A 72,089-nucleotide genomic window follows, 5' to 3' on the forward strand; every position below is an offset into this window, starting at 1 on the left:
CTTTTGGAATAGGTGTGATATGGTACTGATAAGAATGTATGTTTTGTGTATTTGAAGTGGAGAGTTCTATAAATGTTTATTAAGTTTACTTGTTCTGGGTCTGAATTCAAGTCCTGGATGTCCTTGTTAATTTTCTATCTCGTTGATCCATCTAATATTGACAATGTGATGTTACAGTCTCCCACTATTATTGTGTGGGAGGCTAAGTCTCTTTATAAGTCATTAAGAACTTGTCTTATGTATCTGGGTGCTCCTGTATTGGGTGCGTGTATATATAGGATCGTTAGCTCTTCTTGTTGCATTGATTCTTTTACCATTATGTAATGTCCTTCTTTGCCTCTTTTGATCTTTGTTGCTTTAAGGTCTATTTTATCAGAGGTGAGAATTGCAACTCCTGCTTTTTATTTATTTATTTATGTTTGCTCTCCATTTGGTTGATAAATCTTCCTCTGTCCCTTTGAGTCTTTGTGTATCATTGCATGTGAGATGGGTCTGGATGAAGCATACCGATGGGTTCTGGCTTTTTATCCAGTTGGAATAATAATATATATGAGTTTAATACTGCCATTTGATGCTAGCTGGATATATTTTTTGAAAAGCTGATACTGGTTGTTCGTTTATATGTGTAGTGCTTCTTTCAGAAGCTTCTGCAAAGCAGGCCTGGTGATGGTAAAATCTCTAAGTACTTGCTTGTCTGCAAAAGATTTTATTTTTCCTTCACTTTTGAAGCTCAGTGTGGCTGGATATGAAATTCTGGGTTGAAAGTTCTTTTCTTTAAGGATGTTAAATATTGGTCCCCACTCTTTTCTGGCTTATAGGGTTTCTGCTGAGAGATCTACTATAAGTCTGATAGGCTTCCCTTTGTGGGTAACCTGACCTTTTTCTCTAGCTGCTCTTAGTATTTTCTCCTTCATTTCAACCCTAGTGAATCTGATGATTATGTGCCTTGGGGTTGGTCTTCTTGAGTAATATCTTTGTGGTGTTCTCTGTATTACCTGGAGTTGAATATTGTCCTGTCTTACTAGGTTGGGAAAGTTTTCCTGAATAATCTCCTGAAGAGTATTTTCCAACTTGGATTCATTCTCTTTGTCACATTCAAGTACACCTATCAAACGTAGATTAGGTCTTTTCACATAGTCCCATATTTCTTGGAGACTTTGCTCATTCTTTTTTATCCTTTTTTCTCTAATCTTGGCTTCTCATTTTATTTCGTTAAGTTGATCTTCAAACTCTGATATCCTTTTTTTCTGCTTGATCAATTCGACTGTTAAAACTTGTGCATTCTTCACGAAGTTCTCGTGTGGTGTTTTTCAGCTCCATTAATTCACCTATATTCCTCTCCAAATTGTCTATTTTCGTTAGCATTTCGTCAAACCTTTTTTCAAAGTTCTTAGTTTCTTTGCATTGGGTTAGAACAAGTTCTTTTAATTCACAGAAGTTTCTTATCATCCACCTTCTGAAGTCTACTTCTGTTAATGGAATGCACTCTTTCTCCATCAGGGCTTGTTCCGTTGCTGATGAGGAACTGTGATCACCTGTAGAGGGAGAGGCATTCTGATTTTGGGTATTCTCAGCCTTTTTGCTCGGGTTTCTTCCCATCATTGTAAATTTATCCACCTGTCATCTTTGTGATTTCCGACTTTCAAATTAGGTTTCTGAGTGGACGTTGAACTTGTTGATTCCCAGGGCCAAAATCTGAGCAATCCACTGCACTGGCCAAAACAGCAGTGTTAAAATTGATGGTGCTTTTCTGCCCGGGAATTGGCCAAAAGGGGACCCAGTCCCACTCACTCCATGCCAAGAACTGCCACGCTGAGGTGCCAGCAAAACCACCACGCCATCCACAAGAGTCACACTGGTGACCTGTGGGACTCCTCAGCTGGGAATCTCCTGGTCTGTGAGCAACAAAAATTCATCTGAAAGTGTGGCATCCTCTCGCTCTCTGCACTTTCACTAGGAGCTACTATCCCGAGCTACTAGTGGTCAGCCATCTTGGATCTCTCTCTCCAAGGATGTCCTTTTTTTAGACTAAAAAAAGAACCAGAGGATCTTTGGGAAATTGCTCTCACACTTTCTGGTCTCAGTGGTGATTGAAGTTATTAGGTGTTACTCCTTCAGAATCTGCCTTGATAAGTAAATACTTCCCAGGGGATAAAGTCCAGGAAGGCAATATAAAAATTGAAAAAGGCAAAAAGGGTAAGGAAGGGAAAGGCCAAGACACCTGAAAATCAGTGAAAGGAGTGCTAAAGTTACTTAAAATGTAGTTTGGAAAGTAAGAGTGGCCAGTGAGGAAAATCAACAGAAGGAAGTTTGTGAAATACCTAAAGAAAATTTCTCCAGATGGCTCTGTAACTCAACTATTATCTAAGCCTAGGTGTTAGCATTAAATAGATGTTTTAAATGAAGATGATTAGCTATCATTATTTCTGTTTCTAGAAACAAGGAAATGCTGCTCACAATGAGATTCCCATGATAAAGGACAAGGACAGTTTACGAGAACTAAAAGAAGAAAGGCCCATTAGGTGGTACTCAGGGGAGGAGTTAACGTGGCACTTCGTGGAGAGAAGAAAGAAAAGATAATTTGAAATCTAAGATACATTTTAAAGTATATTTACTTTGTTTGGAGGAAATAAGTTTTACACCCATGTAGAAAAAAGATCACTCAAGTTGAACACTAAATTAAATTGTACAGATCAGAAATAAATGAATTTTCAGCTCGAGTTTCTGGACTCTATTTTATTTATTTGTTTTACTTAAATTGAATTTAATCGAAGCATTTATATTAAGTCTGTAAGTTCAAATCAAGGACAGCCTAGAAATATGTTGTATAAATTGATGAGCCTTGCAATAATTTTGCCTGAAAGTGGTTTTTATATTTGCCTGCTGCTGACTTGGGAATTCCATATTATGGATACAGTCATTTATCTTAACAGAGTCTCTGAAAGATTTCTATTCAAAGTGGGAATTTCCCTGAAAGTGCCTTACATACTACCTTTCTATCCAAATCATACAAAGAAAAAGTTCTTCAAGGAAGAGCTACACAAAGGGAATGAGGATTGGGAAATGAATGAGAAATAAGATGGAAAAGGAATCCAATAGACTCAGACCAGGACACGTGATTTTATTATCATTTATTTAAATTCAGTTCCCACTTGCAATTTTTTCTGGAGTCTTCTGGGATTAGCATGCACATTCTCTTTCTCTACCACAAAACTTTCTTCCCTGGGGCTCCATCTTCTTGAGAAATGGGGTACTGAAACACAGTTTGTCTTTAGTTCTTTATGTAGGATCAACCCATAAATCCTGTTTGTGTTTGCCTGGATTTTTTTTTTTAACCACAAATAACTACTGGGGAAAGATAGGTTTACATAATATACCATGAGGAAGTTACAGAGCATGAGATTTACTAGTTATAGGTAGCCTAATTTTCTTTATTTTATTTTATTTTTTTTGAAATGGAGTCTTGCTCTGTTACCCTGGCTGGAGTGCAATGGCATGATCTCGGCTCAATGCAACCTTCACCTCCCAGGTTCAAGTGACTCTCCTGCCTCAGCCTCCTGAATAGCTGGTATTGCATGTGTGCAATGACACACCTGGCTAATTTTTGTATTTTTAGTAAAGACAGGACTTCACCATGTTGGTCAGACTGGTCTCAAACTCCTGACCCCATGATCCGCCTGCCTTAGCCTCTCAAAATGCTGGGATTACAGGCATGAGCCACCACATCCAGCCAGGATGCCTTATTTTTATCTGAATATGACTGATACTACTAAAAATGCTCTCTTTGAATGATGAGATCCCCCAAACAGGCTTTGTGTAAGCAAGATGGCTGTTTATTCAGCTGGGTGCAGGTGGGCTAAGGCCGAAAAGAGAGTTAGCAAAGGGCAGTGTGATAGGAGTTTGTTTTATAGGTTTGGGGTGGGCAGTGGAAAGTTACAGAGTAACATCAGTTACAGTGGTGGGGGTACAGGCAAAGAGTATACATTACCATAAGTTTAGTTATGATGGCAGGTGGGATAAGAGTAGTTAAGATGGTAGAGTGGTGTGAGGAGTAGTCACATTATCATAATAACAATTAAGATGGTTGGGTGGGGTGAGGGGCTTGTCTGGGGAAGCTTCGCTGGGTGATTAGGGACAATGGGAATGCAGGCGGTTGGGGAGGGGGGGCATATTGTTGCAGGGGTGGGAGACGATCAGCCAAGGCAAGCAGGTCCTCAGACTTTCAGGCTCCAGGCTTGCATGTGGAGACCTGGTAGAGGCAAGGCAGCATTGATTTTTAAGATTTTTCATCAGTGTTGCCTAAACCTTCAGCTGATCTTGGTAAACTCCAAGCAACTTTTTCTCAATTCTGTACCAACAGCTCACCACCTTCAACAGTTTCCATGAGGATAACACATTGTCAAGTATAAAATCAAAGGGAAATTCCAGACTAGTATCAGGCCTCTGCTTTCCCAAACAGAATTTCATGTTAAACCACTTATTGGCATCTTCTACTTTGCATAAAATACATAAAAAACAAAAACTGATTTTTATTTTAATTAAAATCTTTGCAAATCTTCTCATCGTTTGTTTTCATTCCTCCCACCTTTATCCTCACCTCATAAACTGTATTTAAAATTAATTTAAAGCTGTTTTGATCAGTGTTTCACTTCGACAAAATATTAGGGCACTTTGACTGGAGGAGCTGGAATTTGGGGGTGAAATATGAACCTATTATTCTTTGGGCTTAGTTCTATGATCTTATAAAACAATCAAAAAGCACCCCTGTTGTTTGAATGACAAAACAGCAAGCAAGTCTGAAAACATTTATAAAGCTGGCCACAGTTCGGCCTTTTGTTTCCCTGATTGGCTCTGTTAAAAAGACCAGCCTGGACCATGGGCCCATTGTTGAGAAAACAGAATGATCACTACTGCCAATTGTCATAGACTTTAATTTTCTGTATTTTCCTGTCTCTTGAAACTTCAAGAGAACTTTCAGGTAAAATAAAATTCATAAATACAATCTGGAAAGTTTATTAATATTGGTAATGAGAAGGTGCCAACTGTTAATTCCTGGGCTAAGTCAAACAAGTATAGGACTGAATTTGAAAGTCCTTAAAGACTCAAGAGTATAACAATGTCTTAGCACAACATCCTCTTCCCTTTCAATCTTTTCTGCTGAACCTTTCTTTTTTGAATCCTGGAATGGGAAATTTTTGTAAATTATGAGATATTAAACACTCCCCTCCCAAAGTAACAATGTTTGCATACATGTAAAGTTTCTGATATTTGCTAAAAAAAAATCACATTAACGTTTCACAGAAAAAAATCAATTCAGGGAGGAGGAGAATAAAGATAAGTCATAGAAAAGGGAGAGAAATTTCACAGGCAAAGTTAGGCTATCTGAGTTTCACCTGTGTCCATCACAGCTACTCGGTCAATAAGAGGTGTAAGGCTGGCTGCCTCACTGAGAGCCAAATGGACACACTTATCTCTCTTCATGCTGGCTCCCCACACACACTGCTATCAGGCCTATGTTGGTTCCCCACACACACTCCTATCAGGCTTCTCTATGCTGGCTCCCCACACCCACTCCTATCTGGCCTGTCCATGCAGGCTCCACATGCCCACTCCTGCATTCCTCACTTGACCCCTTCAAAATTTAAAAAGCTTGCCAAAGATTTGTCCAATGGCAGTTTAACATTGACCTCCCCAGCCAGTCAGCCTACCAATGAAACTGTCTGCTCTCTGTTTCCCTAACAATCAAACCTCCTCACCAATGAACCTGTCTGCTCTTTGTTTCCCTTAGCCCCACCTGACTACCAATGGCAGCTCACCCCATCCACATCTTAACTTCCCCTGACCAATGAAACTGTCTGCTCTTTGTTTCCCTAACAATCAATCAAACCTCCTTACCAATGAAACTGTCTGCTCTTTCTTTCCCCAATGACCAATCAACTACCTCCACTCCTTATAAAACCCCATGCCCTGAGAAGCCCAGTGCAACTTCTCTGGCCCCTTCCTGGACCACAGAACCTCACCCGAGAGCTGAATAAATTGGATTCTCATTTTTTCACACTGGCCTCAGTTTCCTCATTTTGACTCAGCAATATACCTTACAGCTGGTGCCGAAACCCAGGAAGGAGTTGTGAGACCCCCTCCTAAGGGGGAAACTGACTCCTCCACCTAAAGCCGGACCAGGGAGCCGCTCTGCTGCAAGGTAAGACTTCTGTTGCCCATAGCCTCTCCTGCTGCCTGTCCCTGGACTCCCTGTCTGTAACCACGGCCACGTCAGGGACTCCTCCCCACCGTGGGCCCAGGGCCACGGTTCTGTTCCGAGGACCTGAGTGTAGAGGACATGTCCCTACGCTCTTGTCTTCTCCCCGTAAGGGGTCTGCTGAGGGTCAGAAACCTGAGGGAGACATCCCCATCTTCCTGAACCCTCTCTGGTGTTCAGTAGTGCAGTCCAGGATGCCTACCAGTCATCTCTGCAGCAGCGAGTGAGGCTCGGGTGACCAGAAGCCCTGTTTACTCCTCCAGGCCCTATTTAGGGCTTGGATCAGACCTTGGCTCCTGACCCCAAAACTCGCCCTTTGGCAAGTTGGCTCCTGCTTAAATATTCTCAGTTTCTCTTTCTGTTTCTCCTTCTGCTCACGAGTGAGTGTGTGAGTGAGTTTATGTGTTGTCCCATGGCCTAATGGCTATGGGGCTTGCGTGGGCCTCAACCCATGGTTCCATGGGGGCGTCATAAGGCATAACAGTGATTCACCTCAGAGCTGTCTTACTTGGACTTCCATCCTGAGGTGACCAGGCCTGGGGATTATACAGGTACACCTTGAGCAAAGACGCCCCTGAAATATCCCTTCAGGGATGTGGCTGGGAAGGCATCAGACTGGTCTCCCATTTAGAGGGCACCCACCCTTTGTCCGTCAGTCTTACATGTGGTTCTGTCCTTATTGTAGGTTCGCTAGTTTTGTTAAACTCCTGTTGGCTGATATACAGTAGTTTAGGCCTGCTTCCCTTGAAGTGGGAGACTTCTTCAGTGGGTAACAGACCACTGGCTACAGGAAACTTTCACTGAATTTTCGCCTCTAGAAATAACTCTGTTTTCATTTTTTATCCTGTTTTTCTTGTACCACTAAGACCTCTCATTCCAGCTCCATTCCTGTTACTTCCTTAAACCCTCTCATGTGGCAGATAGCACTAGCCCTGTTCCTCTTTGTTCTCTTTCTCACTATAATCATTGCAGTCTATAAGTTTTCTCAGCCACCCCCTCTGGGAAAAGAACTCTTCTGCCCATGTTGGGTGTAAAGCCTTTTCAAATTCACCCTTGGAAAAAAAAAAAGATAGAAAGAAAAAGAAAAAAAACAAACCAACTTTGTCTCTTTCTTTGTCTCTTTCTTTGTCTCTTTAAAAATCATGAGTAACCAGAAATCCCACCCAAACCCTAAGTTGCCACTGGGATGCCTAGTTCAAAACCTGCCCAAGCTGGGCCTCTCTATAAAAAAGAAAAGGCTACTCTTCCTCTCCACAGTAGCCTGGCCACAGTATCTGCTGGACAACCAGTCCAAGTGGCCTCCACAGGGCACGCTTGACTTTAATGTCCTCACTAATTTAGACAATTTTTGCCAAAGAAACGGCAAGTGGGCTGAGATTCCCTACATCCAGGCATTTTGGTACCTCTGCACCCACCCCGACCCCTGTTCCTCTTGTGATACGGCTCAAGTGCTCCTAGCAAAGGACTTACCCAAACAGCTTTCAGCCCCACAGGTGACCTCCTCCTCCTCCTCCTTCTCTGATCCCAACTTGCCTGAAGAACTCTCCCTACCCCAAACCTGACCTAATAATCCTCTGCCCTATGCAGAACCCCAAACCCCTCCTGCTTCCCCAGGTCTTAACCTCTCTGGTCAGTGCCCACACTCGCTCACACAGTGCTCCCACCAATGGGAATTCCCCCCTTTGTCCCCTCTATACTGAATCTCAAATCCCTTCTGCTCCTCCCCTTTCAAAACCCCAGCCATCTCCTGCTCTCCTAGGTCCTAATGTGGCCCCACCCACTGGTGCTCACACTCACCTACATAGCGCGTCCACTGATGAGAACTCCCTCCTTTGTCCTCTCCTCAAGGTGGCTGGAGCAGAGGGTGTAGTCCAGGTACACATTCCTTTCTCTCTCTCTGACTTGTCCACCATAGAGAAACACTTGGGATCATTCTCTGCCAATCCTACTGTCTACACTAAAGAATTTCACTATCTAACTCAGGCCTATGACTTAACCTGGCATGACATTTATGTAATTCTAACTTCTACCCTTACTCCTGATGAGCATGATCGCATCCATATAGCAACTCAGGCACATGCCGATCAGGTACACCTCACTTATCCCCAAATGCCTGCAGGTGCAGCGGCAGTCCCCAATGCCGACCCTAATTGGGACTATCAAACCGGCCAAAATGACCTCCACCGCCGAGACCAAATGCTGCAGTGCCTCCTAGTGGGCATGCAAGGTGCAGCTCAAAAGGTAGTTAATTATGACAAGCTGCGTAAAATAACTCAGGGTCCTACTGAAAACCCAGCTGCCTTCCTTGACCAGTTAACCAACGCTATGGTCCTTCACACCCGAGTAGACCCAAACTCCCCAGCTGGGACCACCCTGCTAGCAGCCCATTTTATCTCCCAGTCAGCACCAGACATTAGAAAGAAACTAAAGAAAGCAAAGGAGGGCCCTCAAACTCCCATACAAGACCTGGTAAACTTGGCATTTAAAGTTTTTAATAGCCGGGAGGAAAAGGCTGAGGCCATCCGCCAGGCCCATTTACAGCAACAGGTGAACCTCCAAACCCAAGCTATCATAGCAGCCCTGAGGCCGGCAGCGTGCCCAGCATCTGGTGGGAGAAACTCCTCAAAGTTCCTCCAAAAAAGTCCCCTAGGACCTGCCCAGACTGCTTCAAAAATCCTGCCTGGGCCCTGCTTCAAATGTGGCCAAGAGGGACACTGGACACGGCAGTGCCCCTGTCCACATCCACCTCCCGGACCTTGTCCAATCTGCAAACAAACTGGACATTGGAAAGATGATTGACCATGCTGGACTATGGGCTCACCTCCTGCACCTCTATGTAGGGGGCAAGCCAGTCCAAAGGATGCAGTCCCTTCACTTGAACTCCTTGGCCTCATGGATGATTGATGTGGCCTGGACTTGGAGATCCCCATCACGCTTGCTGAGCCCAGGGTAATGCTACGGGTAGTGGGTAAGTCCATTTCCTTTATGGTGGATACGGGAGCTACCTATTCCGTATTGCCTTCCTACTCAGGGCCTAGTATACCTTCCCAGGTCTCGGTTGTGGGAATTGACGGGAAGCCTTCCTGTTCCAACCGGATGAATCCTCTAACTTGTTACCTTGAGGGACATCCATTCACACACTCCTTCCTAATCATACCCTCGTGCCCAGTCCCCTTACTGGGACGAGATATCCTCCAGACTTTAGGGGCTACCCTCCAACTCATTGGCTTTTCACAGTCCACCCCATCCTCTACCCATCTCCTGGTATTAACTTTAAATGGCAACACACCCAGTCACGATTCCTTGCCTCAACCCCCTATCTCTCCTGAGATGGTTGACCCCTCAGTATGGGATACTTCCAAGCCCATAATTGCCACTCATCACACACCAGTCAAAATATTCCTCAAGGACCCTACCCATTTTCCCTCCCATCCTCAGTTCCCTATCTCAAAAAACCACCGCCAGGAGCTAAAACCTATCATTTTTCAACTTTTAACCCAGGACTCCTTGTCTCCACCAGTTCCCCTTGCAATACCCCTATATTACCAGTTCAAAAACCATCAGGTGACTATCGCCTAGTCCAAGACCTGTGCCTAATTAATGAAGCAGTGGTGCCCCTCCACCCAGTGGTTCCCAACCCCTATACCCTACTATCCCAGATTCCCCCCAATACCTCTCACTTTACAGTCCTTGACCTCAAGGACGCCTTCTTTACCATTCCCCTTCACCTGGATTCTTACTTCCCCTTTGCCTTCACTTGGACTGATCCAGACTCTAACCTGTCACAACAGTTGACCTGGACGGTCCTGCCCCAGGGCTTTAGGGACAGCCCTCATATATTTGGACAAGCATTAGGAGCTGACCTCACTTCTTGCCCTCTTCAGCCCAGTCTCCTCTTACAGTACGTAGATGACCTGCTGCTTTGCAGCCTTTCCCTCTCTATATCGCAGCAGCATACTGCCACTCTCCTTAATTTCCTGGGGTCTAGGGGTTGCCGGGTTCCCCCTTCCAAAGCACAGCTGTCAGTCACCTCAGTAATCTATTTAGGTGTCCACCTTACTCCCCATACTTGCACTGCAGCCCCCGGAGACAGCCGATGAAATCCTCTCCTTTTTAGGATTTGTAGGATTTTTCCATCACTGGATTCCTAACTTTGCCATTCTGGCTAAGCCCTTATATGTGGCAGCTAAAGACACCCCCCTGGAACCTCTCTCCCAGCCAGGAGTTGTCAGACAAGCCTTTAAAGCCCTGCAGGCTGCCCTGTCCATGGCACCTCCTCTTCAATTGCCAGATCTCACTCATCGATTCCACTTATTCACAGATGAGAAGCAGGGAATAGCAGTAGGGGTTCTAACCCAACCTCTGGGCCCCACCTATTGTCCTGTAGCCTATTTGTCAAAACAGCTTGACCCTACTGTTAGAGGATGGCAGCCTTGTCTGTGGCCCCTAGGAGTGGCAAGGGAGCTGACCAAAGAATCCCTAAAACTTACCCTGGGCCAGCCCATCTCAGTGTTCTCTCCCCATCGGCTAACTGACCTACTCTCTCACAAATCTCTCACACACCTAGGACCCTCCTGTTTATAGGAGTTTCACCTACTCTTCATTGAAAATCCCTCAGTCAGCCTCCATCATACCTCTCCACTCAACCTGGCTACCTTGCTTCCTCTTCTTTCTCACTCTCCCTCTCCAGCCCACTCCTATCCTGAACTCATAGATACATTTACCAAACCACGTGAAGGCCTAACTGACCTTCCTCTACCTGATCCAGACCTCACTCTATATGTGGATGGGAGTTCCATAGTAATGGCTGAGGGATAGTGAAAGGCAGCTTATGCAGTAGTCACGGATTCAGCCACCCTTGAGGCTTGCTGACTTCCCGATGGAACCACCTCACAAAAAGTGGAGCTCATTGCTTTAACCCGAGCTCTCATGCTCACACAGGGCAAGGGAGTGAATATTTATACTGGTTTAAAGTATGCTTTTCTTATCACCCACTGTCATTCTGCCCTCTGGAAAGAACGGGGGTTCCTAACTACAAGAGGATCTCCCATAATTAATGCTACTCAAATCTCTAATCTCCTAAAGGCCCTGTCTCTGCTCAAAGATGTTGCCATGCTGTCATTCACTGCCGAGGGCACCAACCCAGCAAGATGCTGTCTCCCGGGGTAATGCAAGGGCAGATGCAGCCGCTAGATCCTTAATGGACACCAGGCTTCCTCACAGATGAGGAAGCCTCTGCCCTGGTCCTTTTCCTCACCACAGCCACGATGCCTGTCTACTCACCATCAGAAAGGCAGGCCCTCATAACGAAAGGGGGAAATGAATCTGACCAAGGTTGGATTTTCCTAAACAACAAAATTGCCCTTTCCTGGGAACAGGCCTCAAAAATAATTACTGAAATACATCAATCCTTGCATATAGAGCCCAAGGCATTATACCGCTTTGTATAGCCACTCTTCTTTCTACCAGGCTTAAAACAGACAATTGAGCAGGTACACAAATCATGTGCCACTTGCTCTAAAGTCTCACCTCAGGGCAGCTTAAGGCCTCTCAGTTCCTTACTCACCAGATGCATGGCCAATTGCCGGCCCAAGACTGGCAAATTGATTTTACTCATATACCCCCTCAAAAAAAAAAAAAGCTCCGTTACCTCCTAACTTTCATAGATACCTTTTCTGGATGGATTGAAGCCTTCCTTACCTCCAAAGAAACCGCGGACACGGTTGCCTCCCTCTTAACTCAGGAAATCATCCCTCGCTTCTGCCTGCCAGTGACCATCCAGTCAGACAACAGCCCAGCCTTCACTGCTCAGGTGGTTCAGCTCGTCACTGAGACTCTCAACATTTCGTGGAAATTACACGTCCCATACCACCTTCAGTCTTCGGGTAAGGTTGAACGGGCTCACAGCATACTCAAGGACCACCTGACCAAACTCTCCATAGAGGTAAAACTGTCCGGGCCCACACTTCTACCCCTTGCTCTGGCCCAGGTCCGAGCCACCCCAAGGGAGCCAATAGGTCTCAGCCCCTTTGAGTTGCTGTATGGCAGGCCTTTCCTGGTTTCTCACAACCTCCCAGTACAACCACCCCCTCTGGCCTCCTACCTCCTCTATCTCTCCCTCCTCTGCCACTTACTCAGGGAACACGTGGATCACACTCTCCCTGTAGTTCTGGGATTGAAGGACTCACATCCAACAGTACCTCTTCAGCCAGGGGACAGTGTCCTCCTCCAGGAACTCAAACCAGGGTCTCTGCAGCCCTGGTGGTCAGGACCCCACATTGTTATCCTAACCACCCCAACTGCTGCCAAACTTTTGGGCCACACCTCTTGGTACCACATATCTCACCTCAAACTGGCCCCTGAAAGTTGCCAGTGGAGATCCAAACCCTTGGGCCCCACTCGGCTCCGCCTTACGCATGCCCCTGCCTACCACCCTCTGACTCTCCAAACCTTTCTCATCGTGACCCTTCTAGTTCTTCCCCTTAATTCCAGTCCCCACTATGTCTGGTGGTTCTATCTCCAAGAGTCCTGGACAGATGGCCCCACTACTAAAACTCCTTACCTTGCCCAAGTGGACTGCCAGCCCACAAGCTGCCAATCAGCCATACAATTTAATTTCCCTTTATCCAAGTCCCATACCATCAACAAATCCTGGAATAATTTTGCCCTCTGCTTTCTATATGATCAAACCAAGGATTTTTGTCACCGGTGGAACACCACCTATGGCGGATGCCCATATGCATCATGTGTTAAGCACACAACCTACAAACCCGTTAATACCCCAAAAAGTGTATTACTCTCTGGTAGCAATCACCAAGGTATGGTATCTCTTACTATCCATGATCCCTGGGATGGGCGATGGGAGAAGGGAACTGCAGGTAAAGTCTACACCTGGGTTACAGACAGCCGCCCCAATGGTACGTTGCTAATATTTCGGTCCTATATCCGTGTTGTGCCAGTAGAAATAGACCCGCTCAACTCAGTAGGCAACACCATCCTGCAAAATGAAGCCACCTTAACTAAACAGCTCAAACCCTCAGGTAACACTCCCCAACCTTTCTTCTGGCTAACTTTGGTACAGCAGGGAGCTAACATGTTAAACTTAGCCAAAGCCACAAATTTCACCAATTGTTTCTTATGTGCCTCTCTTAACAAACCCCCCTTAGCCACAATTCCCTTCCGGACCAGAGTCAACCTGTCACTAACACCCACAGGACCTGAGACTACCTTAATGGGGATCCCCTTGTTCAAAATACACTCCCAGTCTCTCTCTCTATGTTATGGGACACGTAACAACCATAGCCTTAAGTGCAACACCACAGTAAATGTAAAATCTTCCTTTCATGCAAATCCAGGGGGATACTTTTGGTGTAATGGAACCCTAACCAAAATTATCAAAACTTCCTCCCCATTCCCCTGTGTGCCTGTCACCCTAGTCCCGCAACTAGAGGTGTAGGGACAAGCTGAATTCCTATCCCTCCTTCCATCTTCCCCTCAGCACCAAAACAAATGAACTGTCTTCCTCCCCATAGTAGTTGGCCTCTCCCTAGCATCCTCTTTGGCAGCTGCTGGAATTGGAGGCGGCGCCTTAGGCTACAGTATCACTTCAGCCACTCAACTAGAAAACAAACTCCGTGTGGCTATTGAAACATCAGCTGCCTCCCTGGCCTCCCTTCAGGGACAAATTACGTCACTAGCCCAGGTAACTCTCCAAAAACAATGGGCCCTTGACCTACTAATGGCAGAAAAAGGAAGTACCTGTCTGTTTCTCCAGGAACAGTATTGCTATTACATCAATGAAACAGGCCTAGTAGAAGAAAATGTCAATGCTCTCTATCACCTCAAGGAGGACCTCCAAAGAACACCAAGTGCACCAGACTTTCCTCTTAACTGGTGGCAATCTCCCATATTCACCTGGCTAGCTCCTGTTGTCATTCCCCTAATTGTGGCTTGTCTTCTACTAATCCTGGTCCCATTCTTTCTTAGGTTTTTACAAGCTTGCATAAGAGAAATCTCCAGAGTGGCTGTAAATCAGATGCTACTTCACCCCTATGTCCAACTCCCAACTGAGGCACCAGCTATTTGACCTCCCCACTCCACCTCTGTTCAGCAGGAAGTAGCCAGAAAGAAGCAGCATCCTATATCATCAAAAAGGTCGGGATGTAAGGCCAGCTGCCTTGCCGAGAGCCAAATGAACACACTTATCTCGCTTCATGCTGGCTCCCCACACCCACTCCTATGTGGCCTCTCCATGCAGGCTCCACATGCCCACTCCTGCATTCCTCACTCGACCCCTTCAAAATTTAAAAAGCCCACCAAAGATTTGTCCAACGGCAGTTTAACATTGACCTCCTCAGCCAGTCAGCCTACCATGAAACTGTCTGCTCTTTGTTTCCCTAACAATCAATCAAACCTCCTCACCAATGAACCTGTCTGCTCTTTGTTTCCCTTAGCCCCACCTGACTACCAATGGCAGCTCACCCCATCCACATCTTAACTTCCCCTGACCAATGAAACTGTCTGCTCTTTGTTTCCCTAACAATCAATCAAACCTCCTTACCAATGAAACTGTCTGCTCTTTCTTTCCCCAATGACCAATCAACTACCTCCACTCCTTATAAAACCCCATGCCCTGAGAAGCCCAGTGCAACTTCTCTGGCCCCTTCCTGGACCACAGAACCTCACCCGAGAGCTGAATAAATTGGATTCTCATTTTTTCACACTGGCCTCAGTTTCCTCATTTTGACTTAGCAATATGCCTTACAAGAGGTATCTCCATTTATATTAATTAGTGGTGTGATGAACTGGCTCCAATCTGCTTGCAAGAGATCTAAAGGTGTATGTCTCTTCCTAGCTTCTAGTTCACTAATTTCACATTTCTATTGTGAAATAAGCCATAGTGGAAGCATTTACACCATGGGAATCAGCAAATGCTTTAAATCAGACCATTTTATTTTTGTAGAGTTAGATTACAAACTCACTGCTGATTACAATTTACATTAGAGAAAAGAAAATGCAAGAGATGTCCTATCCAACATACACACAATGCTCTCCCTGGAAGAACATCTGATTAATTAGCATCATTTTGTTTTTCATTTCCAGAGATGCTAACTGCATGTTTGTTTTATCTCATATAATGACTGAGCACCAGTCAGAATAGTAAGAATGCCACCTTTGCTTCACTATCCACTTCTCCCATTTTCTCTGTAACAGAACATTAAACACTGGGTCTTGTAGCACCCTCCAGCACACATTCTTAGCTTTTGCTGAGTCTGTTTCCTGGGATATTAGTCTTTGAACTTGGCTCTGAATAAAACTAACTTTAAATTTCAGTTGTAATGGCCGCCATTTAACCTTTCAGTTGATACTGCTGTTAATTATTCTAGAAAAAAAACACTTGCAATAGAAAATAAGATACTAGAAGGGGCTTATATACTTCAGCAAGAAAAAAATATTTTATTCTTTCTAGACTTAGATTTTGAAGTTTAATCATGCTCAGAATATATCTAGCATATCCCAACACACATTTAATGAGTACTTATATGTCACTATGAAAATCTCTTAAATTTTTTTCTATATAACAAATTCTTATTACATAAGCAAATGCTGCCTTATTATCTTGCCCTCTGAAACATCCACTAGGAGATTGGCCAATCAAATTGGCCAAGAAAGTATCATGCAAAAAATAACTTTATATTAAGACAAATAATTTAGTAACCACTGAATAAGCATGTATGGATGTATGAAAATGCAAATGTATGCATTAGGCATTATCTAGCATAATTTTTTGATGAAATAAAGATATTTAGGGTTGAAAATTATGAAGCCTTAATCTTTCTTCCAAGGCATTAAGTTTATATAATAAATACCTACCCCCAGTAATACTCAGAATTTGAATAATAATGAGATGTGCTTACATGCTTCATAGGCAAAAGATTTAAAAATGATGGAACATACTTTTACTTGAAATTTCTTAAACAAAAGCTGTTCTGTCAGGTGCAGAAAGAATTAAAGAATTCCATAGTGGAGGCTTTATTTGGAGTGAAGAGTTGAGTATTAGATCAGCTTTTACTTGACCTAATACTAATTAACATAATTTATTATATAGAACAAATTTAAAAATATATCCACAATAACATGAATTTAGTCATTTAATGTATGAGTTTGGATATTTCAGATTATGTTGTAGTAATTACTTCTCATCGGGAGGGTTCTTAGCATACCTTAAACCAAGTACTCCGAAAGGTTTTTGTTATTCATAATTTGTGTTTTTGTTTGGTTGTCTATTTACCAGTAAATAAAGGGACTTAGACATTCTTCTAAGTATTTTGAAACCATCAAAAATGTAAAACAGGACTTGTACAGATTTGTTTTCATATTTACAATACACGAACTCTCCAAAGAAAGATCTGCAAATTAAATCGAAATTAATACATTTAAATTCTACTCACCATAAGTTCATATTTTTCCAATCATTGTATGGTTTCTTTAGAAAATAGTTCCCTGTTATTCAATGAACCAGGTGTCTACAAACTATGACTTCCAGATCAGTCACTTGGTTTTGTAAATAAAATTTTAATGGAACACAGATGCTCATTGATTTTAATATTGTCCATGGCTATTGTCATGCTATAATAGCAGAAATAATAGTTGTTACAGAGACTGAATCATCCATAAGACTTATATATTCACTTTCTGAACCTTTAAGAAAAAGTGTACCAGGCCCTGCAATAGACTAGACCAAAATTCTCTGAGCCAAACATGTAAAGAAAATTTTAAAGTATTGCCAGTGCTAGCTATTCCTTGGAATCTTTTGCATGCTGAAGATTCTGCACTTGAGTTGATGGTGATTTATAAGTTTATGGCAAGAGCAGATATAGCTGCTTACTTCCCCTTCCGGACTCTGCTCTGTAGAACTGGGGCTAGAAGACTGAAACTGCATTCCACAGAATCCTTTTTGTCTGGGTTCCTAAGTCCAGCTAATGTGAGTCCACCTAACAGACGATGAGAGAGGAGCTTTCAGTTTCTGGCTGAGAACTGGAATTTGCTAGAAGTTACCATCACAGCAACCAGGCAGGACAACTGCAGACTTCTGTAGCCTACACTGCAGCCACAACTTCTGCAGTCTCTGCATTTCCAGCAGTGCAGTGACAAGGGCAGCCCCATGGGCTCCAGCCTAGGGCTGTTGGTTGTTTCTTCATCTCAGGGTATCACCCCTTCTTCCTTTTGCTCCTTCAGTTTTTGTCTTTTTCTCTCATTTATTCCTAGCCCTCCCAAAACATGGTGACAAAGTTGCTATAGTAAACCCTTCCTTTCTGAAATACGTAGCTGCCTTTCTATGTCTTCAACCCTGCCCTCACTAATAGAGTGCCCCATAGTACTCAATGCCCTGTCTCCTTTCTTCCTCTCTTTATTTTTTATTTATTTATTTTTTTGAGACAGAGTTTTGCTCTTGTTACCCAGGCTGGAGTGCAATGGTGCGATCTCGGCTCACTGCAACCTCCGCCTCCCGGGTTCAGGCAATTCTCCTGCCTCAGCCTCCTGAGCAGCTGGGATTACAGGCATGTGCCACCATGCCCAGCTAATTTTTTGTATTTTTAGTAGAGACGGGGTTTCACCATGTTGACCAGGATGGTCTCGATCTCTTGACCTCGTGATCCACCTGCCTCGGCCTCCCAAAGTGCTGGAATTACAGGCGTGAGCCACCGCGCCCGGCCTCTTCCTCTCTTTAAATGACCACAGTTTATCAACCCCCGACACTCTACACACTCGATTTATCTATTTTAGGCCACTAGAATCCTTATTGCTTTTCCCACATTCTGATCATAAATTTGGATAAATTCATTGCTACTCAGGCTTTAAGCCAATATAATGAATAGAGGGGAAAATAGGCACCCAAAGTCAGTAAGTGGCACAGGTGATCATGCCCCAGTGATTTGTTGGATTGTAAAAATACATTGTCTTCTGCTTTCCTTTTTGCCCAAATACAAATTTAGAAGAGAACATTCTGGGAATGTATAAATACAAATTGCATAATGAAGGAACAAGCAATAACCATGATAAAGCAAGAAGGCAAACAAAAAACAGCCCTGTGACTGTAATCCCGAAGCTGAGCAGAGTATAATTCTATTTTAATAATAGCTGGAAAAGGTTTCTCTCCACTCTATAGTCATGGCCCCCATGCTCAACATGACATTCCTATATTTCAGCTTTTAAGTCATCATAAAATATTAAGGGGCCCGGATTCTTTGACTACCTAGGTTTCTGGCATTTCCTGGATTTTCTGAGCACATTTTCAGTCCTTAGTGACACATGTAATGTTAATAGGTTTTGGAAAATTATTTCTCAAAGTCCTAATTTACTTACAAAACTGTTCTATGTATCTTTTTTCCAAGAAGAATTTGAGGATGAAAAAACTACTATAATACGTTCAGAAAGGCAAAAAGGAAGTATACTCTAATATACACTGCATTATGTACTTAGGCTAAAAAAAAGATGTTTCATTCCTTTGTGATATTTTCTTCCTTCTGTGTAAGCAATTTATCGTATTTCATAAAACCATGATTTTAAGATTTTCTTGGCTACTCTACACCTATTTTACTTCTGGGGTATAAAAAACACAGTTCTCTTAGTTTGAGTACAGTGTGAAAATGTATTAGGGAAAGAACAGTCTTTTCAATAAACGATGCTGGGAAAGCGGAATATCAACAAGCAGAAAAATGAAGCCAGACCCCTCTTTCTCACCACATGCAAAATGAACTCAAAATGAATTAAAAGCTTAAAGCAATATCCAAAACTATGAAACTGTCAAAATAAGAGAAATCATAGCAGAAATGTTTGCAGATACTGGTCTGAGAAGGGATTTTTTTGGACCTTAAAAGCATAGGCAGCAAAAACAAAAATTAACAAATTAGATGACATAAAAATACAAAGCTTCTGCTCAGCAAAGGAAAAACAGAGTGAAGAGACAATTTGCAGTATGGAAGAAAATATTTTCAAACTATGCCTCTGACAAGGGGTTTATATCCAGAATATATAGGGAACTCAACTCAAAAGCGAAAAACAAAAACAAATAGTTGAGCTAAAAAATAAGCAAAAGATTTGAATAGAGATTTCTCAAAACAAAACATGCAAATGACCAACAAACATGAAAAAATGTTCAACATTACTAATCATCAGGGAAATGCAAGTCAAAATCACAGAGATGTCACCTCACTGTAGTTAGAATAACTATTATCAAAGAGACAAAAAATAGCAAATGCTGGCAAGGATGTGGAGAAAGGAGAACTCATACATGTTAGTGGGAATGTAAGTTAGTGCGGCCATTATGGAAAACAATATGGAGGTTCCTCATAAAATTAAAAATAGAATGGCTATATGATCCAACAACCCCACTAATGGGATTATATATCCAAAGGAAATGAAATCAGTGTGTTGCAGAAATATCCGCACCTCTAGGTTTATTGCAGCATTATTCACAATAGTCAAGATATGGAACCAATGAATAACTGGATTTTAAAATGTGGCACATATACAGAATAGAATACTATTCAGTTGTGAAAAAGAATGAAATCCTGTCATTTGTGACAACTTGGATAAACCTAGAGCACATTATGCTAAGTGAAATAAGCCAAGCACAGAGGGACAAATACTTCATGGTCTCATTCATATGTAATATCTTAAAAAGTCAATCTCATGGAAGCAGAGAACAGAATAGTGGTTACCAGAGACTGGAGAGGGTATTGGGGAGGAAGGAATGGGGAGAAATTGGTCAGTGGGTACAAAGTTACAGTTGGGGGAATAAATTCTGGTGTTCTAATGCATGGTAGTGTGACCATAGTTAACAATAATGTATTGTATATTTCAAAATAACCAGAAGACAGGATTTTGAATGTTCTCACTAGAAAAGAATGATACATGTTTGAGGTGATAAATAAGCTAATTACTCTGATTTGGTCATTACACAATGTGTGTGTATATATATATGTATATGCATATATTGAAACATCACATCATACCTATAAATACATACTATTATTGTGTCAATTAAAAACAAAAAGAACTTACCCATATCGCCCTACCTAAAAGATGGAGGATAGCCTCTCACTTAAAAAAGTGAAGGATTCTAAACCATGTGGTAACAGATTTCTATTAAACAGTTAACAATTCCAGGAATGTGTGTCATAACAGAATCTATTTTCTTCTTTTTTTCCCCCATGATTCTATTTCCTTTGTGAACATTAGAATGCAGCATTTTTTATAAAAACAAAAATCATCATGCATCCTTTCACACTACTCTTCTTGTTGGATTCTGTTACATTTTGCACATTTACATAATGTTGAAACTTTGCTCTCTAGAGTCAGTGTGACACCAATGTGTTGAAACTCTTGCTGTGAGCCTTGCTATCTGCATGGTGTTAGGCAAATTATTGAACATCTTAATGTTAGTTTCCTTGTCAACAAAATGAAGAGAAAAATGCTGTTAACCCTCTTAGGGCCTTGAATGCTCTAAGTTGCCTGTAAGCTGTACTTTTATATATATTTATATTTATATATATGTAAATTTACAAATATATGTACATGTTTATTGTTTGAAAAATCAATCTTTTGAAAGCAAAGAAAAATAAGGAAAATGGAGAAATCCCATAAAAAAGCATTGGACTGAACAGGGAGCATATTTTAACCTAACCACTGGGACACCAAGCTAAGACCTTGCTGCTACTTAGGCCTGTAAGACAGCTGGAGAAAATCTTCACAAAGGACTCCTCCAGGTGTAAAACTATTTCACTATGGGTAATTTCAAATGACAGAAATATGGTTTTACATGTTTTGTCTATTAAATATAACCAGGCTTAACTTTTTTCTGACACAGATGTCATTTCTGCCTCTTTCTTGATTTTCCAGGTTGAAGAAGTCCCAGAGAACCAATTCCTGACCACATTCCCCAATGATTAATGTGGGATTTTCTCATCTCAGTATTTTATCATCTTTTTTCATTTAATAACCAAAACAGAGCATTAAATATTTATATCATGATACCTATGGTCAAATTACCCATTTCATTAATGGATTTACGATATGTTCATGCATTTAGTTTCCAGGAAAACATCCATTTCAATCTTCAGAGTGAAATATTTTTAACGTTGTTAGTGAGACATGGCTTACTACATAGCTCATTATGCAGGTCTGGCCTGAACTAATGCCAACATTACTGATCCAATGCAGAGCTATGCCTAGATGGAGAAAAAAAAATTGTTGCAGAGAAACCTAAAACCATCTTAACTTACCATTCCTGGGAATTCTGACACTGTACTCATTTAAAACTCTACTAATAAGTAAATCCTACTCTTGGAAATATTCTAAAACTGTAATAATGCTGGATCTCACCAGATGAGCTTAATTTGGTTTAGTTTCTACCTACTCATAGGATATGAAAGATCCCATATATCTTATTTAAGATTTAAGACATAATGAGAATATAAACTTGTATGGCCATTATGAAGAAAAATGTACAGAGTTCTTAAAAATGAAAAATTACCATATGATCCACCAATTCCGCTACCAGGTATTTACTTGAAAGAAAGGAAATCAGTATATCAAAGGGATATCTGCACCACCATGTTTATTACAGCATTATTCATAATAGCAAAGATTTGGAATCAACCTAGGTGTCTATCAAAGGATGAGTGGATAAGGATAATTTAGTGAAAATAAGCAATGGAACACTATTTGGTCTTAAAAAAGAGTGAAATCCTGTCTTTTGCAGAAACATGGATGTAACTGAAGGTCATTAGGTTAAGTGAAATAAGACAGGCACAAAAGACAAATATAGCATGTTGTCTCTCATATGTGGAAGCTAAAAAAATTTATTTCATGGAGGTAGAAAGTAGAATGATAGTTATCAGAGTCTTTGAAGAGTGGTGAAAGGGGAGGATGAAAAGAGGTTGGTTAATGGATACAAATGTAGTTAAAGGAATAAGTTCTAATGTTCAATAGAAAAGTAGGATAACTATAGTAAATTACAATGTATTGTATATTTTAACTATAGGAGAGGACTTGAAATATTCCCCAAACATAGAAATGATAAATGCTCAAGGTGATAAATATCCTAAATATCCAGAATTGGTCATTACACATTCTATGTATGTAACAAAATACCACATGTACCCCATAAATATGTACAACTATTATATATCAATAAATTTTTGTTTAGATATTTAAGACATAAGGTTGGGGCTTGACATACTGTTAACGTTCTGCCAGGACATGTAGATTCTATTGATAGACCTGTTTAGTTTTTCTGAAACCAGCTCCTAACCAAGTCTTTAGGTCTCTTTTCCCATGTAGCACCTACACGTTCACCTGAACAAGTGAATGCAACTGCAGACATGTTATACAAATTTTGCTCGTCATGTCTTAATAGCCATGATGGATTGACCCAAACAAGATTTAACAGGAATTCCTGCCTGACATAGTTCTCACTGGCTTAATTTGATTAGGTATTTAATAAAAGTTGCAGAGATTAACCCAACTTATGTTATTCTTCAATCTGAAAGCCCTTGGCAAGGTTTGTTGTTGCCTAGTTCTGAAAATTTCCAGTGTAGCTTAGATGCATTCTCATCACTACCAATTGCTCCTTACTTTGGACTTCTCAGAGTTAAGGAGATTTGTAGAGTTTATACTAGAATGGATTTTAATTTACCCTTTGGAAGCCCCCATTATAGGCCCTTTCAAGGTGAATTGGATGGCTGGCTTTGGCCAGCTACAGTTCTAACTGTGGCAGCATCAGCCGATGCCCTAAAATGTAATTGGTTAGGACTATTCTAATTGCTTAGCCCTACAGCTTGGACACACTCTTGCCCTGGAGACTGGCAAGTCCAGCTTTATTTTCTTCTTATTACATTATCAGATTTAAGAACCCTTATGTCTGTGCCACTATCTATTCTCACATTTAACCCGTCAGATTCTGACTTCATTCTGTTTAATGGCCCAGCTTTGGCACTCTTCATGCAAACACTAGTTACCGTGTTTATTTGTCATAAGTCACAAACAGATTAGCACAAGACTCAGAAATAATAAGTGATCTTCTTTGTTTTTATTTTCTATTTTATAAATCTCTTCTGCCTAAGAGAAAAGAAGGTTTTCTAAATTGTATTTTTTAATTTTTAATTTTTGTGGACACACAGTAGGTATATATATATATATATATATATATTATGGGTTATACAAAATACATTGATACAGGCATACAATGTATAATAATCAAATCATGGTAAACGGGATATCCATCACCTCAAGCATTTATCCTTTGTTCTACAAATAATTCAATTACATTCTTTTAGTTCTTTTATTTAATTATTTTTAGAAAGAAAGAAAGAAAGAAAATGAAGAAGAGGAAGAAAAAGGAAGAGAAAGAGAGAGAGAGAATGGGAGTATTGCTTTCTTGCCCAGGCTAGCATGCAGTTCAGTAATGGGTATTGAAAACCTCTTTTTTTTTTTTGAAAGAAAGAAAGAAAAAGAATAAAGAAGAGGAGGAAAAAGGAAGAGAAAGAGAGAGAGAATGGGAGTATTGCTTTCTTGCCCAGGCTAGAATGCAGTTTAGTAATGGGTATTGAAAACCTCTTTTATACCAATAATTATACTTGATGTAAACAGGAAGGAATAAGGGAAGAAAATAACAAACGAGCAGCCAACCAGTATTTCATTTAAACCTATGAAATGCTATGCAATTACTGAGGAGTGATTTACTTCCAATTATGTAGTCACTTTTGGAATAGGTGTGAGGTGGTAATGTATGTTTCACGTATTTGAAGTGGAGAGTTCTATAAATGTTTATTAAGTTTACTTGTTCCGGGTCTGAGTTCAAGTCCTGGATGTCCTTGTTAATTTTCTGTCTCATTGATCTATATAATCGTTAGCCCTTCTTGTTACATTGATCCTTTTGCCATTATGTAATGTCGTTGCTTACAGTTTCAGGAGATTTTGGGGTGACATGATGGGATCTTCTAAATATACAATCATGGCACCTGCAGATAGAGACAGTTTGACTTCCTCCTTTCCTAATTGAATAACCTTTATTTCTTTTTCTTGCCTGATTGCTCTGGCTAGAACTTCCAATACTATATTGAATGGGAGTGGTGAAAGAGGGCATCCTTGTCTAGTGCCAGATTTCAAAGGGAATGCTTCCAGTTTTTGCCCATTCAGTATGATATTGGCTGTGGGTTTGTTGTAAAAGCTTTTATTATTTTGAGATATGTCCTGTTGATACCTAGGTTATTGAGAGTTTTTAGCATAAAGGGCTGTTGAATTATGTCAAAGGCCTTCTCTGCATCAATTGAGATAATCATGTGGTTTTTGTCTTTGGTTCTGTTTATGTGGTGAATTACGTTTATAGACTTGTGTATGTTGAACCAGCCTTGCATCCCCGGGATGAAGCCTACTTGATCGTGATGGATAAGCTTTTTGATGTGCTGTTGCAATCGGTTTGCCAGTATTTTATTGAAGATTTTTGCATCTATGTTCATCATGGATACTGGCATGAAGTTTTCTTTTCTTGTTCAGTCTCTGCTGGGTTTTGGTATCAGGATATGTTGGTCTGATAAAATGATTTGAAAAGGATTCCCTCTTTTTGGAGTATTTGGAATAGTTTCAGAGGGAGTGGTACCAGCTCCTTTTTGTATGTCTGGTAAAATTCAGCTGTGAACCCATCTGGTCCTGGACTTTCCTTGGTTGGTAGACTATTAACTGCTACCTCAACTTCAGCCCTTGTCATTGGTCTATGGTTTTGACTCCTTCCTGGTTTAGGCTTGGGAGGTGCAAGTGTCCAGGAATTTGTCTATTTCTTCCAGGTTTACTGGTTTATGTGCATAGAGTTGTTTGTAGTAATCTCTGATGTTAGTTTGTATTTCTGTGGAATCAGTGGTGATATCCCTTTAATGGTTTTTTATTGCATCTATTTGATTCTTCTCTCTTTTCTTTTTTATTAATCTGGCTAGTGGTCTGTCTATTTTGTTGATCTTTTCAAAAAACCAGCTCCTGGATTTATTAGTTTTTTGAAGGGTTTTTTGTGTCTCTACCTCCTTCAGTTCTGCTCTGATCTTAGTTATTTCTTGTCTTCTGGTAGCTTTTGAGGTTTTTTGATCTTGCTCCTCTAGCTCTTTCAATTTTGATGATAGGATGTCGATTTTAGATCTTTCCTTGCTTCTCATGTGGACATTTATTGCTATACATTTCCCTCTAGACACTGCTTTAAATGTGTCGCAGAGATTCTGCTATGTTGTGTCTTCATTCTCATTGGTTTCAAAGAACATCTTTATTTCTGCCTTCATTTCATTGTTTATCCAGTTGACATTCAGAAGCAAGTTGTTTGGTTTCCATGTAGTTGTGTGATTTGAGTGAGTTCCTTAATCCTGAGTTCTAAATTGATTGAGCTGTGGTCTGATAGACAGTTCTTTATGATTTCCATTCTTTTTCATTTGCAGAGGAGTGATTTACTTCAAATTATGTGGTCGATTTTAGAGTAAGTGCAATGTGATGCTGAGAAAAATGTATAATCTGTGGCTTTGTGGTGGAGCATTCTGTAGATGTCTATTAAGTCCGCTTAGTCCAGATTTACGTTCAAGTCCTGTATATCCTTGTTGATTTTTTGTCTCGTTGATCTGTCTAATATTGACAGTGGAGTGTTAAAGCCTCCCACTATTATTGTGGAGGAGTCTAAGTCTCCTTGTAGGTCATTAAGAATTTGCTTTATGTAACTGGGTGCTCCTGTGTTGGGTTCATATATATTTAGGATAGTTAGCTCTTCTTTTTGGATTGATCATTTTACCATTATTTAATGCCCTTCTTTGTCTCTTTTGATCTTTCTTGGTTTGAAGACCATTTTATCAGAGACTAGGATTGCAACCCCTGCTTTTTTTTGCTTTCCATTTGCTTGATAAATCTTCTTCTATCTCTCATTTTGAGTCTATGTGTGTCTTTAGATGTGAGATAGGTTTCCTGAATATAGCACATCGATGGGTCTTGACTTTTAATCCAGTTTGCCAGTCTGTGTCTTTTCATTGGGGCCATTTAGGCCATTTACAATCAACGTTAATATTGTTATGTGTGAATTTGATCCTGCCATTTTGTTACTGGCTGTTTTTTTTGGTCATAAGTTGACTCAGTTTCTTTATTGCATGTTTGGTCTTTGCCATTTGGTACATTTTTTGCAGTGGCTGGTACTGGTTGTTCTTTTCCGTGTTTAGTGTTTCCTTCAGGAGCTCTTGTAAGGCAGGTCTGGTGTTGGTGAAATCTCTCAGTAATTGCTTGTCCATAAAGGATTTTATTTCTCCTTCACTTATGAAGCTTAGATTGGCTACTTATGAGATTCTGGGTTGAAAGTTCTTTTCTTTAAAGATGTTGAACATTGGCCCCCACTCTTCTGGCTTGTAGGGTTTCTGCCGAGAGATCTACTGTGAGTCCAATGGGACTCACCCTTTGTGGGTAACCCGACCTTTCTCTCAGTCTGCCCTTAGCATTTTTTTCTTCACTTTAACCCCTTGTGAATCTGACGATTATATGCCTTGGGGTTGCTCTTCTTGAGGACTATCTTTGCGGAGTACTCTGTATTTCTTGGATTTGAATGTTGACCTACCTTTCTAGGTTGTGAAAGTTCTCAGGGATAATATCCTGGAGAGTGTTTTCCAGCTTGGGTTCATTCTACCCATCACATTCAGGTACACCGATCAAGCATAAATTAGATCTTTTCACATAATCTCATATTTCTTGGAGGCTTTGGTCTTTTCTTTTCACTCTTTTTTCTCTAATCTTGCCTTCTCATTTTATTTCATTGAGTTGATCTTCAATCTCTGATATCCTTTCTTCCGCTTGTTCGATTTGGCTATTGAAACTTGTGTTTGCTTTGCGAAGTTCTTGTGCTGTGTTTTTCAGCTTCATCAAGTCTTTTATGTCTTTTCTAAGCTAGTTATTCTAGTTAGCATTTCATCTAACCTTTTTTCAAGGTTTTTAGTTTCTTTGCATTGGGTTAGGACATGTTCCTTTAGCTCAGAGAAGTTTATTACCCACCTTCTGAAGCCTGCTTCTGTCAATTCATCAAACTCGTTCTCCCTCCTGTTTTGTTCCCCTGCTGTTGAGGAGTTGTGAACCCTTGAAGGGGAAGAGGCATTCTGGCCTTTGATGGTTTCATCATTTTTGCGCTAGTTTCTTCCCATTATTGTGGATTTATCTAGCTTTGATATCAGGGAGATGCTTGATGAGGTCGCTTCTCTGCCTGTCCACAGTGCCGCTGGGTTTCCAAGGACTCAGTCTGGTTGCTATGAAGGCTTTCTGTGTCTTTTGTTTTTACAGGAAGATTAGGCCCGCCAATTTAATGGTGAGTGCCCTTCCCTCTACCGAGCTCAATCGTTCAGGGTTGAGCTCAGTCTGAGGTGCTGGTTATGGAACCCTCAAGCAAGAGGGCTTCAGCTTGCTGGGCTTTGGAAGGGAGGGACCCACCTAGGTGTATTGTCTGTCTCCCTGCTTTCAGCTCTCTCTTTCGGGGGGTGGGCTGGGGAGGGGGTAGCTGAGTCTGTAGGCTCTCCTAGCCAGCTTATGCATCCGCTTCCATCTGTGCTGGCAATTCACGGCGCCAGCCCAGATTGCTATTCATCTCTGTACTTGTAACTCCCAGCACCTGACCAGCAATGATTCCCTCTTCTGTGGGTTGCAGAGGCTTTAGGGGAAGTGCCATATCTGGACCACCAGGGTTTCACAGGGGAGCCCCTGATTCTCCAGTCAAATGGACTTTCTGGGTGAAGCAGCGCCCCTCCCTGCCTCGGTTTGCCTGTTTGGGCTATGCCCACTCTCTAACCAGTTCCATTGAAATAAACTTGGTACCTTGGTTGGAGCTGCAGAGATCTCTCGCTTTCTGTGTCTCTCTCACTGGGTGCTGCACACTGGAGTTGTGTCTATTTGGCCATCTTGGATTTGCACCCAGTTAGTGCTTTATTTAAAGAAATATTTTTTCTCTTAGATATTTTAGTATAGCTTATCTTATTACAATGAATATACATTTCATTGTAACAGAAAAATGATGCTAAAGCACATTTAAAATTTTTTAAATATAGAAAAATATAAAGATAATTTACATATACACAAACACACAAATACATATAACTAATAAATTATAAAAATAGTTTGTTTTATAAGTAGTCAAGGAAATAAAATTATCACATTGATAAGTAAAGCCATTTTACGGATAAAAATGGTAAAGATTAGAGCACACATAAAGCTCATTGTTGGCTAGGGTATAGTGAAATAGCTGTTCTACACATACTTGATAGTTACGCAATCAGCTATTTTAAGAAAATTGATAAGAAGTATATAAGAATATAAAGATTTTTTATACTTTGATATAATCATTGCATTTCCAAGACTTTTCATAGCCCACCTGAATCTCAGATGAAGAAAGCAATCACAGAAACTCGTAAAAAAAAAATGGAAGAATATAAAATATACTATAAAGAAGAGTATATGAAATAAACTATGGTAAGATTTTGATGGAATATTGGGCAACCACTAACAGGTCTTATATCAAAACCAGGGACAGTTTTATAATATCATAATTATTCAGCCAAAAGCAGAATACAACAATAAAAATAGCTGTTTATTCATCATTAATATCCATTTATGAATTTCTTTTCTATTGCAATCATATAAAATTCTAGAAGGAATTAAGTCAAAGTATTAGTAATTTAGTCTTTGTATTTTTTTTTTTTTTTTTTTTTGGAGACGGAATCTCCCTTTGTTGTCCAGACTGAGTGCAGTGGTGTGATCTTGGCTCACTGCAACCCCCACCTCCTGGCTTCAAGTGATTTTCCTGCCTCAGCCTCCCCAAGTAGCTGGGATTACAGGTGCCTGCCACCACACCTGGTTGATTTTTTAATTTTTAGTAGAGACACGGTTTCACCATGTTGCCCAGGTTGGTCTTGAACTCCTGACCTCAAGTGATCCACCCGCCTAGGCCTCCCAAAGTGGTGGGATTTCATGCATGAGCCACCATCCCCAGCCCAGTAATTTATTCTCATGCATGATGACAGGCTACTCTTTTCTCTGTCCTTTACTGTGTTACCTACCTTTCCTACAATAAGAATATACTGATTTTCTTCTTTAAAACATTTATTTTTCAGATAGGGTCTCACTCTGTTGCCCAGTGAGGATCAAAGATAATAACTGGGGACAGATACAGCAATAATCATGCCTGGACACTTATAGAAGAGACTGCAGACTTGGCCCAGTTTTCATCTCAGCAAAAAAGAAGAGGATTCTGACCTAGTCATAGAAGTTTCCCCAGGCTAAAAGTGGCTAAAATGAAATCTGTTCAGTCTTCCTTAAAGCTAGTCTCAGACATTTCCCAGGGAAGTTATCACTTCTTGCCCTGAGAAATTTCATCGTCTTTAAGCAAAAGGAATATCTTCTTCCTAAAAAAATTAAAGAAGCATGAATTTAAGGGGAGAACTGACACACATTATTTATCATTCCTCTCTGTGGCTGCTCTGGAGAGAACCATGGCCACAATCTATTACCAACCTCTATTCAGGGATTTTCCAGAGTTTTTCCAAGCATTACCCATAACATTATACTGTATGGGGAGTGTGGGAGTGGAAAAAAAACCCAAAATATGGAAAATGAAAGCCAAATGTTTTAGGACTTAGAGACAGGGAAATATCATGTCTAGCTCAACCAGATCACAAAAGTCTCCCTGGTTGAGAAATACTTAGTTTTAAAATAGAGAGAAAGAAATTAGAGAAAAGTAGGTTAAGAGATGGTTCATAGGATAAGGGAGGGCTGTGCTGGTGTGAACTTGGTTAGAGGTAGTGGGATAGAAATGAAGGTAAGAGATACAAAGTTACCGGTAATATGGAGTAAAATACTAGACAACCAATTGGCATGTGGAAGGTCAGAGAGAGGTAAAAGATAAAGATTCTACCTCGGTCTGTGGTCAGAGTGGCTGGAATAATTGATAATGCTATTAAAATAAAGAGCAAAATCACTTGTTTTGAGACAAAAAGTATTGGACTTGTTATCTTTCAGGCACTGGTCAGATATGCTTATGGGGCTATACGGTAAGTAGCCACATACAAAGGATGAAATGCTGAAAGCCAATAATATCAGTGCTCAGCTTTTATGAAATACATTATATCCTTCCAAGTTTTAACTTGATGTGATGCTCACAATAACCCTATTAGGCAATCAAGAAACTTATACTGTACTTACTGTCAATTTAAATTTTAAAATTGAGGCAGCATGATAAGAAATATTACACTGTGCATGGCAGAGCTGGAAACTTGGAGATGCCTGGTACATTTAGTTCATTTCTGCCAGAAAGGCCTAAATATCTTATCAATTGAGATATTACTGAGATAATATGAATGGATTCTAGACTACTCTAAAGAGAAAAACAGTTGTTTGGTTCACAGTTATTTGGTATAGATTATTGAAATGAAAATTAAAGGTAATTATGAGGGCCTGAGGGGAGGATGGGGAGATGTTAGTCAAAGGGTACGAAGTCTCAGTTAGACAGGAGGGATACATTTTTGAGATCTATTGCACAGCAAGGTGACCATAGTTAATAATAATGTATTGTATATTTCAAAATTGCTGAGCATAAATTTCAAATGTACCACCACAAAAAATGAGAGGTGATGTGATTGCTATATTAATTCGCTTTATTGAATAACTCCACATTGTATACATATATCAAAAACATCACATTGTACCCCATAAATATAAAAAAATATGATTTGTTGATTAAAAATACTGTTTATTAAAAAAGGAAAACATTGACCATTTGCTCTTCAAGCGGTTCAGCTTTATTAACCTATTCATAATCAATGGATTTATTCGAACTTCTAGTATATCAGAGTGTTAGCCATGCCTTTTTTTTTTTTTTTTTTGATGCTTTGACAATTTGGCTCTTCCTTACCCTGGAGGGTTTGCTCATCCCAAGATTAGCAAATTCCTAGAGATAGCAAAGGACCAGCCTGCAAGAATGTCTTTCATATGTAAGCCAACCAGTCCAGAGCACATACCCCCAATCACCTTCCTTATGGGGCTTTTACACACCTTGCCCTAATCAACCCAAGGCCAGGTACAAAACCACTAGGAACTGCCCCTGTGCCCCAAAGCAGGTTTAGAAGTAGCTCCTTTGCATAATTCCCCACTGAAATGGGAAATTATACCATTTAACATGGTGCCTCACCTGTTTCTTCCTGGAGAGACCACAGTAATGGCTCTTGGGCATGCACCCAACCCACCCCGCCTCCTGACCAACCCTGCAACTTCCCCTCGTGACAGTATACGGTGAGAATAGCTGTCTTTTCAATGGCACTTGTCCCCTAATCTGTTGGCCTTACCATACCTAAATTATAATAAAATCTATATTGTAAAACTGCCAGTTAGAAATAGAGCCCTGAAATAATTAAGAAAACTGAATGTGAACAGATTCTCATGTGACTTGAAGAGCTGTCATTAAAACAAAACACACCAAAACTGGCAGGATGACAAGTACGATAACTGACAGGAGAGACATTTTTTGAAAAAGTATCTCTCATATAACCATTATGTAGAAAAACAGATTATTTCAACATTGTCAATTCATCAAAATGCACTTATTAAAATTTTAAATTTTATATATTTTTTGAGACGGAGTTTCACTCTTGTTGCCCAGGCTGGAGTGCAATGGCGCCATTCTGGCTCACTGTAACCTCTGCCTTTTGGGTTCAAGCGATTCTCCTGCCTCAGCCTCCCCAGTAGCTAGGATTACAGGCATGTTCCACCACACCAGGCTAATTTTGTATTTTTAGTAGAGACAGAGTTTCTCCATGATGGTCAGGCGGGTCTTGAACTCCCGACCTCAGGTAATCTGGCTGCCTCAGCCTCCCAAAGTGCTGGGATTCCAGGCATGAACCACCGCATCCAGCCTAAATATTTTTATTTTTAAACCATATTGTCTTTGGAATCTTGATATACATAAATGTATAACATCACAAAAAGACAATTTCACCAATAATCATCACTTTTCACATTTTAACTTTTCTCTATCTCTTTACTCATATAGTTTGTATACAATAAAATTATATTGCCTATAACAATGTATAATGAGAAATTTTTTTTTTCATTAATAGTGCATTTTAGGCCAGGTGCGGTGGCTCTCGCCTATAATCCCAGCACTTTGGGAGGCCGAGGCAGGTGGATCATGAGGTCAAGAGATCGAGACCATCCTGGTCAACATGGTGAAACCCTGTCTCTACTAAAAATACAAAAATTAGCTGTGCATGGTGGCGCTTTCCTGTAGTCCCAGCTACTCGGGAGGCTGAGGCAGGAGAATTGCTTGAACCCAGGAGGTGGAGGCTGCAGTGAGCCAAGTTCACGCCACTGCACTCCAGCCTGGGTAGCAAGAGTGAAACTCCGTCTCAAAAAGAAAAAAAAAAAGAAAAAATAGTATATTTTAATGTTTAATCTGGCCAGCAGGCAAACCTTGCCTACTGCTTATATTTGTTAATAATGTTTTATCAGGACACAGCCATGCCTACTCAGGTATGCATTGTCAATGGCTACTTTTCCACTACAAGGGTAGAGTTGAATGGTTGCAGCAGATACTACAAAGCCTAAACTATTACTAATTGGTTTTTTGTGGAAAAAGTTGATCAACCCTGATATAGTATGTACATTTTTCATGTTACTTCTATATAACATAATATTCATTTAAATTGCACAGTAATCTGTTGCAAGCATGTATCATAATGGAATAAATCAGGTGCCAATTCTTGAATCAGAATGTTGGATTCATGATTCTCAGAAATAGACTTTTTCTATTTGTTTTTAGACTATGACATTTTAAAGAAGTCTAACAGGGTACTTCTTAAATAATAGAATTATTTAAGCATTATTAAACTTTAATTTGTAATTAAAAAGCAAAATAATGATTTTGTATGTTAGGATTTAAAGTCCATGGCACTTTCAGAGTATGTAACAATAGCACAGTCAATATTAAATATGAAATAAAGAAGTTATTTGTACACACACAGGAACTCAAAATGCCCATGTTCTACTTGACCACATGTATTCTCTCTGCTTGTCTATTTAAAAGAAGCTAGTACAGCACATGAATAGTTCCTGAACTCTTATGTAAACATCCCTCACATTTTTGTACCAATTTGATAAGGCAAACACATTCAAGAAGGAGTGTGGGAGGAGAAGGAGGAAGAGGAAGAGGAGAGTAAGAGACTAATACTTTCATGCTCTAAATAATTCTTTCTCAAAAGATCTCTCAATGACTATGTTAATAAAAACTTGAATATGTGGGATGACATATGGGAAGACAGAAGCTTTCACAGAAGAGCCCACTTCACTCCAAATTAGACTCTCATCTCACTTCTACAGAATGAAATCAGGAATGTCAGAAATAAAAGATAATAATGGGATGTAACCAAGAAGATATTTATAGTGTGTTAATAGTAGTAAGATAGTTAGGATTATGCTTATTTTTAAAATGAACTACATGTAATAAACGTTGAGTTTCAGTTTGCTATGTTTAGATAAATTTACTTATTATTGAGACTTTCTAACATGTAAAATAACTTCAGACTGATGAAAATAATTTTAGTATAAAACAAAAATATATATCATACCACATTATATTTACACAAATTACTGCCTACGTGCCTCTCTTCCACATCCAGATTTTGATGAGTTCTCTTAGCTTTATAACTTCTTATAAAACTTATATATGATTTTGCTATTGAAATTAGTAGTGCAAGAGTAATATGATAAGGCTAAAGAAGGAACAATGTAAAGAGGTATGCATAGGCTGGGGAGGAGAGATCAAGGTTACTGATGAAAGAACAAGGTGTGAGTTATTTTAAGCAGTGTCTATATCATTACAGCTAAGATTATGGAATAATTTCTAATCAGCCAGTCAATTAACTTAATACTCTTGAGATTTGTTCATGATCTGTATAAAATCCACATTTTGAAAAACACAACATCTTAAGTTTATTGATAAACTGATAAGTAGGCATTATTTATGCTTGCTATGTACAATTAAATATAACCAATAAATGAATCAATAGAGAAGAACAAGACTAAAGTTTTACTTGCCTTTCACTGCCTCGTCTTATTTTCTTTGTTTAATTTTGCCAATAATTAGGAGACAAGGTAAATCCAGGACAGGAATGATTCTATAAAACGATGCTTCTGGTTTACATTATCTGACATACTTTTTTAATTCATCACAAGATGTGCTTCAAACTGACGCAGACAGCATTACCAAAGAGGACAGCTGAGGTTAGACTGCTCACAAACAATTATAAACAAATGAATTGTTTACTTAAGTTGTAATGTTTGAAAAGTCAATTATGCTCCAATTTTCAAAGCCCTGCAACCACCCAACCAATTTGCCACCAGATTCCTTTCCACACGCAAATCACAGGTTCTTACTGCAACTCACTCACTAGTGTCTCAGAACTAAAGCTTTCCTGTTTCTCATTTGCTATGTTTCACCAATGTGAAAGAGAGCACAACAGTAATGAACTTATCAATAAATCACCTTAATGTCAGGTTCCAATTGTGTGGTAATGCCTTGGAGAAATGCAGCTAGGGCTAAGTAAATAAGTCTACCTCTGTCATTATTTCAGAGTGTGTGGAAGAAGCATTTTACATAAGCACACTAAATGGATAAGAACTAGATTGTCCCCACTTCCAGAATGTATTTCCTGGTAAATGAAGAGAAGCATTACTCTTACAGGTTATTTAATGTCACTCAAGTGCTATCTTGACCTGCAAGAAACACAAGTCCAATTATTACTTAAGGATGAGAGTGAGTGAGCTTCCAAGATGGGTTTGGAGATGTTACAGGTACAGTTAATTAATATTAAGGCCTCCTTGCCTCTGACTTCTCATAATCTTACTTTAGTTACTACTGCATTCTTTTTACTCGAGATTTTACTATTAATAGAACATATTATTATTAAAAAATAAATTTGCCAGTTGAAAAAGAATTCAAATGTTAAAGTCAAAGAAAGGAAATGCTAAGGATAATAAGGTTCTTCCAAGGTTCCTTCCTGCCACCACCTGCCCCTGCCAAAATCTCAGACCTCAAGGGAAACCATTCAAAAGATCAGCATAAAAATGCCAAAACTTCCGGAGGCATACACAGGCATAACACATATTTTTAAATATATTAGTAAAAATTATATCCTCCTGTTGTGTTACTTTAAGAAATTTACTTACCTATATATCACAGGTGGTCCCTATAGAGCCACCTCACATTCTTTAACAGCAATGTGATGTTTTTTCTTATGGGTATAATGTGATCTATTGAACCAATCCTCCATGAAGTATAATGTATTTATACTATCTCTCCTTTAATTTTGCAAATGTGCTACAATGAATATCTTGGAACACATTAGCTGGCATAGTATTTATGAGAGGTCACTTAGTAGGTGTTTACTATCTTCCAGGCACTGTTACAAGTCCTTTACTCATTCAATCCTCATAACAAATGTTTAAATTCAATACTTTTATTATCTCCTATTTGGAATTAGGAAAAAGAGGAGGCATAGAAAAAGCAATTTTTCCATGTCGCTATTAAGTGACAATGCTTGTTTCAAACTCAGGCTGTCAAGCTCCATGATCGAAACTCTTAACAACTGCACCACACTGCCTCAAGTGCCTTTGCTTTTGATGAAGGTCCAGAATTTAAAAACTCACCTCTGCATTGTTCTGGATGTGCTTAGATCTTTAATTACCAGCCGGTTTCTAGATTAAATCTCCCACCTTAGCACCAATCTTAAATGCACAAATCATTCTCTTGACCGTATTCCAATTCTTCGTTCTCAGCCCAGCTGTGGTTCCCCCACTCCAGAATTCTGACTTGCTTCAGTAATTTAAGCCCACCCATAGCTTTGGCTTGAAAATAAAATAACCTGATCACAGTTAGCAGTATAAAAATGTGTAAGGAGTCAGTGTCAGTTATGATACACGGGGAAAAACATGAATGTTTAGGACCCTCAAGAATATCTTTGCTCAGAATCATTGGCCTGAGCTTAATGTGTCGGTTTGTGAACCTGAAATTTAATTTCCTATCCATATGATCAGGAAATTTACCAAAATTATCCCTCAGATCTCTTTTAGCACTAAAATTCAGTGATAAGTCCCTAGGTTTCCTGATTCCTGATTCCGTTTGTAGGATTTTCCTGACCCTATGAGTCTGAACTGTCATCACTCCAGCCATTGTGAACATCAAAACGAACAATGTGAACAAATCATCAGTTCTAACTTTTATGGATCTGGCTGAATGGATAGACCAGTGTAAATGGATCAGTAGTTTTTTTCTTCGTCAACTCAATGTTCTTGAGGACATTACATTCACATAAAATCAAAGCATAAGAAAAAAATAATCCCTGGCATAGCATTTTAAGATTTTTTTAAAATGAGTTTTGGGGGTAGATGTGTTTGACATATAAGATATAAGTTTCTTATGCATTTGTGCAGGAGAGCTTGGGTTCTTGGGCTGAGACCAGACACTGAGAGTAGAGATCAACCAAGTTTTCAGACCATACAGTATGAAAGGTAGGAAGCTGTAAAAGGCATTGAGTAGGAACTAAAAAAATGTTCACATGAAAATGGCATACCAAAAGAAACAGACATTATTAAGGGGAATTTACAGCCTTGCCAGAGGGTCAAAATAATGTACTGGTCAATCTAAACAGAAGCTGTTTCTTACAGTGAAAGTTTGCCTGGCGCAGTGGCTCACACCTGCAATCTCAGCACATTGGGAGGCTGAGGCGGGCAGATCACGAGGTCAGGAGTTCAAGACCAGCCTGACCAACATGGTGAAACCCTGTCTCTACTAAAAATATAAAAATTAGCCGGAGTGGTGGTGCATGCCTGTAATCCCAGCTACTCAGGAGGCTGAAGCAGGAGAATTTGAACCCGGGGGCAGAGGTTTCAGTGAGCCAAGATCGAGCCATTGCACTCCAACCTGGGTGACAGAGTGAGACTCTGTCTCAAAAAGAAAGAAAAGAAAAGAAAAAGAAATTTTAAGTATTATATGACAGATGGATTGTTAGAAATAAAATTAAGCCAGAAAATATAATTAAGGAATCATTTTTAGAATTGAAATCCCAAGTCATATTAGTTGTGTGAGGACAGAAAAATTGCTTAACATCTACGAGCCTCCACCTCAAATTTATGAAAGGCAGTTATTTGTTTCTACCTTGTAGATCTTTTGTGAGTATAAGCTGAGTTAACATATTTGTTAAAGATTTATAAGCTGGAGTATCAAGTAAATATATGGATAGTTCTTGTTATCATGATTGGATTGCAGTTTCTCAAAATAGGGCTCCATCTGCATGAATAGTGGTGACTAGGATACTTTCCTACTGTCCTTGGCCTTTTGCCTTTGTCCACTCCAAATAAGTGACATGCTACAGCTGGTGCATAAGTGGCTACTAAAGGAAAAATGTAATTAATTCCATTGATTCCTTAGTTATTCTCAACCAGCTGTTCTTCTCTTAGATTTCAAAACCTGATCCCAGCTCTTTCAACTTTTATAAGCCATTCTTTGAATTACTAGAACATGACTTTTGTAATTAAATCCTCTACATTTTATTTTTCTGGAATTTTTGCTTCACCCTTTGTCACAAATAATTATTGGGAGAGGTGGACTCCTATAAGGTCTGAAGTTATAAAGTTCATCAATTAGTACTCTATATATTTTCTCAAGAATGGTGCAACCATTTCATGTTATTGGCTTATAAATGGGCAACATCCACAGAGATTGCATAGAACAAAATTTAAATTTTAGAAACCAAAGTACAAATATTGCATGGTATTTTTTTTTTTTTTTTTTAGAAAAACAAGACATTCACAACAATAATGTACATATCAAGGCTATTTCTGTCGTATTCATTCTAACACAGTTCAACAAGATGAATGGTCCCACATTGCCTCTCCTGGAACCAACACTAGGCCAGCTGCATCACAGTCACCTTGAGAGCTTTGGGAAAATAATTCTTCAGCCCCTCTACTAAATTAGTAAATGAACATGGGATTCAAGATTCAAAGTATTTTTGAAAGTTTTCCAGGTTTGATCATATTCTGATGCCAGGCCAGGTTTGGGTACCACCTTTGAGTACCAAATTATGTAGCTGTGAAGGATTAATATTTTCAAGTGCATAGCTCCATCACATAGCACAATAAGTGGCATGTGGCACTTACTTGATGCATCATTCAATGGACAAAGACTGAATTCTACTGAATTTTATCCCAGCATTATTTAAGACCAAAACTCAGAATGATATAAGAAAAGACAGGGCAACTGAGAAATACAACTGAGACTGAATACATCTTCCATTGCTATTGTCTAAACAATTGAATTTCCGCAGTTAGTAAAATTTATTTGCTGTAATGTTCCATTGAAATAAAAAGTAGATAAAGGGAAAATATTAGGATTAATGGAAAATCATGTACATCTTTTCATGTCAGAGAGAATAAGACTTTCAGACAATCTAAGAAAAAATTTGGTTTGTGAATGGAATTATTCAAAAATACACTAAAGAAAAGTTAAAGTCTTTAATTTCTGTGAAATCAAAATCAAGTTTACTATTTGAGCTACAGTGACTCTCATAAAATAAATTGAGCTGTATAATTTCACTTTAGAAATGACACTTTGGAGACAAATTTTCTTAAAATGTCCGTTTCTCTTTCTGGTGCTTTTGACCATAAAAATGTTTTTTATGCAAATAAATTCTAGTTGTAGGTCACTCAATCTTTACTCTCTAACCCTGGACCATCTCAATTAGGTTTCATAAATTGCTGAAAGAGGAATAGAATCAAATGCACTCTTAGCTGATAAAATGTAAATATGCGTTGGTTTTGTTAAATATCCTACTCTTCTTCCATATATATGGCTTTTTTAAGATCATAGAACAATTTTGTTGCTTTTCTCCTTAGAAAACCTTGACATCTACCACTTCTCAAGGTTAAACCCATTCTCTTGGCTCACTGCAACCTCTGCTTCCCAGGTTCTGGCAATTCTCCTACCTCAACCTCCCAAATAGCTGGAATTACAGGCACCTGGAACCATGCTTGGCTAATTTTTGTATTTTTGGTAGAGACAGGGTTTTGCCATGTTGGCCAGGCTGGTCTCTAACTCTTGACCTCAAGTGATCCACCTGCCTCAGCCTCCCAAAGTGCTGGGATGATAGGCGTGAGCCACTGCACCCAGCCCATTATCTCTTTTCTTAAAAAATATGTGTTAGATTTTGTAAAGTGCTGATTTTATTTGCCAAATAGCACAAAATCTGTTACATGATTGGTACTTAACAGATGTTTTTGAATAAATTAATAGCTTAAGGTTTTCAACAAGCAGAGCTCCAAGAAAAAAATCTTTAGTCAAAATGAAACAATTTTATTCTGGAACTCAATTCCCAAACACTGAAGCATGAACACAGAAAAATTCCTCTCAACTAATGCTGAATGATATGACTCCCAAGATTTACAGCAGTTTCTACTTATGAAGCAGCTTATTAATTATCTAGAAGAAAACTTATTAGAGGACAATTACTAGACTATGATGTAAGATTGAAATAGATCTCCCCATAAAGTGGTAGAGAGAAAATACTTCTTGATTTCTTCCATTTTATTTCAGCAGTGTGAGATTATAAAGATGACCCCAAATCCCTCCTTGCATCCCCCTGTGTTATGTGGCATTGCAGAGCCTCCTATCAAGAGGTCAAATCTGTTTCTCACTCCTTGTGAGTTGGCTAAGTGGTCTCCCTTGTCCAGTAGGACATTAGCAAGCCTGTCACAAACAACAGAATCAAAAACGCTTGTACATTGGAGCTCACCCTTTCTTGCTGATCTTGGAAACCCAAAAACTATACTACGTGGACAAGACTAGAGTAGCCAGATGGATGCTAAAAGACACTTAGGCAGTTACTCTCATAACCCTAGCTGTCATTGCAGTTCACAGAGAGACAACTGGTACACTATTAGCCCATCAACTGCCATTTGAGTGCAGAACCATAAATGATTACAAAGAACAGCCAGCGAAAGCCACCCCGAATTGCTGAAACACAAAGTTGTGAGCTAAATATCTTAAAGCCATTAAGTTTTGCAGCAGCGTGTTAGGGCAGCAAAAACTAACTTATACAGGGTGATAAAATCAAATTCAAGATATTTTTTAAATTTTCCTTTTGGTTTCTTCTTTGACCCAGTAGTTCTTCTGAAGTGTGCTGTTTAATTTTCCTGTATTTCTCTCTTTTTTAAGTTTTCCTCGTGTTATTCATTGTTATTCATACCTTTGTAGTCAGAAAAGATTGATATGATTTCAATCTTCTTAAATTTGTTAAGACTTGTTTTACAGCATAACATTTAATATAGCCTGGAGAATGTTTCATGTGTACTTAGAAGTGTTTATTCTGCTACTGCTGGGTAGAAGAGTCTGTATAGGACCATTCAGTCTAAAGTATACTTCAACTCCAGTGTTGCCATGTTGATTTTCTGTCTGGATGGTCTATCTGTTATTAAAAGTGGTGTGTCAAAGTCCTCTACTATTATTGCGTTGCTGTGTATTTCTTCCTTCCCAGATCTGTTAATATTTGCTTTAGATGTTTAGGTCCTCTGATGGTGGGTACATATATATTTACAATTGTTATATCCTCTTCATATAGTTTTTATAATACTTTTGATGGAGATAAGTTGTTAGATTTACTATAATCAAAATTCCCCAACACGTTCTTCATGTCATGTTTAAGAAATTCTTCAGTAACCAAATCCATAAAAGCATTATCTTATGTTATCCTATAAAACATCTATGCCTTTGATATTCAGACCCTTCATCCACCTAGAATTGATTTTTTTTTTTACTAGTCATGTTCTTTACTGATCAGTGTGTATATGCTACTCACTATGTTCTCTTACTACTCATTTTACAAGAGCCCATTCAAACATTATCTCCTTGGTGAATCCTTCCACCAAGTCACAGTTTACTAAATTATTCTTGATGCTTTCATACTAGGGTGTATACAATACTAAATTTTGAGAACAAATATGTTCTGGGCACTAGACTAAATTCTGGAGACACAAACAAGAGTAAATTACAGCTTTTGCCTTCAGCATTTCATTGCTCACTTAAAGGTTTTTTTCCTTTTCTCTTCTCTTTTTTGGGTCCTGGGCCCTCTGGGCACTCTGTTGAAGTCTATGAATTATCTTTTTATCTTTTTAAAACACTATTTTTATATTTGTAAAGATTAAACAATACAACAAAGGAATTCTATGTATTAGAATATTGTCAAAGTGCTAAAAGTTGTAATACCATAATACATGAGCTTCTTAATAATCACATGAAGTAATAAGGTCTGGGGAAATAGAATAACTACTATAATTTTAGGGTACTAGTAAACTCAAATAATATTTTGAAATAATTGAAATAATCATAACATGATATAAAAATACCATATTTATTGGTGACGTCACAGTATTAGTATTGCTAATATTACTGTGATATGTTTCCTGCAATCATAACTGAAGGTAATGCTAAATTTTAGTTCAATACTAGTGAAAATAGAGGTACCATTTTTCCCATTCAAGCTTGTGATCTCTATATTCTGTGGCCTCAGGTTATGAACCCCTGGTATTCTGGAGCAATTTGAAACATTTGTTATCATCAGCTGTAGTAAGACATAACTTTGACATCACATAATATGTACATATGTAATCCTTCAATAACAAATCCATAAAAGCATTATCTTATGTCATCCTATAAAACCTCTATTTCTTTGGCATTTAGACCCTTCATCTACCTAAAACTGATTTTTAAAAATAATAGTCATGTTCAGATATATCATTTAAACCATCAACAATTATCGTTCCTATATGTAGTGCAGTCTGTTTTTTCCATTCTACTCCCACTTCACTTTAAAAAGTTCAGGTGGAATTCCCAAAACATATTTCACAATTTACTAATGGATTATATAAAGTTTGAAAAACACTGGTCTTGTGGAAATGTTATGGTTCATGCTTATGTTATTATTTTTGAAAACAGAGTTTCTTCTTCCATTATATCAATTCTTTTTTACAAAACTCACAGAATTTCTCTTTTTGTATTGTCATTATGGGTTTTCATGTTTGTTGCACTGAACCATAACATATTCATTGACTATTTCATTTTCATGATTCCTTTAACTTAATGGCCTGATGAAGATTAAGTCAAAGCCTGTAATATAACATCTTCACGTTATCAGATCCACACAGAGCAGACACATTAGCCAAGTTATTAGCTGCCCAAATGTGATTTGGCTCAGGAAGTGTGCATTAGTCATACATTTCCCACAATCGTCTACCACATGGAATAGAATCTCCAGCTATTTCAGAGTTGCTCCCTACTGTTAACCAACACGAGAGACCATGCATATCTAGTCTTTCTGGAGAACATTTGAATTCTCCCCTGACCCCTTCATCCCACCAAAAAAATGAAGTCTTGTTTCATGTCCCTCATTAGGCTCTGATCTCATTTGCCAGCATGGGATTGTGTATATACTAAGATTTCTGAGTTTTAACTCATAGATATCTTAGGAAAAGAGCTGTTCCAGAGTTATGAGGGTGAAGTTAGTCTTTTAGCCTCCACGACCTTCCAATTCTATTCTCATCTCTCTTTCTCCTCTGCTTAATGGCAGTCTTTTCTCTTCCTTCATATAGTATCCTCTTCACCACTTATGCTTTCTTTTTCCCTAGCTTGTCTTTCTAAAATTCATTCACACTTTACTAAAAAAAATACAACTGTGGAATTTCAAGCATAAGAAGGCAGTTGGGACATTTAGGAAGGCAGAAAGTGAGATCATGAAGAGATTTTGGACAAAATTGCATTACACATTGAAAACATAAATCTCGGGTTCCATCACACATATGGAGAGCAAAAGCTACCTGTCAAGAGAAGCAAATAAATCTCGCTGGCTTGGGTATATAATAGTTTTTCATAATTGAAATTAGAAATATGCCTTTAATGTGAAGACTTGTGAGTTAAAAAACAATGTAGCTGAGTGCATTGGCTCATGCCTGTAATACCAGCATTTGGGGAGGCTGTGCGGCAGATAACTTGAGTCGAGGAGTTCAAGGCCAGCCTGGCCAACATGGTGAAATCCTGTCTCTACTAAAAATACAAAAAAAAATTAGCCAGGTGTGGTGGTTCATGCCTATAATTCCAGCTACTCTGCTGGCTGAAGTGGGAGAATTGCTTGAACCTGGGAGGTGAGGTGAGATGGTGCCACTGTACTCCAGAGTAGAAAAAAAGAAAGAAAGAAAGAAAAAGAAAAGAAAGAAAACAATGTGATTTATTATTATTGAGCACATTTACCTCTCTTGCCTGCAACTGTAAGGTTTTATAAGAACAAATACATTTTGAATATGCTAATTAGGAAGAACATTTTAGATGAGGGAAAATTTAAACTTTTAAAAAATTCAGCATAAAAATATAATGACTTTCTTCTTTCGTCTTTTTTCTTTTGGGAAGAAAAATTGCTAAGTAATCTATATTTTTTAAAAATTAGGCTCTTGTTGGTATGTATCTATTAAAAGTTAATTTACTTAACATGTATTTATAAAGGACCAACTAAGTATTAGGAATTTTTCTAAACACTGAAGACAGAGCAGGGAACAAGGCTGATACTTTAACAGCATTTGCTGTAGTTGAGTTACGGAGGAAATAAATGTATATGTATTTCAATATATATATTTGAAATGGAAGATCAATTCCAGTTAGTAAGCAATACAGGAAAAAGTTATTTTAAGGATGGGAAAATATAGATTCTCCAAAGATATAACCATATGAATGAAATTAAGTAGTCTTGACTTTAAAATAATTTGTATTGATTGTCTCATGATTTCTAAATTAAGTTCATTGTAGAAAAGATGGAAATTTATCAAAAGTAAAAATGTTGATATCATGACTAATCTTTACTGAGAATTGTACCATATGCTTTTATTGTAGTGTCTGGTTTAATCTTCAAAAATGTCCAGTGAAATCAACATAATTACTATCCTCATTTTGTATATAAGAAAACTGGGACATGGATGACTTAACAAAGTCTACATATATTGAAAGGCAGTTTTTGAAATAAAAACGAGGTCTATTTATCATATGTCTCTAAGCTTATGCCATTATCATGACACTATTTGTGGTAGGCCAGAGAATCACCCTCCAAATGTGTCTCTGCCCTAGTCCATGGATCCTGTGAGTATGTTATGTTAATGGAGGAAGGAACTTTCAAGATGGAATTAAGGTTGCTAATCAGCAGCATTGACAGACTCCTGGATTATCCAAGTGGATCTAATCTAATTTCCTCAAGGCCTTAAAAGCAGAAAAGTTTCTCCAGCTGGATTCAGTCAGAGAGATACCATGGAATAAAAAGTCAGGAAAGAAGTAAACCATGAGATCTCACTCACTGTTGCTGTATGTGAAGATGAAAGTAGCCATGAGCCAGGAAGTGTTGGCAGTCTTTAGTAGTTGAGAACAACCCTGGCTGACAGCCAGCATGGAAACGGGAACCTCAATCCTACAGCCACAAGAAGCTGAATTCTTTCAACAGCCTGAATGAGCCTAAAGTAGATTCTTTTTAAGAGCCTTCAGGTAAGAGCCCCAGCTGACTAGCTCCTTGATTTTGGCATTATGGAACCCAGAGCAGAGAACAAGCTGGGCATCCTAGAATTCTGGCTATGGAAACATGAGATAAATTTGTGTTGTTCCAAGCCATTAAATTTGTGGTAATTTGTTATAGCAACAATAGACAATCAATGTGCTACTCTACACACCATAAGGAAGCAAAAACATCTCTAATCCTGCCACCCAAAGATAATTACTGTAAGCATTTTAGTGCATATAAGTTTATCCTTCTTGTCTCTATATAGATATATTGTTATAAATTTTAGATTATGCTGAACATACTATTTTTTAACATCCTTTCTTTTAAATCCAACATTTCATGATGAAACTCTTCCTGTGTTTTGAAAGTCTTCTAAAACAATTTTCATAGCTAATACTATTCCACTGAAGAGTTATACCACAGTTTAATACCTTACTTTGAATATTTGTTTCCATCATTTTACTAATATTCACATAAGCTAGATGTCTAATAGGGCCTCTTGCCCACTGAAGTTTAGATAGGTTTTCTTGAAGACACTATTTCCATGGCCTAAAAAAACTGAGAGCTCACGAAACACTCAGGCACTTGCAGCTTTAAAGTGGCATCCATCTTCTCATGCTATTTCCAGACCATATCACTCCTATTCAGATAAAAGAATTATTTTTAAATTATCAACAATAAATTTTCTGCCCCTAAATCATTAATGACTAATTAAAACTTTATGAAAAATTATTGTATGTGAATCTAGATAGACAATGGGCTCAATTTTCTTCTACATTTTTTATCAGTTAACATGATTGACCTTTCTTAACTGAAGTTGGAAGTCAAAGTTACTGATTAATTTTTTTCCTGTTTTTTAGCATTGCAATAAATATTTTTATACATACATCTTTATACATGTTATTATTTTCTTAAGATAAAAGGCTTTGACCTGGAATACAAAAGTATACACATTTATAGGTTTTTGTTCTTCATAATAACCCAGTTCTTTTGACAAATGTATTGATTAAATACAAATCAAATGCTAGAAACTTTACTGGAAATATACTTGCATTAAAAGTCAAAAGAATATGTTTTTCTCTTATATCTGCAAGTAGTTAAGTTTCTTGGTTTTTGGCTTCATTTTTTCCTCATGTGTAAATGATGGTCTTGGTTATAAAGGATCGCATTATGTAATGCTTTAGAAAAGCAAGCTGAGGATTTTATGGTCTAAGCAGCATATTATAACAACAATCTAGTATTAAATATATTTCTTTAAATAGTTGCTAATGTCATGTTGAATCTGAATTATTCAGGGAGAAATTACAAATATGCCTCTACTGAACCTCTTATCTTATTAGAGCATATTTCCTTCACAAATGTTTACCATTCAGGAAATAGAAAGGTTGGACCTATTAGAAAATTTTGTGCATTGCTCATTTCCCTAATTATTAATGAATATTGTTCTCCTAGCATCACAAATTCATTTCTGAACTCATAATTAAATGACTAATAAATATAAGGTTCTGTATCCAGTAAAGGAAATAACCAAATAATTTTCTGTATTTGATAGCTTTGGGGTTTATTAAAAGCACATGACCTCATTCTTTCTGATGCCAGTATTAGGGTGCCTTAGAGAGAAGTGGTGTGAAAAAAACTTGTCTTTTTTTTTGTTAAAATGAATTTCAAATATGATACACCAAAATGTACCTTTCTTGAAAGAAACCTTGGTAACTAAAGCCAGTTTTTATTAACCAAAAAAGGAAATTTCTAATTTGTTAAATACAAAAATAATTAATGACTTGATAAGTACATGGAGAAATTTCCTACATATAAGTTGTGATTTAGTCGTTTCTCTACTTTCATAAGCAGTTATTATAGCTAACTATTTCCACCATTTCCAAAGAATTGAGAATTTATTTGTTTCTTAGTAGAGGATTGTCTTCCTTGGATGTTCTCACAGATGCAGTATTTTTTTTTCTTACAGTGTTCTTATGAGAAAAAAGTCTTACTTATGCTGAATGTGTTTTTAGGTGACAGAAATTCTAGGTGTCAAAAATCCTGGTGACTCTGTAATTATAATGGATAAATTCCAATTAAAACTGTGCATTTGGTTTGATTCTGGGATAAAACCAGAGCTTTACTCTCAAAGAATATGCTAATTACAGATTTTGCGTTTGTGGATCCTGAATAAGAGAAGCATGTTATAAAAGATACCAGAATCTCCTGGGAAACTTGGTATAAACATAAAGGTCCGGGCCCTACCTGAACCCAGTGGATCTGTGGCTCCAATTCTCCTGTTGATTCTGTTACACACCAAGTTGGAAAACCGCTTTTCTAAAACCCTATTTTAAAGTTGTTGTTTTTTTCCCCCTTTAGTGTGTGTATGAAAAACAGAGGACTTTATTAAAACGCAGATTCTGATTCAGTGGAGCTAGAGTGAAGTCTTAACAATCTATACTGTTGGCAACTACCAAAGTCATACCTATGCTCTGATCCATAGTCCACATTTAGAGTAGCAAGGCAGAGTCCAAGGGAATGGTTTATATCACTTTTCATACAGTATCATCCTCAGGCCAATGTGACTAATTTCCCACTTCTAGCAGCACTTGCCTAGGAGATATCAAAACTGACTTGTGTATTTTATCACAGCTGGCTCTAAATAGCTTCATATTTTCCTGATCTTTGAGTGACCTAGATGCCAGACCTTTGCTGAACCTAATTGAAGACACTTTTATGAAAAATGAACAATGAGACTATTATAGCCAAGTGTACACAGACCTATGGACTCACTCTGTCCTCTCCAGAGTGCTAGTTTTCCATGCTTAGTATAATTATGAACTCATTCTCTGTAGTATATGAAAACCTCTGACTTTTCCCCTTAAGCAAATAACTCCATTAATCGAATTTCTTCATTAGCATGTATTTCCTTCTCTGACAAGTTAGTCTTGGTCTGTTTAGTCTTGGTTTGTTACTGTGGTTGTTATTATTGTTGTTATTGGTGTTGCTCTGTAAGGCTTTATTTTATTATTTGACACCAGGTGTAAGACATTGTTTTATTCAGAAAATCTTTATTGGATCTTTCATACCTTTCTCAATCATGTCTGCTTGGGGAACCCTACCCCATGATTAGCTATCTGTGTGTTCACTTAACTCTCTCTGCCTCAGTTCCAGGGGAGGGAAAAACATTTTCCCTGAAGATTAGGTACATCCTGGTAGACTGGTTGTTGAATTTGTATTATATGCTTGGTCAATGCATGACCAAAAACCTCTAAACTAAGAAATAAACTTTATATAGTTCTGTGTTTAATATCCTCGGTGAAAGCAGAGGGAAATCGATGTACCATCAAATCAAAGTTAATAAATTATATAAAAAAATAAACTCTCAAGAGCAAGAGCTAGGATGCACACGTGCATACACACACACACACACACACACACACACACACAGACGAAATAACACAATTTGTCTTGTAAGCTCTTTAGGTATTATATTTATTAGAATCAAAATACAAAACAAGCATATTTTAACTGTGTTTGGAAACGAAAGAAAACGAAAACTTGAACCACAAAAAAAAAAAAAACAAGAAACAAAAATAGCAGATGAACTAAATAGATTAAATATACAGGAAGACAGAATTGATGTGGCAGATAGATTAAAAAATGAACTCAATTCTTCATCCCTCCCTATATTTAAACCCTTTGCAGTGTGATTTTGCAGACCTTCTCATTAAATTGGTGGAGTCTATTTTCCCAGTCTTAAAGTCTGGATTTGCCTTTTGATTGGTTTTGGCCAAGAGAATGTAGCAGAAGTGATAGTATGTAGGGCTGACATTCGTTAGGCATGAATGTTCACAATTCCTAAAATTTCTGAGACCCATAATACTTTTAGAGGTCCATAAAAATGTTTTAATCTTAATTTATTTTAAAGCAGCAAAAAAGCTAGGTGTGGCAGCTCATGTCTATCATCCCAGCACTTTGGGAGGCCAAGGTGGGATGTTCATTTGAACCTACAAGTTTGAGACCATTCTAGGCAACATAGTGAGACTGGGACCTCATCTCTGCAAAAAAGTGTAAAAAATTAGCCGAGCCTAGTGGCACTTACCTGTAGTCTTAGTTACTTAGGAGGCTGAGGTGGGAGAATGGCTTGAGCCCAAGAGTTCAAGGCTGCAGCAAGCCAAGATCACGCCACTGCACTCCAGTCTGGGCAATAGAATGAGTCTCTGTCTCCAATAATAATAATAATAATTAATAAATAAAATATGAGAAAAAAGATGAAGTTACAGTAATAAGTGTAGCTTGATTATCATAATCTTTATACCAACACCATTGTAAAATATAATTTTTATACTTTTTAATGGAGTGACGTTTGCAAAGGAACATATGTAGGGTTCACAAAAATAATAATGAAACCTGATAGGTGCCAGCTTGAGCCTAGGCCTTAATGATCCTGCTCTATCACAGCCCTGTAATCACCATGAGAATATGCATAGGCTCGCCTGAGGAGAGAGTGCCTGGAGCAGACCTGAGTCATCTCAGTTGAGACCCCATACATTTTGGCTAAAACCAGCCAAAATCAGCAAAGCCACCCACAGCTTCCTTCAGACACCTAAGTGAATCTAACTGAGATCACAAGGATCAGCCTGCTGACCTGGTTCATGAGCGATAGTAATACATGCTTATTGTTTTAAGTGGCTCAGTTTTGGAGTGGTTTGTTATGCAGCAGTGATAAACATATAATTAGTGAACTGAAAGAAGATTCCTAGAATGAAACCAAAAGATACAATATGAAATTATAAAATTAAAAGCATGAAAGTTAAGAATAAAATATTTTAAAATACATTCATTTAGAGTTCTCCATGGCAGCTATAGAGAGATTATTTTGGAAGTGACGGTGACTAAATTTTTTAGAATTGATGAAGAATATAAAAATTGTAGATTTAGTAAGGACTAGAAATCTCAAACAGTGAAATAAAAGGAATCTATATTTACAAACATTATAGTGGAAAGTAAGACATCAAAAATGAAATATATTTAAAACAGAGAGTAAAGATTACTAAGTGCAGACAATGTCACAAAGGTATGTCAGATAATAGAAAGCTTTTTATAGGCACTGTAGAGGTGCAAAGCCAGGCAAATTCTACCCTACTCCATCTACTCTTCCCTGATCATCTCTTCTGATTTTTAAAGAGTGGGAATCTCTTATGTCATATGTATCTCAGAATTTTTAGTATCATCATTATTTCTACACAAGTCTAAACTTCTAGGAATCTCTTTTAAAATAAGACATGCAAATGGTTGACAGATTATGAAAAATGCTCATCACTAACCATCAGGGAAATGCAAATTAAAACCACAATGAGATATCACCTCACACCTGTTAGAATGGCTACTATCAAAAAGATGAAAAATAAAAAGTATTGGTGAAGATGTGGCGAAAAGGAAACCTTGGATACTGTTGGTGGGAATGTAAATTAGTATAGTCATTTTTGAAAACTATATGGAGGCTCCTCAAAAAACTAAAAATATTAATAGCATTACCAGCAATCCCAAATCTGGGCATACATCCAAAGGACTTAAAATCAGTATGTTAAAGAGACACCTGTATTCCTAAATTCATTGCAATGCTATTCACAATAGCAAGATATAGAAACAAACTAAGTACCCATCAATGAATGAACGGATTTTAAAAATGCGGTATAGATAAATTATAGAATACTATTTGGCCTTAAAAAATGAAATTCTGTCATTTGTAACAACATGGATGAATCTAGAGAACATTATGCTAAGTGAAATAAGTCAGGCACAGAAAGACAAATACAACATGATGTCACTTATATGTGGAATCTAAAAAAAGTCAAATTCATAGAAGTAGAAGGAGGCATGGTGGTTACCAGAAGAAGAGGAGGAGGCAGGAAATGGGTAGGAAAAGGGAAAATGTTTGTCAAAGGATACAAAGTTTCAGTTAGACAGTAGAAATAAGTTCTGATAATCTATTCCACAGCACAGTTAATATAGTTGACAATCATGTATTGTACATTTCACAATTGCTAAAAGAGTGGATTCTAAGTATTCTTACCCCAAAGAAATGATGAATATGTGAGGTGATAGATGTGTTAATTAGACTGATTTCATCACTCTACAGGGTATACGTGCCTCAAAACATCACATTGTACTCCATACATATCTACAATTATTTGTCAATTAAAAATAAAATAAAATTTGAAACTTTATTTTTTATTTGCAGTTTTTTTTTCCCTGTTTTATTGTGAAAAATTTCAAATACACAGAAGAGTTGAAAGAACAATACAATGGATACCTGTATAACCAACACTTAGATTCAATAGTTAACATGAAAACTTTTTTAATAAGGGAAATTACCTCTTTTAATTCAAAAGCATCTTTAAAAATAGTAGGAATATCAATACTTTGTTATTTGCTGTTGGATAGTCTTATCAAAATATTATTTGTTTTTATATTTTCCCACATTACTTAGTCAAAACATTAAAATATGTGACTGGTGGTAGCTCACTGTTCTACTAACTCTGTATATTTTCACATTAAAACATTACATTCTAGTTAATGGCAGTACATCAACATAGAAAGTGACTAAAGTAAGCAACAGAGCTTGTCTACAGGGACAGTGCTTGTTAAGAATGCTTTTCAAAATCTCATTATGCAAGTTTCAATACATGTTTAATAGAATTGTAATTCTTTATGCAGATATGATTTGATCTACAGACTCATGCTTCCTCTCTTTCCATCTTCCTAACATTTATTTTGCAGTATTGGATAGATAAGCATTCACTTTCTACATTATTAAGCACATGTAAATGCTATTCACAGCTGTGCCCAGTAGTACACAGTGATTACCTCTTTTTTCCTGCATATTTGCTTTTTCTCTAGAGGTTATAGTTGTCTTAATTTTTTACTTGTTGAAACTTCTTTGTATGTTTTTAAACAATTCAGACCCAAGGTGTCTCCAAAGTTTGTAAATACCTCATCAATATATTTCAACACATTAGTTATTTTATCAATATGATTATTTTGAAAAGATCTCTCCTGAAGAACCCTCTGACTTTGCATATGTTGGCTGATTGCCTTTTTTGTGACTAAATGATCCTCTAGGGTAAGGATTGTATTTTTATGTCTTTAAAGTTCTCACTGCCAGCATAGTGACTTGCATATTGTCAGCTTTCAGTAAACTACTCAACAAATTGATGCCCCTACTGCAAAAGGAAAACAAATAGAGAATAAGCTAGGGGACTCAGCCACTTACTCCAGAATATTCCAGTCAACTGACTACAGAAAGCTTTTATTACCTCTAGCCTACAGTAATAAGAGAGCCTAGATCTGTGATTTTTGCCTCTGGTATCTGTGCAAGCAACTGGCAGCTCTACTCATTTAATTGACTTGTTACTTGGGTATAACATAGCTACTGTGCATGACATACTTGCTTGAATTGGCAGCTGGAAAATCATTCAGTATCTTTCTTAGTCTATGAATCTTCTGTTTTACATAAATAGTTAATGAAAAAAATGCATAAGTACCATTTTATTATCATGGCCTGCAGAACACATTTCAATATCTCTGAAAGTAACCAATGCAGGAAGGCTTTGATCTTCCAAAATCAAGAGAATCTTGTTTCTCTCGACAAAATTGGAAACCACAGCACCAGTCAAATGTACTAATACCTACCAAATGCAATTATATGATTCTTTTATGGATTTTATGTTTGTTTCTTTCATCCTAACTATGGAAAATAGCATGTTTATATTATAAGTAGTACAATGGAAAAGCAAAGAGCAGATAGAATCTAAAATGTGGAGACCCAAGCCTAAGACCTAGTTATGAAAGCCTAGCAGACTTCTCTGAGTCTCTGTTAAATAAAAAATAACAATAATTAACTATCATTTCCAGGACTTCTTTGACCATATGAAAATATAAAGAGTATAATAACAATTTGTAAATCTTGGGGCACATTGAAAACAGAATACACTTTCATCAGATATTTTAGATAGAACTGTGGTATAAATATTTACAACGTATATGAGAAAATAATATAAAGTCATAGACAATGAAATGCTGTAAAGTTGTAGGAAACAGCCATGGTGAAAGAGCATGAGATCTGGAGACAGTCTATCCTGGTTCAAATCCCAGCTCTAAAAGATACTGACTGAGTGATTATAGATAATTTGCATATCCTCACTTTTATACATTTTCTGTAAATCTGAAATATTAATAGTATCCATTCCACAAGGTTGTAAGTCAAATGAGTGTGTAAAGCATGTAGCTCAATGTCTAGTATATGAAAATGGTGCCATATTTTTTCTCATTATAATTATATAAATTAAGCATAACCTTGAACTTTGATTAAATTTTTAACTAATCTAGAGCAGAAACTATCTTACTTCTTATTTTATTTCCTCTTTGTTTGTAATCATACAGTAAAGATTAGGCATTTTTTATTATTGTCACTGAACACTAGTATTAGAGTTCAATTTACCTTAATCCTTCTGCCTAAATCTAGAATATTCTGTGGCGCTATTTTATAGTTGTAGGGAAATATGCAATTATTTTATTAAAACCATTGATGTCACGTTACAAAATCAAAATTTTAAGCCAAAATTAAACGTTAGGGGAGATTTATCTAACAACCTTAATTTGCAGATGGGAAAACTGAAGCACAGTGAGTACATTCACTTGATTAAGATCACTTGTTAGTGGCAGAGTTCATAGTAGAATCCAGGGCCTCTGACATCTGAATACCACAGATTGCTGCTTTCTGGATACCTTCAGTTATCTCCAAAGACATACTAGAAACAAATGATTTTCCAAATTGTAAGAATTACTAGTATACATAGCTGCCTTAACATGGGCCTTTTGTGCACAGTCTTCTCAATGAACTTATTCACTAGAATATAAAAGAATGTTCCAAATAAATATACACACATACACACATATGTATACACAAAATTATATATTATATGTATGCATATTAGAAGATAGGCACATTTTTTTCAACAGTTATCTGTAGCCACTTACTGGAAGTAGAGGTGCCTTGAGAAATTCAAATAACTCATAATGTATTTTCAATTAGCTGATGTAACTTCTTTTGATGTTGAAGCTTGAAATACCAGCTAAATCCACTTACCCTTGCTTAAGTTTTGAAGTATGATAATCCCCGTCTGAAACGGGGCTACAAAAGTAACTGGCTTTGTATTTACTTTACAATCTACTGTTTCCTTCAAGAAGGGCTTTTTAGCATCACTCCCCCCTAAAAAATAATGAAATTAAACAGAAAAAAAAGAGAGTCAATTGAAATACAATAACCTGTAAATTGCTTCAACAGCTTCTCAGAAATGAGTAATTTCTATATAGAAAAAAGAATCCATAAAAACTTAAGGCAGGCTGGGTGCAATGCCTCACACCTGTAATCCCAGCACTTTGGGAGACCAAGGTGGGCAGATCATTTGAGGTTAGGAGTTCAAGACCAGCCTGACCAACATGGTGAAACTCTGTCTCTACTAAAAGTACAAAAGTAGCCAGTTATGGTGGCACATGCCTGTAATCCTAGCTACTCAGGAGGCTGAGGCAGGAGAATCAGTTGAATCCAGGAGGTAGAGGTTGCAGTGAGCAGAGATCACGCCACTGTACTCTAGCCTGGGCAGCAGCCCAAGACCCTGTCTCAGAAAAAAAGAAAAGAAAAGAAAAAATCTCAAAGCATTTCTGTCTAAATCATGAGTTTCCCTGTGAGATTCAGAAGATGGCAGGTATATCCATACATAGCATATAATGAACCAGGACAATTATCCCAGCACAGTTTTGGGGGAACCTCATGCATGCTACTGCTGCTAAGGTAGATGAGTAAAGATGGAGGGAAGCACCCAATGAGAAGAACAATATCTCAACCAGCTGGTTCTGCCATGAAGGAAGCTCTTTTGCGTTTGTTTTAATCTGATTTTACATGGTTCCCATGCTGTGGTAACTTGAAGACAGAAAAACCAAGATAATTTGTCCTGAGCTCTGTATGCCCCCATGGCATTTTAAAAATCTTTGAAATCCAATTTTAAAGTGCTGAAAAGTAGAGTTCACTGGTAAGAAATGAATGTGATGTTTTTGCCAACTAATGGGCAAAACAGCCAGCTAGCATCAAATGGCAGTATTAAACTCACATATATTATTATTAATCCTAAATGTAAATTGACTACATCCCCCAATGAAAAGATATAGACAGGCAAATTGGATAAAAAGCCAAAATCCACTGGTATGTTGCATCCAGACCCATCTCACATGCAACGATACACAAAGACTCAAAACAAAGGGATGGAGCAAGATTTACCAACCAAACGGAGAGCAAAAATAAATAAATAAATAAAAAGCAGGAGTTGCAATTCTTGCCTCTGATAAAATAGACTTTAAAGCAACAAAGATCAAAAGAGGCAAAGAAGGACATTACATAATGGTAAAAGAATCAATGCAACAAGAAGAGCTAACGATCCTATATATACACGCACCCAATACAGGAGCACCCAGATACATAAGACAAGTTCTTAATGACTTATAAAGAGACTTAGACTCCCACACAATAATAGTGGGAGACTGTAACATCACATTGTCAATATTAGACGGATCAATGAGACAGAAAATTAACAAGGATATCCAGGACTTGAACTCAGACCCGGAACAAGTAAACTCAATAAACATTTATAGAACTCTCCACTTCAAATACACAAAACATACATTCTTATCAGTACCACATCACACCTATTCCAAAAATGACTACATAATTGGAAGTAAATCACTCCTCAGTAATTGCATAGCATTTCATAGGTTTAAGAAATATTGGTTGGCTGCTTGTTTGTTATGTTCTTCCCTTATTCCTTCCTGTCTCCATTGTTAAGCACAATTATTGGTATAAAAGAGGTTTTCAATACTCATTTTTAGACTGCATTCTAGCCTGGGCAAGAAAGCAATACTCCCGTTCTCTCTCCCTTTTTCTCTTGTTTTTTCTTCCTCTCCTTCATTCTTTTTTCTTTCTTTCTGTCTGTCTTTCTCTCTTTCTTTCTTCCTTCTCTTTTTTTTTCTTTCTAAAAAAAAAAGAGGATGATGATGATGGTGATGACAGTGATGATGGGCTGTGGTCATTTCACTTGTCTGTTCTATGTGTATTGTCTTGATTGTGACTCTAAGCCTAGTGTGAGGACTTAATAAAGAAACTGGTAGTAAGAAGTAGCAGGTGCTAGGGAACTGAATTCAGGTTCAGAGGGGCTTTTCAGAGCCTTAGAGGGGATAGATCAGGACATTCTTTCTCATCTTAACAGATGAGTAATGGCTGGGTGTGGTGGCTCACACCTGTAATCCCAGCACTTTGGGAGGCCAAGGTGGGTGGATCACCTGAGATCAGGAGTTTGAGACCAGCCTGGCCAACATGGTGAAACCCCATCTCTACAAAAAAAAAAAAAAAAAAAAAAAGAAAGAATGTGATGTTGTTTCTTTTCTAACTATAATTTTATAAATTAAGTATAACCTTGAACTGGGATTAAATTTTAAACAAATCTAGAACAGGAACTATACAACTTTTTAATCTTCTTTCCTGACTCACTGTCTTGCCCATGAGGACCCTAAGTAAACTCGAACACAAACTCATCCCAGTGCTTTTTCTACTCAGCATGGGCTGCCTCCTGAATTCAGTAATATGTGCTCTCTCTTAAGCCCTCATGTACATTGTCCCTAATGCCTTCAACGTATTATTCTTTTTGTCATAAATCTGGGTTGAGTTTAGCTAACAAGCAAGACATTCAGTCTCTTAGTTACTGTACCTTTATTTAAGAAAGTACATTTCTTTATTTTCAATATGTAGTTAGTTGTTCTGTTTTTTTTTTTTTTTAATAGAAATCGCTTTACTTAGCCTATTTCTCAAAGGATAATTTTATACCTGTTGAGAGAAAACCAAGAATACAAAGGCCCTAAGTTATTTATTTATTATACTTTATGCTACAGAGAATTTTAAGCATATACACAAGGAGACAGACTTCTATAACTCATCATGATGTACCCTCATTCAGTCTCAACAATTATGAATTCAAGATAAATCTTGATACATCTATTGTATATTCCTTACTTACTCACCCTCCTGCCATTATTGTGAAACAAAATATTACGATGTATCTCAAAATAGTTTGTTTATTTGTTTGTTTTCTGAGACAAGGTCTCACTCTGTCACCCAGGCTGGAGTGTGGTGGCACAATCATAGCTCACTGTAATCTCAAATTCCTGGGCTCAAGCAATCCTCCCACTTCCCTCCTGAGTAGCTATGACTACAGGCACACACCACCGTGCCTAATTAATTTTTTATTTGTTTGTAGAGACAGGGTTTTTCTATGTTGCCCAGGCTGATTTTGAAATCCTGGCCTGAGTGATTCTCCTAAAATGGCTTCCCAAAGCACTGGGATTACAGGTATGAGATACCAAGCCCAGCCTAAAGATACTTTAAAAACATACATAACCTTAACATTATTATTATAGATTTATTATGAAAATAAGAGTTTCTTAATAACATCAAATATCCACTCAATGAAAACCTCTACTTCTAGCTACAACGGAGTATCTTGTAACAGAACAACACAGCTCCAAGAACTAAAAGAGACAGATGAGACACAACTCTAATGCTTTAAGATGTTTTTGAGGCAGGCAGGATTTGAAAGGTCAAGATCCTAGAGGGAAGGAAGCCTGAAACTCTTTATGTTGTTATTTCTTTTGCAACACTTGCTAGTTATTCAGCTTCAAAAGTGAGAGGCTGAGAAACTAGGTAGTGTGCCCCTATTAAGAGGCAAAAACAAGCAGGGCTTGAGAAACTAAAATCGCTGACTAAAGAGAGTCACAAGAAAATGACCCCAACACTCTGCTGATTTTCCACTTGAGGTAATTGCCACATCTTTAAATGCGTAGTAAAGAAAAGAAAAAAAAAAGGAGCTCAAATGAAAAGCAGCTAAAAATCTAAGCAGAGCTTTCAGTGCTTGGGAGACAAAAAAAAAAAACTGGAGTCCGAGGCTTTACCAGACCCTAATAAACAACCTAGGCTCTCATTCAGAACCTCAGAGGATTACACTCTAACAGGGATAAATCACAGGTAAACTGATTAGATTGGGGTGATCTGTCTGTATTTAGCCAGAGCATAGGGTGTCTCTTCTCTAAAGAAACAGTGTAATTCTTCATGCACAATGTCAAGCAGTCAATTAGAAATTATCAGGCATGCCAAGAAATAACAAAACCCAAAAAAGAAAAAGGATCAGGGGTGTTTTAAATATTGGTGCTACTAAAGACATCTTTTGAAATAACCTTGATAAAGATGTTCATGTATATGTACAACATAAAAGAAAATTTAATCAGAGAACTGAAATGTTTCCTCAGGAAAAGAATTGTATATTCCCAAACTGATATGCAATAATTAAAATTAACATCCAGTTGTATTCAGATTTGTCTTATAAATGTTTTATATTTTGAAGGTTTTAAAAAATAATTTTAAATGAGATTTAAATGAAGTCATACATTTTGCTTGATATATCTCCCAAGCATTTTTAAACTCTAGGTTTAAAACTGCCACACCACAAAACAATAAGTATGTGAGGTGATGCTTGTATTAATCAGCTTGATTGAGTCATTCCACAAAACACCATGTTGTACAACATCATATACACAATTTTTACTTGTTAATTCAAAATTACAATAAAAATAAAAGAATGTAGGTTTCTATCTATAGTTTTCTTCCATTTCTTTGCTTTTTCTTTACAGATTTTCTTTATAAAGCCACATTATTTGTCCTGTAGTTTCTTTCTTTATTTCTTTTTTTACTGCATTTTAGATTTTGGGGTACATGTGAAGAACATGCAAGATTGTTGCATAGGTACACACATGGCAGTGTGATTTGCTGCCTTCCTCCCCATCACCTATATCTGGCATTTCTCCCCATGCTATCTCTCCCCAACTCCCCAGCCACCGCTGGTTTCTATAGTTTGGATTCTACTACTTGTTTTCCCACAGTGTACAGAGCATATTCCTCAATTTGTATTGCTTATTGTGTATTTGTAGTTAGATATGGCTATTTCATGAGATTCAGGTTTAATTTCCTTGGCAAGCACTTTACAGCCTCTGACATGTACCCCCACCAGGAGGTCAATAATCTTTCATTTCATGAAGTTAGCAGCCATCGGTGACTATTGCCTAGATCCATTATTTCATTAGGAGTTGCAAAGGGGTGATATTCTAATTTTATCATTTCCTCATCATTTATTAACTGAAATGCTTCTATAAAGAGAGATTGCTCTTACCACTATTTGGCCACCACTCCAAAGGACAGTTCATATAGAAAAGACAGAATAAAATTGTGATTCTTTTATTTACAGCTTTTCAAAATATAATACTAAGTTGGTTCACTAGCATCATTCAACAGTAATGGCTTGTATCTTTAAGTATCATTATGAATTAATGGATTAAAAACCCTTTGTGCCTAACCTATTTATTTATAACTTATTCTGATGCTCAGAATTAATGAATTAATGGAGCCCTATTTATGCTGGCTCCTGAGCCCTTTTGACAAAATGATAGCTTCCCTGACCACAGGATTTTAGCCTGAATTATTTTTAAGAAAATAGAGGCATTCTTAGAACATATGCATGTAGTTATTTCTGTGTATATACACATACACATATTTGTGTATATCTAGTGGGAAACATCATCCAGATATGTCACAGTTACCAACTAAAAACAAATGAAGAAAAACCTAAAATTAAAGAATAGTTTAAATCCCTCTACTTATATACAAGGCATTGAGAAGAGATTCTCCATCAACTACCTGACCTTTCCCCTACCTATCATATATTTTGTGACATAGTTATAACTACAATAGAACAAGGAGGAAAAATGCCCACATTATTTCTTCTTTGAGGATAAAGAATAAACTGTCTTAAAACATAATGAAAAAAACTATGTTTAAGCCTTTTCATCGTATATTCTAGTTTTAGTTTACATAAAAAAAATTATATGGCTATAGGGAAGTAGGGAGACTGGAAAGAAAGCAGAATTTTCTGAAGTAGATTATAGCCCTGTTTCTTAAGGGGAAAAAAAAAACGTTGATTTCTTGGGTGCTTAAGGTTGTTGTGGAAATGAACCCTTTGAAAAGAGATGAGAAACTGAATGATTTTCAGGCATATAGTTCCTTCAAAACTTCTAATTTCCTATGATCAGTTCAACAGGAATAAAATCATTGTAATTTCTGATTGTTTTTCATGTTAACCCTGGGTAATTGGCATCCTATTGTTTGTACAGGACAAAATATTACAGGAAGAACACCACGTGACTTGGGTACCTCTAGATTCTCGTGGGAACATGAAGATACTTAGCAAGAGGGGGAAAATACACAAACAGCATAACCACAAGCTCACTAATGGGCATTCTCTGCTTAAAAGTAGGAAATGAGGGACCTTTACATGCTTGATTTATTTTTTCAAAAACATTTATTTTTCAAAAGTAAAGCAGAGAAACTGGAATATTTATTACAATTTTTGTTGGGTTTCTTTTGCCTTGATATATGAGGCTGTACTGTTCAGAACAAAGTATAATTAAAGCTATATGCTTTGTAATCTGTTCTGGTGTCGCTTTGTATATTCATCTTACTCAGGTAGACTTTCTCAATTATTTGTGGTTGTGAGGATTAATGTTAGCACATTTAATAAGTATTGTATTAGTTTCTTCTTGCTGCTATAAAAGATTAACACAAATTCAGTGGCTTAAAACAATTCAAGTTTGTCATCTTACAGTTCTAAAGGTAAGAAATCCACAGTGCATCTCACTGGGCTAAAATAAAGGTGTTAGCAGAATTGCATTCCTTCTGGAGGTTCTAAGTGGGAATCCATTTCTTGCCTTTTCCAACTTCTAGATGCTACCTGAGCTCCATGGTCCTGCCTCAAAACAACTTCAGCTTCCCTAGTAATATTTCTTTCAGGTTCCAGGGGTCAGGATATGGACATCTTTGGCAAGGGGTCATTATTCTGCCTATCAAAAATACTTAATATGTATTAAGCACTGTTATAAATTATTTTATTAATTTAGCTAATCTGTCAAACAGATTAGGTAATGAAGTATGCAGTATTATATTTTCCATTTTAAAGATGAGGCACAAAAAGTTGAAATTCTAGAAAGTGGAGGAGTTGAAACCTTCCAGGCTCAAGTACCCAATCTCTAGCTTTAGACAATACTGCCTTCTTGAAAATAAAAATAACATGGAAAATTAGAAGACAAAGACATCCCCAAACCTCATTTTAATCAACAATGTCAAACATTCCAAGTATACATTTTACAAGACCTAAGACTGAAAGTGGCATTTGCTGTTTTGATTCTCAATTATTCAGCAATTAGTTACTGATTGCCAAGAATTGTGATAAATGTTGAGAATTCACAAAATCCCTGCCTTTAAGGATTTACTTAGAAAAATAAAATGAAAACATTTAAAAATCATTAGAAAACATTACAAAAGTATATGCACTCAAATGCTAAGTGGAATGATACTTTAAGTATTTTTTTAGTAGAGTTCAAGAGACAAATCCAGGCACCATCAGGGTTTAAATTCAAGTTCTCCAAAAAGGAAAATAGGAGAATCAGCCAGGTGCAGGGGCAAACTATAGACCTCATTTCCATGTGTGGGTAGCTGTTATGTTTATTCATTCTAAACCTTCATTACAATTAGAGTTATTTCATACTTAAATTATAGTAGTCCCCCGTATCCTCAGGGAGATCTCCCAAGATGGAAGATAGTGCTAAATCCAATGGCTGTCAATCAGAACATGTTTCTGTTCATTTTCCACCTACCACTTTAATGCCTTTTCCATCATAACTAAGCATTTATCACGTACTGAGGCTGTAATTTTTGTAGTTTGTTGTGTGACAGCAAAACTAGCACAAAACACTTTTTCCCACTTTGCAATTTTATGGATAGAAGATTTCTTTCTACCATAGATTTTAGCAACCTCAAAATGACTTTTATTCCCTCTCCTTATTAAGTCCAGAACTATCACCTTTTCACTTAAAGGAAGCACTTTATTTTTGGCATACCTGAAACACCATCTTCACTACTCTGCACTTTTGGGCTATTATTAAGTTAAATTAGTGTTACTTAAACAAGCACTGTGATACTACAACAGTCAATCTGATCACTCAGATGGCTACCAAGTGATACATGGGCAAGGAGTATTTACAACCCAGAGATGCTGTGCAAATGGATGGACACACACCAGGATGATGAGAGATTTCATCACACTACTCCAAATGTTGTGCATCTTAAAACTCTTCAAGAAGAACTAGAATCCACTACTCAAGGAAATAAGAGAGGACACAAACAGATGGAAAAACATTCCATGCTCACAGTTAAGAAGAATCAATATTGTGAAAATGGCCATACTGCGCAAAGCAATTTATAGATTCAATGCTATCCCCATCAAGCTACCTATGGCCCTCTTCACAAAACTGGAAAAAGCCACCTTAAACTTCATATGGAACCAAAAGAGAGCCCGCATAGCCAAGACAATCCTAAGCAAAAAAAGAATAAAGCTGGAGACATCATGCTACCTGACTTCAAACTATACTACAAGGCTACAGTAATCAAAACACCATGGTACTGGTACCAAAACAGAGATATAGACCAAGGGAACAGAACGGAGGCCTTGGAGGCAACACCACACATCTACAACCATCTGATCTTTGACAAATATGACAAAAACAAGCAATGGGGAAAGGATTTCCTGTTTAATAAATGGTGTTGGGAAAACTGGCTAGCCATGTGCAGAAAGCAGAAACTGGACCCCCTTCCTGACACCTTACACTAAAATTAACTCCAGATGGATTAAAGACTTAAACATAAGACCTAACACCATAAAAACCCTAGAAGAAAACCTAGGCAAAACCATTCAGGACATAGGAATAGGCAATGACTTCATTACTAAAACACCAAAAGCATTGGCAACAAAAGCCAAAATACACAAATGGGATCTAAATAAACTTCAGAGCTTCTGTACAGCAAAAGAAACAATCATTAGAGTGAACTGGCAACCAACAGAATGGGAAAAAATTTTTGCAATCTACCCATCTGACAAAGGACTAATATCCAGAATCTACAAAGAACTAAAACAGATTTACAGGAAAAAAAAACAAACCCATTCAAAGTGGGTGAAGGACATGAACAGACACTTTTCCAAAGAAGATATATATGAGGCGAACAAACATATGAAAAAATGCTCATCATCACTGGTCATTAGAGAAATACAAATCAAAACCACATTGAGATACCATCTCACACCAGTTAGAATGGCGATCATTAAAAAAATCTGGAGACAACAGATGCTGGAGAGGATGTGGAGAAACAGGAACACTTTTACACTGTTGGTGGGAGTGTAAATTAGTTCAACCATTGTGGAAGACAGTGTGGCAATTCTTCAAGGACCTACAAATAGAAATGACATTTGACCCAGCAATCCCATTACCGTGTATATATCCAAGGGATTATAAATCGTTCTATTATAAAGACACATGCACACGTATGTTATTGCGGCACTGTTTACAATAGCAAAGACCTGGAATCAACCCAAATGCCTATCGATGATAGACTGGACAGGGAAAATGTGGCACATATTCACCATGGACTACTATGCAGCCATAAAAATGATGAGTTCATGTCCTTTGTAGGGACATGGATGAACCTGGAAACCATCATTCTCAGCAAACTGATACAAGAACAGAAAATCAAACACCACATGTTCTCACTCATAGCAGGTGTTGAACAATGAGAATACATGGACACAGGGAGGGAAGCATCAACACTGGGGTCTGTTAGGGAGGGACGGCATGGGGTAGGGAGGTTAGGGAGGGATAACATGGGGAGAATTGCCAGATTTAGGTGACAGATTTAGGAGGCAGCAAATCACATTGCCATGTATGTACCTATGCAACAATCCTGCATGATCTGCACATGTACCCCAGAACCTAAAGTGCAATGAAATATATATTAAAAAATAATAAATAAATAAAACTTATAAGTTGTTTACTTATTAAATTTAAATGTAATATTTTTAGATTGTGTTTGACTGTGGGTAACTGAAACCATGGAAAATGAAACTATGAATAAAAGGGCACTACCATAGGGATTTTTGGTAAAAATTAAAGGGGTTCAAGTGCAATTTTGTTATGTGCATATATCACTAAGTGGTGAAATCTTGGCTTTTAGTGTATTCATCATCCAAATAATGTAAATTGTGCTTGTTAAGTAATTTCCATCCTCCCTGCTTCTGCCCACCTACCCTTCCAAGTCCCTAGTGTCTAAAATTGCACACTCTTTGTCCATTTGTATATATTATTTAGCTCCCATTTATAAGGGAGAACATGTAGTACTTGAATTGGTATCTGAGTTGTTTCACTTAAAATAATGGCCTCCAGTTCCATCAATGTTGCTGAAAAAGACATGATTTCATTCTTTTTTATGGCTGAATAGTATTTCATGGTGAATTTATCAATCTGTCTATCTATCTACTTATCTATCTATCTATCTCTCTCACACACATTTTCTTTATCCATTCATCTGCTGATGAACATTTAGGTTGTTTCCATATCTTTGCTATTGTGCATGTTTCTGCTGTAAGCTTACGAGTGCAGGTATATTTTTGATATAATGATTTATTTTCTTTTGGATGGATATCCAGTAGCGGGATTGTTGGGTTGAGTGATAGTTATATTTTTAGTTCTTTGGACATCTCCATATTGTTTTCCAAAGAGGTTACACTAATTTACATTCTCATCAATAGTGTATAAGTGTTCCCTTTTCTCTACATCCTTGCCAATATCTGTTTTTTGACTTCTTAATAATTGCCATTCTGATTGGTGTAAGATAATAGCTCGTTGTGATTTTAATTTGCATTTCTCTGATGATCAGTGATATGGTTTGAATGTTTGCCTCCTCCAAATATCATGTTGAAATGTGATCTTCAATATTGAGGGTGGGTCTGGTGGATGAACAGCTTGTTGCTTTCCTCATGGTAATGAGTGAGTTCTCTCTCTTGGTTCACACAAGAGCTGTTTATTGAAAGGAGCCTGGTGCCTCTTCCCCTCTCTCTTGCTCCCTCTCTTGACTTGTGACACACTAGCTCCCCCTTCATCTTCTGCCATTAGTGGAAGCTTTCTGAGGTCTCACTAGAAGCCAGGCAGACACTGGTGCCATGCTTGTACAGCCTACAGTACCATAAGCCAAGTAAAATTTTTGTCTTTATAGATTATTAAGTCTCAAGAATTTCTTTATAGTAATATGAAATGGACTAATACAATTAGTAATATTGAGCATGTTTTGCATATTTTTGACCATTTATATATCCTACTTTGAAAAATGTCTATTCATGTCCTTTGCTTACTTTTTAATGGGGTTATGTTCTTTTTGTTGAGTTACTTAAGTTTCTTATGAATTCTAGATACCAGCCCCTGGTCTAATATTTTCTCCAATTCTGCAGGGTTTTAATATTTTTATCAATAATGAATACATGACAGAAATGCCTTAGTTTGAATAACTTGGCCAGTCATCTTTCTTTCCCATGGGTGGAGAAGAAAAATATTTGAAGCATTCTTTGATTATTTTGACTGCTTACAGATCTAATTATTTTCAAATAAACTCCTTTCTACAATAGAATAATAGATTCATGTTATCATCATTCATCAGAAAGCATTCATGGGGACAAAGAATATTGTGTCACCTCATTGAAGACCCGAGTTTTGTAGTCTACAAGTGAATGGCAAAGGAACAAATGGTAGATCATGTTATTGGGAGTTGTTCTGGAGGAGTAGAGGTTGAAGAGATTTAGATAACACTTTTGTTAATTGATCTTATCTTACAAGAGCTAACTAAAAGATAACTTGTCCTGAAGTACTCAGAAATGAATTCTGTTAAACTAGGCTGAAAGTGGATGATAGAACCTGTTCATCTATACACCCTAAAGTAATTAGATATTCTCCATTATCATTTCTAATATTCAGTGTGACTAATGAGGGTATTAATCATGCAATTGCATTTTGAGTTTTCTTTTTGCTTTCTTTTCAGGAGCACCTTCTTCAATTATGCATTTAACTACCTTTCATTCAATTTTATTTCAATCTGTTCTTTTCCAGCCTCCAGCTAAATAGCTAAATAGTGGTGAGTGATCCTGATCTATGCCACATGGAGAAGATTCACTTAACCAATGTCTGCCTGAATTCCTGACCCAGAACATCATGAATATAATAAAATGATTGTTGCTGTAAATCCCTAAGATATGGAGTAATACATGGGTAGATGAAAACAACAAATAACCAGAATGCTGGGTCTAATACTTTTCAATGCACAGGATTCTGAATATCTCCTTAATCTCTGGTGGCTAACAAAAATGATCTGTTATGGTACAGGCTAATTTCTGGAATGAATCCAGGTTTAATTTCACTGATTTAACACAATAAAGATTTATTTCTCCTTCACCTCACAGCCAAATGAAGTTCTGAAAAAGTGTCTCTGCTATGCAGACTGTTAGGCATTACAGGCTCTTTTCGTCTGGTGGTCTTCAATGTGCTAGTGCTTGAAATTCTTCATTAGATCTTCTGCATCTGGGCATCAGGCCAAGGAACAGAGGAAGGGTAGCAGATAGTGCAGAAGGTTTGACACTTAAGCCTTTGAGTAGCTTACATCACTTTTGACTTCTTTCCATTGACCAGAATGTAGTCATATGCTACACCGAACTGTAAGAGATTGGAAAAATGTGGTCTAGCTCTTTGTCCGGATGAAAAGGAAACAGGATTTTATGAACACAGAACAGTCTCTGCCACATATGGCTATATGAGCATGAAATGGCATTGTTTCCTGATCTGTGAATTTTGTCACTATGTGAACAAGCCAAATGCACAGCAGAGTACTGTTTTGCATGTATAAAGAGAGACTATTACATTCACCAAATGCCCTGATCCTTAAGCACTTCCTTGATCCCTCACTACAGATCCCAAGAGTTATGGTAATTACAATCGTTTCCTCTCCACTGTGCTACCTACTTAGATGTAAAGTCTTCAAAAGAGAGAAAAAGAAAAGAGCCGTGTAGTTTGGGATATGATGGCAGAATAAGGCAGGACTCTGGCCAGCTCAGAAGTCAGCTGCCTGAGTTTCTAAAAGGGGTCAAAGACTGTACTTGAGCCAAAGCCATTTCACATTATCTTTCACTTCCTTTGTCTCCCTGATTCGGCTACTGTGTCAAAGCCATCAAAGCTGTGATAGTCAAATCCATATGAGTTAGGTCTATGGTTTTCTCTTTGGCTTTCAATATTGCTGTCAGCCTTGGTGTGTGCATGCATGCATGTGAGTGTGTGTATGTGTGTGTGTGTGTCTTTATAGGTCTTTAATTAGAAGTTGAGAGAATTATTATATATAACTGGGCCGCCACTGTAAGTGAAAATTTTTCTCAAAGTTATCCTCATTGAAGTTTAGTTTTATTTGTTTTTATTTCTTGTTTTGTTTGTTTTTGTTACTTCCAGTATAGGCTTTGAGTTCAGTGTAAACAATAAGCAACTACATCATAGAATTTAACATTAGTGTTTCAGGAAGAACAACATCAAAAGACAAGTTTCAAAGCAGAGACATCTCAGACATCACTATTTGAGGCTGGTACTGTTGACCATGGAGTTTCATTGCAGCCTCAAAGTCCTTAACGCATCCCCTTTGGGTAGCCACTACCAATCAATGTGGACATATGATACTGCGTGATGTTGCTGAGCTAGAATGACATTATTTTGCTCAAATGGTTTGCTCCACTAACAAGTATTTATTAAACATCTACTATGTGGCAAGCAGTTTGGCCTTTGCTGGAGATAAGTGGTAAAGAAGAGCATACTCCATAGCACCAAAGAACACATAGCCCTTTGGTGAAGACTAATAACTAAAATTACACACAGAGTGAAAGGTACTGGAGAAGATGTAAGCCCGGGATGCTTACATCTTCCTGGGCTGGAAGCACCTGGACCAAGCATCCAACACAGTCCTGAGGATAAGGAATGGCCACTGGAAGGAAACAGAGACTTCATGGGTAACGGGAGTTAATCAAGTGAAGGGGAGAAGCAGTCTTCTGGCTATTCCTTAAACCTCATCTCACCATTTATCCCATTGTTTAGCCATGTTGCTGGGAAATTCTCTCTCCCAGGGACTCCTGAGCCTAATTCATCAGGTATGACATGGATGTGAGAGACATTATCTCGTGGTGAATCACTTGTCTTTGGTTGTGGTGTTGAAATTGCAAAGGGATGACATAACCTGGCTGTGGTTCTTACTTGGGGAACCTCCAAAACAAATTTTTGTTCTTCTTTTTTCTTTTTATAAAACTCTGCCCTCTATTTTCTCCCTTGGTGAGGCACTCTGGGAGGCAAGTTCTTTGGTTTCAGCAGACTTTCCTGAACTACTGTACTTTTGTCTCATAGAAGCCACCTCTACCCACCAAAGTCGGCTTTTATTTTTGAATTCACAATAAAGAGTTTAGGAGACTACAAATCATAAAACCAATTTTTTCTCTTATCCTCATTAGTGTAAAGAATGATTTTGTTATCATTTGGGAAGAGATTTCTTTGGGGAAGTATGGTTATTTTTCTAATCGTTTCCTCGTGGAAATGATCCTGAGTTGTCTAGGTTGGAAGCAACAACCACATGAAAAGAAATGGGATAACAGGAACTGCAAGGATCCCCTGCCCTCCAACTTCCTCCTTGCTCCCAGACTAGCTTTTGATACCCTTAATTCAATATTGCTGCTTTGAAGTTACCCAGAAAGTTTGTGGCTAAAATAAATTATATCTGGCCCTGGTAAAACCTTCATGCCTCAGCCTCTATTCATATTCTAGGTTAGATGTCTTCCAGCTTTGTTTTGTATTTTAAATTAGCTATAACTAGCAGAGAACTGGCCTTGTGAAAATAGAACTCAGCGCAGATATTGTCTGGTAGGAAGTAGATAAAAGGATTTGCACCACCTGAGAGGGACCTTTCTGAATGGGCTTTTCCAGTTATACTCTCTGTTAAGTATTAAATATGCCTTGGGGAAATAAGTTAAAATCATAATATATAGTGATAATTAAATTATTAGAGGCTTCAAAGACAATAAGACACATGAACATGTTTGGTTTTTAAATCAAATATCTTCTCCCACCACTTTGACTACCAGAAAATGAATTAGGATATGTTGTTTATGTTTAAGCCTAAGAAGAAAAGGTGGAAGGGTGGAGGAAATGATAGATCAAGTAACAATTTAAAATGTTGAATTTAGTGAGTAAGACATCTGATTGTAGCCTTTGTTTCTCTAGATCTTACTCTCTGTTTAAGTATAGCCTCCTTCAATCTCTATACTTAGGTAGTTCAAATATAGTATTATAATATTTTTAAAAAGCATAATCACATAGACAAAAATGCTGCTCATAACTCTGATTTAATTCATTTGGGGAATCTGAATTGGTGGGTGTAGGAGAAAATAGCCAACTTATTAATACTAATGATGGTTTTATAGTTACTGGAAGTCACAGTGTTAAAACAAATAATAAAACAATTTTTTAAAAAACAAACCTACAAGGCTGAACTATAAAATAATTACAAGTCTCTCAAAACATATGATATTTTCACCATGTAAGCTTAATGTAATAAAATTTCAATTAACTGAACCTAAAGTGCTGGATCCCTCAACTAATAGTAGTTTTAGTTTTCTAACTTTTAGGAAGAAGGCATAAGAAAGCAAAAAAAAAAAAAAAAAAAAAAAAAAAAAATAAGACCATGATAGAAAACTAAGCATATCTCAGCATAAATCTAGAGATGAGAACACAATCAGAGTTGTCTCCCAAGTTTCTGCGTTGTTTCTGCTCTTTGTAAAAGACATAAGCTTTAAAGGCAGGAGAGTGAGTTAATGCATTTCAGAAGAACTTTGAATAACATTTTTGAAACAAAAAGGGATTTTCCATGTTAGCCACAGTTGACCACAAAAGACAATTAATGACTTGCCCCACTTCCCAAATATCTTAGTTGAGGCTTAATGTTTGCAGCTGGTGGAGCATTTTACCATATTGTAATTTGCACATATCATGCCTTTGTGGACCACATAGTCACTTAGAAACAACCCCAGTTGCATTGCTTTTGTTGCACGAGGTCTTCCAATGATCAACTGTGTAGTAGGGTGACTCACATCCTACTAACTCAATAGAAGCAGCTGAGAGAACACAGTGCCAGTATACGCCCAGTAATTCATTGCAAGGTGGTTTCTCTGAAATCTTCATAATAGAATGCCCCTCACACAGGCATAAGCACACATTATTCACTCTATACACACTCTAGTCACTACATAGGGATGACTCTAACCCTTATACTTTCATTTATATTCAAATGGGTAATATATGGGTAATTTTGATTTTTCTGGTTTTATTTTGAAATCCTGGTTGCACTTTATATTTTCTGTTGAAAATTATATTTTATTTACTATTTGATGAGAGGGTGAATTGTCTGCTTCCTTTTCTCTTCTGAGTCCTTGTATGATGCCTTCAGTAAACTCACAGGTGCACTTTGGAAAGCTTAACTTCACTGCTGAGTCATGTTGTTATGCAAGCCAAAATTTCCTCCCATTCCAAGAAGCTCATTCCTCTCAAGTTCTCTTCTCTAAGGACACCAGGTCAGGATGAGTAAAGTGAACTTACTTAATTTCTAAGTGTGTGAATTTTTAGTGTTATTCATTTCCATAAACATTTATTACAATACTTAGATTGTAGGACCTCGTCTGCATTAGTCCATCCTCACACTGCTAATATAAACATACCCAATACTGGGTAATTTATAATGAAAAAGAGGTTTAATGGATTCACAGCTCCACATGGCTGGGAAGCCTACAATTATGGTGGAAGTTGAAGGAGGAACAAAGTCACGTCTTATGTGGTGGCAGGCAAGAGGGCATGTGCAGGGGAACTCCCCTTTTTAAATCCATCAGTTCTCATAAGACTTATTTACTATCATGAGAACAGCGTGGGAAAATCCTGCCCCCATGATTCAATTATCTCCCACCAGGTCCCTCCCATGACATGTGGGAATTATGGCAGCTATAATTCAAGATGAGATTTGGGTGGGAACAAAGGTGAATCATATCACCTTCTAATACATATAATCTAATAGAAACTTGAAAGAATATGTATCTGTTCATACACACTGACACACACATTTATATTTTAGTTTGATAGAGGTCAATACTCAAGTTAAAAAATCTGGGTTTTAATTCATGAATCTGTGTGATCTTGGGGTTTGGAAGCATTTAGACCTTCTGCTACTACATCACTTGATCTTGGGACCAGAGGCAGTAGAAATAGATTGTGGACACAAACCACAAGGAACTCCATGGAGAGAGTAAAACTCTAACATCTACATCAAGACGAGATCTGTAGGACCAAGAAAGGATGCACCTATGGACCAATCAACTTAGCTTGAACAGTTAGGAAAGGTGACATCGAGAAAGTATCATCTATTCTAGAAAATGGACAGGAATTCTTGAGGTAAGAATGAAGGAGATGGGAGTGAGATGGTGTCCTTAATAAAGTCGTGGCTTATGCAGTGACCTTGGAAGTAGAGAGAGTACATGTAATTCAGTCTTACTGAAGATTAAATTACAAGGAAGTAGGAGATGGTCAAGGGATGAGACTAGAAAAATAAGCAGTAGCACTTGGCAGTGTTAGTATTTTATTCCCTGAGGTCTAACTGTGGACTGCCATAGTTTCCTAGGTATGGAGTAGAGTCAGTCATAAGATACATGCCAGACACTGTGAGAAGAGGATGCCAATTTGTATCTAAAAATATTCTTCCTCATAAATCAGTAGGCAAGTGCCCTAAATTGCTAAAAGCAGTTTTTCAGTGAATGTCTTAGAGTAGAATAGGAGATTAAGTGGTGAGATCTTGTTTTATCACGATTTTCCCCTCCCAAAGTAACTAAGAATTATTGTCACTGCATTTTGGCAAAGACTTCTCTGATGCAAATCATCAGGGTGAGAGGGAGGTAAAAAAAAATACACAGCAAGAAAAACTGCATTTACTCCTTTTACCTGTGATGGAACAGAAGCCCAGGCCATTCTTT

The sequence above is a fragment of the Aotus nancymaae genome, unplaced genomic scaffold, assembly GCF_030222135.1.
Source record: "Aotus nancymaae isolate 86718 unplaced genomic scaffold, 86718_ANA_hifiasm-v0.15.2.pri h1tg000014l, whole genome shotgun sequence".
NCBI lineage: Eukaryota > Metazoa > Chordata > Mammalia > Primates > Aotidae > Aotus > Aotus nancymaae.